Consider the following 63,693-nt stretch of genomic DNA (forward strand, 5'->3'; position numbering starts at 1 on the left):
AGATTTGGGTTCCTAACAAGGTCGCTGCTGCTGCTGCTGCTGCTAAGTCGCTTCAGTCATGTCTGACTCTGTGTGACCCTATAGACAGCAGCCCACTAGGCTCCTTCGTCCCTGGGATTCTCCAGGCAAGAATACTGGAGTGGGTTGCCATTTCCTTCTCCAAATAAGGTCGCAATATTTAGCAAATAAAAATACAGGGCTGTCAGTTAAATTTGAATTTCAGAGGAACCATGAATAGCATTTTAGTATTAAGTATTGAAGAGGGAATTCATAGGGCCTGGACTCCATCTTAGGCCTGTTCATGCTGATCATGCTCAGCCACCTCTCCAATGGACTCTGAACTCTGTCTTCAGTGCCTATGGAAACGACAACAGAAGGATAAAACTCCCTCTGGACAGGCCATAAATTTTTCCATACCTATCGGAGTGTAACCTCAGGCTTATTGATTATCGGCCAATTGTTTAACTCCTTGAGCACATAACACGTGAATGATGTATTGGGATTGTATTCACCCTTCCTTTGTTTATGTAAGTCTCAAGGAATTTGAAATGATGGGTTCAGACAAGTGCACATGGGATATAAAAGATTTTCACAAATGCTGGTCCAGGTCCTTGGCTAAGAGGAGACTCCGCCTTGGGCCCGCTGGTGTAATAAACTGCACTTCACTATGTGCATTGTCCTTCTGAGTGAGTTTGTTTCCCGGAACATGTGGCTACAACAGTATGACCCATCAATATTTGGGTCATACGTTGCTCCGAGAAGAGAGGGCGGGCCCAGGACAGAGGCCTAGGCGGAGAAGCCGGATGTCCGCAGCCTGGCGCGGGGACAGCGGCGGGCCTCCAAATCGGCCGCCTCCGCCTAGAGCGCCCAGGGCGAAGTCGCCGCTCTAGCTCGCACCTCGCTGAGGCGGAAGCCGCACACGTACTTCCGCCGGGCGGGCCCGTTGCTGGGCGGGGCGGTGACGTCGCCCCCGGAAGGGGCGGGCCCGCCGGGAGCCAGGCAGTGCGGTGCGGTGCGGTGCCGTGCCGGCCGGGAGGGGGCCCGATCCCGGACCATGGCGGCGGCTGCGGCGGCGGGCCCGGAGGGGCGGCGCGCGGCCCAGGAGGCGGCGGCGGCAGCACCTGAGCGGGGCGGCGGGAGTTGCGTTCTGTGCTGCGGGGACCTGGAGGCCACGGCGCTGGGCCGCTGTGACCACCCGGTGTGCTACCGCTGCTCCACCAAGATGCGGGTGCTGTGCGAGCAGCGGTACTGCGCCGTGTGCCGCGAGGAGCTGCGCCAGGTGAGCCGCGCCGGCGGGCAGCGTGTCGGGACTCCCGGGCGGGCGCGGCCCGGCGGGACGACGGGGCACCCGGCCGCCGGAAGGGGACTTTGCCTTCCTGGTGTCCGGCCGCAGGCCTGGTGGCGCCGGCTTCCGAGCGGGAGGACGGGCGCGGCCGCCTGTCGTGGAGGGAGGGGTCCCCATCGTTGGTCCAGCTGTGGGCCGTCTGGGCGCGGGAGGCAGGCGGTAGTCGAGGTCCCTGTGGGCCCAGAGCCTGCGGGCTTTCCTGCTGACCCCTAGGACTCTTGCCAGGCCGCTGGAAGGGGCATGGTCAGAGCCGGTGCTCCCAGACTCGCTCGGCTTTGGGGGTTTATTCCTCAGGGGTCTCCATCCCGGTGAAGGCAGCAGGGAAAGTGGGCACCTTTAGAGGCGACCTATCCCGGAGCAGAGGGTCAGTCTGGGCGTTTCCAGCTTAGCCGTGTGTCTGGGTCTCTCTGGGTGACGCTGAGGGAACTCCTTCTGAGACTGGCATTTTCATCTGTTAAGTGACTTGTACTCAGACCTGCCACCCAAGGGGAAAGCGAAACCACTGAGGTCTCAGGGTGCCTGGTGGGTGGGGATAAAAGTGTTAGAAGCTTTCATCCTCCTTGCCAGTTTCAGCTGGGGGGGTCTCAGCTCCAGAGTGGAGGGGTGGGAGTTTCTGACTGTCCAGACTTGGAAGTCCCAGTGAGGTCAGAGGGCATCATCCCTGCCCCCGCCCCCCCAACCCTCCTCGCAATGCCAGCTGCTGGCTGGGGGCACTTAGCTGGAACTCCCTGGGTTTGCTGTGCTTTGAAATTTGTTTGCTTCCAGAGTTGTGAAACTCTCCTGGGGATGTGAATGGAAAGCTTGGGGTGGTGATACCTGCCAGGGAATCTAACTTTCTTCTTCCTACAACTGATGCAGAAACGACATCCTTTTTTCATTTTTCTTTTAAAGTAGACTTTTATGTTAAAGGAGCCAAGCAACTGCTGTAATCCCATGAGCTCTATGGGCACATATCCTGTACCCTACCTGAAGAAGACATGGGGAGATGCTGTCAGTCTGTGATGGGGTGGAGCGAGACAGACTCGGATCTGGGAGAGGTCTAGGGTGCAGGAGCAGTCGGTGAAACTGTGGATCTGTCTGTGTCTTAGTCAGAAGGCTCCTCCCAGCTACGCCAGAGCCTGCCTTGCAGGCCAGGCTTGCGTGACGTGACGTAACTCTTGAATGACCAGGTTTCCCAGCACACGTGTAGCTTCCTGGCAGTCAGGCAGGTAGGCAGGCAGGCGCAGCGGAGTCTCCATCCCTGGGCATTGCACGTCTCATTGAGAAAGTAAAGTGTTAGTCGCTCAGTTGGGTCCAACTCTGTGAGACCCCATGGACTGTAGCCCTCCAGGCTCCTCTGTCCATGAGATTCTCCAGGCGAGAATACTGGAGTGGGGAGGAAGTAAGCAGACACCTATATATGGCTCTCATAGCTAGCATCTGGCCTCTCTCATTCCTTGTGGGTCCCACACCCTTCAGGTGCTCTGTGGCAAGGGGGCGTGGACATGAGCTGTCAACTGGCTTCGGTTGGGGTGTGGTTTGGCATCAGGTACCCCAGCCAAGCCGCCTTCTTACCAGGCCTGCTCCAAGTTGCTTGGCAGCAGGAGAAGGTTCTGGGCAGTTTGGGAAGATGATGCTCCTCTCTGTTCATCCGGCTTCCTCCCATGCTTGGACTTGGAATCCACCCCACCCCACCCCACCCCCATGCTATGCCCTGGTTGAGTCCTGCACTGTCCTCTGAATTCATCCTGTGTCCCATGCCTGCTCAGAAACTTCTAAACCCTGCCTCTCTTCTGCCTCTTCAATGGGACTAAGCCTCTAAAAAATTGGGAGGAAAGCACGCCAAGATGCTTTGTGGGACAGGGCAGCTTTGTTCGCTTAATTCCTGCATCTTCACCTGGCGCCTCCCTTGGCTGACCCGGGGGACAGCCCTGCAACTGCTGCTCAGAGGAGGAGCCAGATGAGTCAGGATTGCCCAGCAGGTGCTCATGGTGGAGGCCTAGGCTCCTTCCTAGCTGGTGGGCAGTGGCAGCACGGGGCCGCTGACTGAGACTGATGTCAGGTCCCGGGGTCCTGCCCCCTCTTGCCCGGTCCTGTCTTTCCCACTGGCCACGTTCTTCTGAAAGACAAGTCTCGTCTTGCTTTCCACCTGACCCTGATCCCGGGGATGTCAGAAAGGCTTGACGGGGCTGCTGTACAAAGTGGGATGTGTCTGAGCCAGGAGGGACCTCGCAGACAGCCTGGTGCAGCCCCTCTGCCCCATCTCATAGGCAGGAACTGGGAGGGAGGCCAAACCTGCTGACTCTGGTCGTGCTCCCTGTTGTCCCGGCCCCTCTTCCCCAGGGAGCCGCTCTCACCCTGGTCACGGTGGACACCATTCTCTTCTGTGCTCCCTCTCCGTGAGTGCTCCCTGCTTGCTGGGAGTGGGGAGCAGCAAGGCCCTGGGCAGACACTCCCCTGGTTGGGGAGTCCAAGAAGACTTTCGCCCCTCTCTCCCTCTCGTTGGGGCCTCATCCTTTTGGGGCCCACCAAGGGGCACTCTTTCCCACTTGATCATTTACTGCTTGGCCCACCCAGGGGCTGCCCAGAATGGCCCATCCGCAAGTGTCTAGGCTTGGCCTGTACTCTATCCTGGGACCCCTCCCATCCCTGGAGTGGGGGGTCTCAGGCCCCCACACCCTCCTCCTTGTGCAGCTATCCGTTCTTGCCGCTCGCCTCACCCTCTCTTGAGGCAGGGACACTGGCTGCTCCCGCCCGTCATCTGGCCCAGTCCTGGGGGGCCCTGTGCTGCTCCCAGGCTGTGTGCGAGGGGCAGTCAGTGTTGCCCCGTCCCACCTGCCAGCCTGCTCACCTCATTCTCAAACGAACATGGCCTGAGCCTGTACGCCCACGGCCACGTTCCCTTCCTAAGCCTCTTCTGTACTCCAGTCCCTTCCTGAGCCTGACCAGTGTCCCCCTTTGGCCTGGCTCAGGTGCGCCCAGCCCGGACTGTCCCACCAGACTGCTCCGGAGGGACAGACCGCCCCCCCCCCAAGCTGATGGTCACCCGGTCCAGTGAGGGTGCTCACATCCAGGGACAGACTCCACCTGTGGTGGATCGGAGCGGCACTCTGAGTGGAGGGGCCTCCCCACACCAGTGTTTCTGGGGAGGGATATCATTTCTCTGCTGTCTGCCAGCCCGGGACACTTTGGAAGCTTCGGGGCGTCCCTCGAGGGCTGGTCATGGGAGCGCGGTGTCCTGGAGGTTGGCTCCTGTGCTCTGCAGCGCCAGCAGGTCTTAACAGTTTGGGGCCCTGCATCTGCGGGCACCTGTCCCCGGGCAGGCATGGGGGTCTGTTCTGGAAAAGCACCCCTGGGAGTGGCGGCAAGGCAGGGCTGGGCGTGGGCTTGCTCTTGGAGTGCAGATTCCACGAGAAGAGGCCAGTGTGTGGCCCAGGCCTTTCCCACGTCCCTTCTGGACCTGTTGGGAGATCCTGGGCAGAGAGTATAGGGTGAGCCTTGGAGGCAGAGCAAGATTCCACTGTGAAGACAGGCCACAGGAGTGCGGCTGGTGTAGCTGGGGTCACAGCCCCCACGTCCCTCTGCCTGGCTTGCCAGCGTGGTGATGGGAAGAAAGGTCTTCGGGGCCTGTCATCCCCCCACCCCTGGACCCTCAGGTCAGGCGTGGCTGGACTGGGACAATTCCTTTGGGGTGGGAGGGGGCAAGGCTTGGCTGCCCCCAAACAATGGGGCATGTCCTCGGAAGTGGAGGCTAAGCTCCCCATCTCCCCCTGCCCCCCACCGCCAGAGGCCCCAGGAACCGGTTTTAACCACCTTGCTGTGGTGGCCGGCATAACCACTCAGTCTCTCCAGCCAGTCCTCCGTTCCCCCAATTTCATGGCTGTTCTGGTTTTAGACATCCTCTGTAGCTGGGCCTAAATATAACAGGGGTGACCCTGATGTGGCCTTTCCCAAGGTGAGGATGTCCCCTGGGTGTGCTGGCGCAGACGCTGAGCTGAGGCGAGTAGCCAGCTCCAGGCCGGGGGCAGTGGCGGATCAGAAAGGCGCTGAGCAAAGAGGTGGGCCCATGTGGTCTTGGTGGTAGGGCGGGGAGGATGGGGGGCCGGAGGATGGGGGCCCCTGCAGGGAGCAGGGCCCTTGTCAGCTCAGGGGGACCTGCGCCTGCAGGAGGGCCCTGGGGGCCAGGCTGGGGTGACCTTGTCCCACGTCATGGTCTGGCCCAGCAGCTTTACTGAGTGCTAGAGACCCTGAGAAGCGGCCAGCTGCAGAGTTTCACGTCCATCACACCAGCTCAGCCGTGTGGCACCCCCAGACCACGCAATTAATGGGAAGGAAGCTGGCCAAGAACAGCTGGGGCCATGACCAAGTCCTGGGGGGGCACCCCCTCCCGTGACATCACAGAAGGCTCATGGGGGTGGAGGGCGGCCAGGTCTGATGCACTGTTGCCTGATACAGTGGCGGGCGGCAGCCACTCTTTCCTCAGCTGCTCCTTGGAGTGTCTCTTCTTCCTCCCGAGCCTGTTGTCCTGTGCTCAGCACCCGTGTGATTGAGCCCCCGGTGGCTGGCTGTCTGATCCGTCACTGTCCCCGGGCAGCCTGTCTGTCTAGGGTGGGTGGGGTTGCTGCCCCCTGGAGGCGTGGCCGGCTGTTGCCTCTCTGTACCGGCCGCCCTCGGGGGGTCTGGCCGGGTGTGGGGAGAGGGGCCTCCAGGAGGGGCCCTCAGTGCCCCCTTTGCTCTCGGCCTGACGGCGCCCTGCAGTGGGCGTCCGCAGCCTGCCCAGCGGTCCCTTCGGGTCTGGTTTCAGGTGGTCTTCGGGAGGACACTGCCTGCCTTTGCCACCATCCCTCTTCACCAGCTGCAGCACGAGAAGAAGTATGACATCTACTTTACGGACGGAAGAGTGTTCGCCCTCTATAGGTGAGAGTGGACTTCCTGGCCGGGGTCCTGTGGGGCTGCAGGTGCACCGCATCCCGCCTGTGCTCCTCGCTTCCCTCGGGGGTGCGACGTCAGGGCCTGGCGGCTGGTTCCTGTCCACGGGCTCTCCTGGGCTCTCCTGGAACGGGGGTGCTCACAGCCCCCTCCTGCGGTGGTGGTGGAGGTGGGGGGTGTGGCGGGGGAGTTCTGGGGTTCTGTGAGGTGCACCAGAGCTGGTGCGAGTCAGGTTCTTCACCTGTAGAGGAAAAACGCCATAAGGGGTACGGTCGTCTTGGGGGTAGCCCCCGTCTTCCAGGTGGGGGTCCATCTCCTGGACTGGGGCCTTGTTCGGCTCAGACCCCGGCGCTGTCTGATGCAGCAGTCAGAGTGCCCGCCCTCCTGGCCCTCGCTCCCGGGGTATCTGCAGGGCCGCGGTGGGGGCCGTGGGGTTCTCGTGCTCCCTGGGGCTGGTGGTGCTAAGTGTCCGGGGCGGGGCTGGCTGGGTGTCTCCCCAGGCAGCTGCTGCAGCACGAGTGCCCACGCTGTCCTGAGCGGCCGCCCTTCAGCCTCTTTGGGGACCTGGAGCAGCACATGCGAAAGCAGCATGAGCTGTTCTGCTGCAAGCTGTGCCTCAGGCACCTGCAGGTGAGCCCGCCGGGCTGCCTCCCGGAGCCCCACCGCCCCTCACTTTGCGGGCCAACCGGTGGATGGGCCTGGGCAGCACTGAGGCCACTAGAGGCCCTCTGCGCCATGGGGCTGGGGAGGGGCGGGAGGCCTGGGAGCCCGCCCACTCCGCGCCCAGCGCCCCTTCCCCGCAGATCTTCACGCATGAGCGGAAGTGGTACTCGCGCAAGGACCTGGCTCGGCACCGCATGCAGGGGGACCCCGACGACACGTCGCACCGCGGACACCCCCTCTGCAAGTTCTGTGACGAGCGCTACCTGGACAACGACGAGCTGCTCAAGCACCTGCGTCGTGACCACTACTTCTGCCACTTTTGCGACGCGGATGGGGCTCAGGACTACTACAGGTGGGCATGGCGGGGCCCGGGGTGCCACAGGTGGGTGTGGGTACATGAGGACTCCTGGACCAGGCAGGCCGGCGCAGGCCCTGCTGACGCCCGGTCCCTGCAGTGACTATGCGTATCTGCGCGAGCACTTCCGCGAGAAGCACTTCCTGTGCGAGGAGGGTCGCTGCAGCACCGAGCAGTTCACTCACGCCTTCCGCACGGAGATCGACCTGAAGGCCCACAGGATGGCCTGCCACAGCCGCAGCCGCGCCGAGGCCCGCCAGAACCGCCAGATCGACCTGCAGTTCAGCTATGCACCGCGGCACTCGCGCCGGAGCGAGGGTGAGTGGGGTCCCCGCCACCTGCGCTCCCTGCAGGCCTCAGACCCAGGCCCTGACCCGACCCCTCAGCGTCAGCAGGGACGAGGGACACAGCCGTGAGCACGTGCGGACGGGAGCTCTTCACGCGGCCTGGCTCCCAGAGGGCCTCGGCTCTGCTGTGCGGGGGTCCCTGGGCCTCTTCTCTGGGTCAGGAGGATTACTGAGCGCCTGCTGTGTGGGAGTCCCTCCTGGGACGGTGGGGCCAGGAGGCCCAGGCCCCTCTCTCATCCCAGTTCCTGCTTGATCTGGTGTGTGGGCCGTAGGGGCCCGGGGCCACCGTGACCCCTGAGAGGTGTCTGTGCCTGCCCCTCGGGTCCACGCTGTGGTGCACAGGGAGGTCTCTGCAGGGTCTGGCCTGGGCCTGACTGGCTGTGTGCTGGCTGCAGGGGTCATCGGCGGCGAGGACTATGAGGAACTGGACAGGTACAACCGCCAGGGCCGCACAGGCCGGGCCAGTGGCCGCGGAGCCCAGCAGAGCCGCCGAGGAAGCTGGAGGTACAAGAGGTGGGAGGATTTGCGAGTCGCCAGGACCTCTGTCCACCTGGCCTCACCAGAGGCCGGGGCATTGCGGACAGCTGGGCTGAGACAGGCGCTGGATCAGGGAGCTTGGCCTTCTGGCCTCTGTGTCCCGGGCATGGCAACAGGGCCACTTGGTGTCCTGAGTGGGGTGTTCTCCTTTCTCCGCTCATTTAACCAGGGATGCCATGACCCTACAGATGGGGGTGTGAGGGGCCCCAGTCTCGGAGGTGCAGTGCAGGTGTGCCAGGAGGCCCTGGCGTGGCGGACACATGCTCTGGCTGGGCTGCCCCCATGTCCAGCTGGACCGAGGCATCTGCGGTACCCAGGCGCTGCCCCAGAGAATTGGGCTGGGTGTTTCCCGGGCGCTGGAGCCCGAGGTTGGCGGGGAGGTGGTCCTGCTATCCCCACAGCGCCCTCGCCTGGCCAGGGAGGCCGGGCTGGCACCTGTTCCGCTGGCTGCTGGCAGGCTGGCCTCTGAGGTCCCGGCTTCCTGGGGTGAGGCCCTTTCCGTTGCGTCGCTGTAGTCCTGGGCCTGGCCTAGCCTGAAGGCCTCCCCATCCCAGGGAAGAAGAGGACCGAGAAGTGGCAGCCGCCATCCGGGCCTCGGTGGCCACCCAGCAGCAGCAGCAGGAGACGCGCAGGACTGAGGACCGGGAAGAGGGCGGCAGGCCCAAGAAGGAGGAAGTGGGGCTGCGGGGTCCTGAGGAGGCCCGCGGCCCCCGGCGCCCAGCCCGGACTCCAGGCGAGGGCCCAGGTGAGCAGCTCCCCCGCAGGCAGGCCCACCCTGGCCCAACAGGTGGGACGTGGGCTCCTGACCACAAGGTCGGTGAGAAGCCACTGCCCTCCAGTTGGTCACCCGGCCAGGCCTGATCCTGGCCCCTCGACACTGTTCAGTTCTGACAAGGGTTCTTGTGTGTCTCGCAGGTCCCAAGGAAGCCTCTGCCAACGGTCCTATGAGCCAGGAGGCCTTTTCCACCACTGGCCCAGCTGCAGGAGCCACACTCCCAAAGTACACGCGTGTGGGGCTGGGGGCTCCTACCGAGGGTTGGGAGGGTGGGTGTGGACGCCAGGGCTCCTGCAGAGGCGGGGGGCGGGGCAGGCCAGAGCCCACAGGCTGCTGACCCCTGTCCGCTTTCTGCACAGCGCTCTCCCGCCCCCCACTTCGAAGCTCAAGGATGAAGACTTCCCCAGCCTCTGTGCCTCCGCTTCGTCCTCGAGCTCCGCGGCAGCCGCCCCAGGCCCTGTGGGGCTGGCGCTGGCTTATCCTGTGCCCACCAGAGGCAGGACCACCTTCCAGGAGGAAGACTTCCCTGCCCTGGTGCCCTCTGCCTCCAAGCCTAGCAGCGCCCCCACCAGCCTCATCTCTGCTTGGAACAGTGGGGCCAGCAAGAAGGTGGCGCATCCTGCCCCAGGGTCCCAGTCCACCAGTGGGGCCAGCCAGCCCCCCAGGAAGTCTGGCAAGGGGGGAAAGGGGGGCAAAAAGGGTGGGCCGCTGCCTGCAGAGGAGGCGGAGGAGGATGGCCGTGCAGGCCTCACGGCCCAGGAGCTGCGGAGCGTGCCCACGACGGTCGCCGTCTCCTCCCTGCTGGCCGGGGCTGCCACCCAGACCTTTACCAAGGTCAGCAAGAAGAAGAAGATGGGCTCCGAGAAGTCGGGTACCGCGTCGCCCCCACCCCCTGACAGAGAGGGGCCCCCTGGGGCCGAGCTGGCCCCCACGGCTACCCCTGGCAGAGCTGAGGGGCCCGCCACCGTCATCGTCAATGGACACTCAGAGGGGCCGGCCCCGGCTCGGAGCACCCCCAAGGAGCCCCCTGGGCTCCCAAGGCCCCTGGGGCCACCCCCCTGCCCCACGCCCCAGGAAGACTTCCCAGCGCTCTGTGGCTCCTGCCCACCCAGGATGCCCCCACCTCCAGGTAGGTGTGCTGGGCCCAGGCCTGCTACGGGGCCCTGGGAAGGGGCCGCGGTAGTAGAATGAGGCTCAGGGTGGCGCAGGCGGGCAGGGAAGCCCGTGTAGGCCCTTCCCACTGCCTCTCAGCCTGGTAGCCAGGTCTGGGTGCAGGCGGCAGGCCTGTGATCCCGTGGCCGTGGCCTGCCGTATGGTTCCCCTGCGCCCTTTCCTCCCGCAAGTTGGGGAGTCCTGGCACCCTCTGGAGGTGAGGACAGAGCAGTTACCTCAGGCCAGGGTTTGCCATGAGGAGCACAACACGCGTGCCGGCCCTTGGCGGTGTCAGTGTCAGCAGGCCCTGGACCCGCTCTGTGGGGACGGGCTGCTCTATGGGGAGGAGCGGCGTGGGAAGTGGGGACCGGGGCCTGCCTGTGCCTGACCAGTGAGGTCACGTCCTGGGACCTTCCCATGCACCCCACGCCCCGCAGGCTTCAACGCCGTGGTGCTCCTGAAGGGCACCCCACCTCCGCCGGGCCTGGCGCCCCCCATCAGCAAGCCACCCCCCGGCTTCTCCGGCCTTCCGTCTAGCCCCCACCCGGCCTGTGTCCCCAGCACTACAACCACCATGAAAGCGTAAGTGTGGGCGGGCCCCTGGCCCTGTGCCCCCAGGGGAGAGTGCCCTCACCTTGGGCCTCCCCAAAGGCAGAAGCCTCCACCTCCTTCCGATTCAGACCCAGGCCAACGCCTGTGCCCCGGGCCTACCTGGTCCCCGAGAACTTCCGGGAGAGGAACCTGCAGCTCATCCAGTCCATCAGGGACTTCCTGCAGAGCGACGAGGCCCGCTTCAGCAAGTTCAAGAGCTACTCGGGGGAGTTCAGACAGGTCAGGCAGGCAGGGGTGCAGGGGGCTGGCCCGGCCACCGGGGCCCAGGCCGGGGCCGGGCGTGACTGGGTCTGGCTCTGGCTGGCAGGGCGTGATCTCTGCAGCCCAGTATTACAAGAGTTGCCGGGACCTGCTGGGGGAGAACTTCGAGAAGATCTTCAACGAGCTGCTGGTGCTGCTGCCTGATACAGCCAAGCAGCAGGAGCTGCTGTTGGCTCACACGGACTTCCGCGGCCGCGAGAAGCCTCCAGGCATGAAGGCCAAGAAGAACAGGAAGAGCGCATGGCAGGCCAGCACCCGGCAGGCGGGCCTGGACTGCTGTGTGTGCCCCACTTGCCAGCAGGTGCTGGCGCACGGCGATGTGGGCAGCCACCAGGCGCTGCACGCCGCCCGGGACGATGACTTCCCCTCCCTGCAGGCCCTCGCCAGGATCCTCACGTAGCTCCGATGTAGCTCCCGCCAGCGCAGGCAGGAGCCGCCGCACCCACAGGCCTCCTTTCTCCCCGTCCCCACCCCCAGGCAGCCCGCGAGGCCACCTGCTCAGGCCCCTCAGCTGGCCGGCTCTCCGGGAATCGCCGGGAAGGCCCGCCATGACTTGCTGGCACACCCTCGTGGGGGATCCCTCTGGATTCCTCCTGGAAACTAGAGCGACCCGTGCTGCAGCAGCAGGCTGCTCTGGGTTTATGTTCTCATGTGCTGGAGGGCACCGGGGAGGGAAGGGCCAGGTGCTGGGACCTGTGTGTGCTCTCAGGGCTGGTGGCCACAGTGGCCCCTTCCCGGAGCCCCTGAGCCCTAGCGCTGCAGCACCGCGGTCCCTGAGCTAGGGTCCATGGGTGCTGGAGTCAGATGTTGAGTGTGTTGTGTAAACAGTTGGCTGTTTCGTGACTAAAGAACGTTCAGGATTAAAAGACACAAAATTGTGCTACTTGAAGTTGAATCTTTTTATGAGACTAGCTGAATCTGGGATCTCCAATTGTCTCTGAACTTTTATAAGACAGTTTATCTTCAAATAAATTTATTTTGCAATAATGCACATAGCTGGTGTTCTCAGCTTCTCTGCATTCCGGGGTCACCCCACTCAGAGTGGTCAGACACTATAGCTCAGGTGGTCTCAGTGAGTACTGTGGGCCAGGGGTGCGAGGCCTGTGGGAAGAGGGGGGCAGCCAGGCTCTGCTCACAGGCAGAAGCAGCTGACCCCGGGCCTGGGTCTTAGAGGTAAGCACAGCCCAAGCCCTCCAGGAGCAGAGCCAGCCATGCTTGACCTACACTGTGTACCCAGTAAAACTGTCCTTCCAGAACTCAGGAGTCACACAGACCCAAGGTTTACATCCACGGGCCACTGAGAGAGCTTCTAAAGTAAACTCCAGCAGGAACAATTTAGAAACGGATCCAGTATTTTGGAAACGAACCAGGCATGTGCTAAAATCTCCCCATTCTGCCACAAATACATATAAATAGTAGGAATCAAGAGCTAAACGCATAGCCACCTCCAAATGAGGCAACATCCTTACTTGAGAAGAAATGGAGATGTCTTTCTGAAAGAAGCAGAAGGGGGTGGGCACTGCCTGTCTGAACCTGAGGGCCTACCTACTTATGCTGAGACTGGAGCAAGCTTCTGGGTGATGGCTGAGCTTCGGCGCCTGCTAGGAAGCAGAGCCGTCACCCTCTTCGCTCTCCATAGGGCTGCTAGGGGGCCACCTGCGTTCCCTATCACACAGGAGAAGCCCCCCTTAGCTGATGCCTTCTGAAGACCTGAGCACAAGCCAACACCCGCAAAGAGTAACCTAGAAGCTGGGCTCTCTCACTCATGATACTAAAAACGCTTATTCTTAAAGAACCAAGAACCATAACAATACCAGGCAACAAAGCCTGATGACAAGCACTACCCTGAGTAGTTTGTTAACAAGTTCATGTTAACACCTACTGCACGTTAGCAGCTACTACACGTACCGCAAGGAGATCGAAACAGTCCATCCTAAAGGAAATCAGTCCTGAATATTCATTGGGAGGACTGATGCTGAAGCTGAAATTCCAATACTCGCCCACCTGATGAGAACTGACTCACTGGAAAAGACCCTGATGCTGGGAAAGACTGAAGGCGGGAGGAAAAGGGGACAACAGAGGATGAGATGGTTGGATAGCATCACCGACGATGGACATGAGTTTGAGTAAGCTCCGAGAGTTGGAGATGGACAGGGAGGCCTGGTGTGTTGTAATCCATGGGGTCTCAAAGCGTCGGACACGACTGAGCAACTGAACTGAACTGCACCTTTGACCATGGGAACTGCTCTTCTCTGGAAGGGTACAAGTTGAGACCAAGCTTGAACATGGCCAAGCCAGAACCCCAGCCCTAGGTCCTGCCTGCTTCCTTGAATCAACTAGAAGGTTGTTAACCAGTAAGAAATGAAAAAGTAACTGAAATAAAACTCCCAAAAGATGAATTCAAAAGTCAGCAAGACCAAGCTGGGGATGTCTCCGAAGGGGAGCTGGCCATGGAACGTGGCTCTGGACACTGCATGGTACACAGGGCAGGGGTCTCAGGAACAGGAGGTGGTAAGAAGGGGCCATCTGGAGAAATCGCGACGGTTTTCCCTAGCACTCTCCAGAACAGGGGCATCAGCCTGGTCTCTACCTCCCGGCCCCCTTCTGGATTCTGGGCCCTGGTGCTCTTTGGGTCCCAATATCCGGTACTGGAGGGGCAGGAGTGGAAAGGTCACAGTAAACTCATTTACCGTCTTTATTGTAAAGAAGTTGCAGCTGGAACATGGAACACTGAAAATACACAATCACGGATTGTTCTTTCAGAAGAGGGAAGGAGAGATCCATATATACAAAAATTGTAAACATGTTCACTTAAATATCCACAAATAATCGGTCTATGCTACAATGTACAGGGTTGTCACTCAACTGCAACTCCTGAGAGAGGCATCTGTCTGTAAGAATGAACGTGGCAACCGCATTTGGTATTGACTTAATGTGAAAAGCCAGCTTCGAGCAATGCATGAGTACTCAGCTATGCAGAGGGACTCCCCCCAACCTCGGGCTGGGCCTTAAAGTGGGGTGCAGTGTGGGGAGCTGGACTAGTCGAGGAGGCCTAGGTAAAGGGGTTTGCAGGGAATGGCCGTCTCCAGGGCATGGTGGGCAGGTGGAGCCTCGAGACCTCTCCTCGTGGGGGGCGTGTCCTGCAGGCACCCAGTGTCTGGAGCTTCCCTGGGGCAAGGTCTTACTGAAAGGCTGCAAGAGGGCTGATGCTCAGGCCTACAGCCATGTTGTGCTTTCCTGGCCAGAGCTGCCCGCAGCCCAGCAGGGGCCTGGGCTGAGGCAGGTAAGGGCTGGAGCTGGGACCACAGACAGAGGGGCTGCTTGTGGGGAACTACAAGGTGAAACCTTTAGACTTGACCACAATCACAACATCCACAGGGCCGGGCTACTCTAGTGCGCCTGTGAGAGGAAACGGGGGCAGCTCCAGGCAGAGCAGGGGGCCCCGCAGGGTGAGACACCAGGGCAGAGTGAGGACCACCACTATCCACGGGACAGGGGATGGGGAACTGGCCACGCTTGCCGGGCCACGGGGTGAGGGCAGTGTCCCTTCCCCCAGGCACCCCGAATCCAGGGCAGCCCCCGCACCCGGCTATGGAGGGCAGCTGAACCTCTGACCCCGGAGTGGGCAGGTGAGCCATGGCTGGCTCACGAGGGGAATGGCTCCCTGCCAGGCTGGTCCATTTGAGGCTGGAGGACATGTGCCCAGGGCCATGATGTTCCCTCCTCAGGACCTTTGGCCCTGAGCTGGGGACTAAAGGGACCGGAGGAACCTGGGGGGCACAGCCAAGGCACCCTGGAGGCCACCTTCTCTTGGCCCCAGATGACCCACAGCATCCACTCCCAGCTGCTGGGCCGGGAGGACCTGAGGGAGGCCCCAGGAGGCCTTGGACCCTGCATGGGTGGGGCAGCCTTTGCGCCTCGTCTGGGCCTGCTGGCCTCTAGTAGGCAGGGACCTGGTACCCTTTGGGGCTGGTGTCCAGGGTCTCGGTGAAGGGCGGGCTCTGGTAGGTCTCCGTGCCTTCCACACCGCTGCCCACCGGGTAGCCCGGGTAGGTCTGGCCTGCCCCAGCACCCAGCTGCTCGGTGGCAAAGAGCGACATGTCGGTGCCCAGACGGAACCGCTGCAGGGCCTTCACGGTAAGCGCCACCTGAGGGGGAGGCCGGGGTCAGCCAGGGCTGACCCTGCCCGGACCCTGCCCGAGCCCCAGCCCCGCCGCCAGCCGGCCGCACTCACCCAGCTGAGGATGGAGAAGAAGCTGAAGGTGATGACGGCACGCGCCGCGTCCCCCGCCTGCGCCGTGCCCGGCCCGGGCGCCGTGCGCTGCCACTGGTTGGTGAGGAAACAAAAGCCCACGAACCAAAGGAAGGACCAGAGGCCTGCGGGACGGCGGACTGACAGGTCGGGGGGCGCTCCACGCAGGCGCCGAGCCCAAACAGGAAGGAGACCCCGCCCCTGGGCCTGTCCCTGCCCACTCGATGAGAACCCCGCCCCTGGCCCCGCCCCGCCCGCCCGGCCCCGCCCCGCCCGCCCGGCCCCGCCCCGCCTGCTCCGGCCCCGCCCACCTGAGAAGCCGAGGTCGAACAGTACAGCGCGCCGCCGGTCGCGGACGCTGCTGATCTGCTGGAAGCGCACGTCGAGCAGCAGGAAGCCGGCGCAGGCGAGGAAGGCCCCGAGGCCGAGCGCGACTCCGAAGCGGCAGGCGCCCGCGTTGCCGTTGAAGACGCAGCGTAGCTCTGGGCCGCTGTCGGCGTTCACGTAGCCCTCGTTGACTATGGGCCCGAAGACGGCGATGGAGAACACCTGCGGGCGGCGGCGGGAGGCGCTCAGGGCCCTGCGGTACCCCTTAGGTCTCCTAGCCCACCGTGAGCGCCCACGTGCCCCTGAAGCCCAGGATCCATCTCGGGGGGGGGGGGGGCGGTGTCTTCAGGGACCCCTCCCTTAATACCTTAATACCTACCTCAGGTGTAGTAACTGTAGACACAGCCTTTAGTGAGGATCTACTGTGCACTGTACTTAAAATGGCTACATGCCTTATTAGTGCATGGAATTCTCCGAAACAACCGCGAAGGTGCCATGGTTCTTATCTGCTTTGTAGATAGGGAGTTCGGGGCTCCAGCAGGTGAAGTGACTTGTCCAGGGGTCACATGGTTGGTAAGAGCCAGGGCTGGCATTCGAGCTGTGTCCTCTGTACCTTGTGGAGCCCGAAGTGTCTCCCATGGCCCACTCCAGAGCGTGGGGACTGGATCTGTGACCCCCAGGCCTGAGTCAGCAGGGTTGGGAGAGTAGATGTGGAGTGGGGAGAGAGGGGGCATGGGGCACACAGCAGAGGGACAGCTGCACAGAGCTGTCAGCCAGGACCTGCGTGCACCCTGCCTTCAGCATGCCCGAGCTGTGCAGTCTTGTTTCCCAGCATGCCAAATGTAGCAGGCACGACTCATGGGGTGGCTGGGTTAGAAATAATGCCCACCTAGCATCCTGCACTTTGTGGGCACTCCGGTCTGGGATTAATCATAAGTTCTGGGGTTCAGTCATACCTCAGTGCCCTGTGGCTGGAAGGCAAGGGAGGTGGTGTTAAGTGTTAGTGCCTCAGTCATGTCTGACTCTTTGTGACCCCATGGACTGTAGCCACAGTCCTTTTAAACCAGATGCTGCTCTTGGAGGCTTGGGCAGCCATCTGTTTCTAAAAAAAGAAAAGACCTCCAATTTCAACTTCATTTTTCTCCTTTCCTGCCCAGCTCCTAGAGACTAAGAGGGAAACCAAAGTGCAAGATACTGACATGTACCCCCCGACTGGTCCACCAGTTGGGTCAGAGCTGGAACCAGAACGTAGGGTCCCTACTATCTGGTCTAGCCAGAGTCACTCCACCCCAGGGCCCCTGCCCTACCCTGAGCACCACCCTCCTGGAAGACAGGTGAGTAAATGCCAGCACCAGCTGCCAGCAGGTGGGCACAACCCAGAACTTGGCATTCCACGTTCCGTGTCTCCTGCCTGAACGGATGGGAAGGAAGAGCAGGCCACTGGGCCTAGGGTTGCTCCAGTAGGCTAGCCTGCACCAAATCTGCCCCTCCCACACCACCTCCAGGAAGCCCTCCCAGTGCAGAGCCCCTTCCAGCTGCCCCAGGCAGAGGAATCCCGAAGCACCTCCACCCCCAACTCAACGGTTGCAACTGGGGGGTCCTGGGAAGGGCCAGTTCCCTTCGAAGGAGCCTGGAGGATGTGCGCGCAGGAGAAGCAAGGGGGAGCCTCGGCCAGATTCTCTCGGTTCCGGTAGCCTCTCCTAGTGCTGAGGCTGAGCGCCCAAGCCCTCCGCGAATCCCGTCCCCACCCCTGTGCCCGTTTCCAAGCGTGAACACAGGAAAAACGGAGCGAGGGCTGAGGAAGGGCACTGAGTTAGACCTAAGGAAGAACTGGGAGGTGGGTGCGGCGGGTCGTGACCCCTCAAGGTCCCCGGCTGTCGCCGCCGGCCCCTCCCCCGCCGGCAGGTGGGCGCACCCAGCCCGGTGACGTCACCCTAACCTGCGGCCGGCGGGGGAAGGGCCGGCGTGGATGGGGAAGGGGCGAAGGGCAGGGGCGAGGCAGAGGTGATCGGGGTGCGGTTGGCAAGGCGAGGTGGGAGGGGGTATCGGGGCGGGGGCTGGGGCCGGCCACTCACCCAGGATGCGACCCGCAGCAGGGTCTGGGGCCGCCGCGCGAAGCTCACAGGGTCCAGGGCTGCCCCCGCGCGTCCCGCGCCGAACGAGCCTCCCTCCATGGCCAGCCTGGGCGGGCCGCGCGCACCCGGGGCCCTCTGTCCGCCTGTCCGTCGGGCCGGCCCCGCCCGAGGCCGCCCGGGGATGCTGCGAGTGCTGATGCTGCCCGTGCGGCCAGTGCTGCTGCTGCCGCCGCCGCCGCCTTTCGGGAGCGCGCGCCCGCTGCGGCGGGGATGCGCGGGGCGGCACCGAGCCCGCGCCCCCCCAACCCCGGTCCCCGCGCGCAGGGCTGGAGACCTCACCTCCCTCCGCCCCGCCCACTTTCCACCCCCGGTTGGCACCGCAGGACCACCCCACCCGCCAGGAGACCACTCTACCCGCCAGTCCCCACCAGGAGGCAAGGTCAAGGGGCTGAGTACCCCCACCCCAAAAATAGTCCGGAGTCAGCAGGGCCCGCAGACACTGGGCTCAGCCTTTGCTGTAGCCACACGGATGGACGGACCGTTGTGACCCTGCTCCTCTGAACAGGGCCCGTTGCTGAGTATATAAGGAAGTAACAAACCCAGGGCTCCAGTGTCTCTCCCCAGCCCTCAGGGAAAGAGAACCCAGCTTCCATGAGTCCCCCTTCTCCTTCAGAGGATTCCAGCCTCCCTAACTGCATGGGGCACTTCTGCCCTCAGGGCACTGCCCAAGCAGGCAGAGCCCAGAGGCCTTCCGGGTTGGAGGTGGGGCGTCTCTGCTCTTATCCTGTGGCTGGATGTGGTCCTGCGGAGGGTGCCCACTGAGCCCCCTCCACACTCCTGGGTCTCCCCAACTGACTTTTGGCAGTGGGGAGTTTGGCAGAGCGGGTGCCTGGCTCCCTTGCACACCTGCTGGGTTTCTTCCAGAGATCACCCAGCTTGGGGTTGGACAGGGTCCCTTCCTTCATGGTCCTTCCAGGGAGCTGGGCAGGGGCCCAGGTGACGCTTGTTTCTGTCCAGGACATTTGAGGAAAGTCCACATTCCTTGAGCATTGGCAGTGCCTAGCGTTCCACCACCCTCTGTGGAGAAGGGGACTCTTTTACCCCCTCTTTCTTCAGATGGTAAACAGCCAGTCCGGGAGTTCCCTGGCAGTCCAGTGGTTAGGACTCGGCACTTTCTCTGCCAAGGCCGGGTTTGATCCCTGGTCAGGGAACTAGTAAGATCGCGTAAGCTATACAACATGACCAAGTTTGTTTGTTTGTTTTTTAAAAAGACTGGTTTAGTTCCTTGATCCCAGAAAGTGAAGAGCCGGGATTGAAACCCAGGTCACTACCATGCCAGGACAGATGACGCCAGTTTCTATCCAGGACATTGAGTAAAGGTGTGGCCTGGTTGACTCGATGCTTCATGCATCCGGTCCCATACCTCTCACCTGTCAGCAACAGTTCCGTCTCATCCATCATTCATTTCCCCTTTTACTTGATTGGTTACATCGGTGCCTAAACCTGTTACTTCCTTCCACTCCTGAACCCACTTCCCTCCAGCTGTCACTGCTCCTTTTAGTCCCAGGGGCAATTCAGGCACTGCCATCCTTTTCCAGTCCTCCTGGGCACACTCTGACGTCACCTTCTCCTCCTGTTCCTCCTACTTCTTGGGCCCTTTTCTTGTCTCTTCCTGTGACCTTTGAGCTTAGGAGTCCCCGTGTCTGGTCCTGGGGCTCTTCTCCCTGCTCTGTGCTCTCTCTTGGTCTCCATGCTCACAGCTTGAGCCAGGACTTTCCCTTGAACTTGAGTCCCTCTTGTAGCCTGGAAATCAGTCTGCTGCAAAGTTGAGTTTTATTGGGAGGTGAAACTTTGAGGAAGCCAGAGTTAGGGAAGAAGGGAAGTGAGGCAGGGAAGAGGGGAGAGCCAGCATGGAAGGCGTGAGGTGCCCACAGCCCTGCTGGCTCCCAGCACAAAGGTCCCCCTGTGCTGGGGGCGTCCATCTGGTGTACCAAAGAATAGCAACTTCTCCGCCGGTTGGCCCTATTTCTTTGTGTCACCTGGCCCCTCTGGGTAGCCCCTGTGGAAGCCAGCACCCCCGTGGAGCCAGTGTGGTGAAGATGCCGAGGAGAGGCTGTGCTAAAGGCTGGCTCTTGCCCAGGAAGGGGCTGAGACATGCTAGGGAGAGGTGACCAGAGCTTTATGACCACAGGGGTGGGGCACACTGTTGCTGGGCCATTCCAGCTGGGAACCAAGCCCTGGGAATGGGTGTGGTTGAGAGGATCTGGGAAGGCCCTAAAGCTGGGTCTAGGTCACCCCCAAACCTGCTCCACTCATAGCCTTCTCATCTCACTGACACACTGGGCAACTCCCTCCTTCCAGTGGCTTGGGCCAGAAGCCTGTAGTCACCTTGGACTCCACCTTCAGAATGTATCCAGTGATGCCTGCCACCCACCCTGGGGTGAGCTTCCCTCTCAGCTGCTGTGGAGTAGGTGTTGTTCCTCCCTACTCTTGGCCACCTCTGCCACATTCCAGCTCAAGTCACACCTTGCCGTCCCTCCGCTCCAGATCCTCCACGATGCATGTTTGGTCAGAGCTGGGTGTTAGAACCACATCCTTACTGGGGCCTTGAGGACCTTCTGTCATTCAACCTCCCCTCCTCTGATCCAGTCTCCCTTGGCTCCAGCAACTCAGCCTCCTGTTCCTGAATATCCTAGCCCACCCTGGCCTTGGAAAGGCCCGCTTCTCCTGGGGAGCCAGAACCCAGATAAGGAAGCAGCAGGCCTGTCCGCTGTTGCACGTCCCAGCACAAAATACGCTGAAGCCAGGGCTTCGGTCATTTCTCCAGCATTTTATTTTGGTCTCGAGTTCCACGGAACCTGTAAGGCCAGAGGCCGGATTGGAGGTGAGCAGCAGAGTTCGGCCCATAAGCCTCTTTCCTGATGTGCAAACAGCGCACAGCCTCCAGGGCTACAGTCACTATCCCACGCTGTCCCTCACTACAAGGTGGGGGGACACTGGCCAGGCCCAAGGGGCGAGATGGTGGTGCCCAGCCAGGCCTGTGGGCTTCCTGTGTGGAGAAGCAGGTGGCAGAGTGGGTGAGCAGGAGGCCAAATCCTGAAGGGAAAGGACGTCCTGGGCTGCCCCTGCCTCCCGTCGATAGCCTCGCAGGCCCGCAGTGAGGAGGCCACCACTGAGGTGCCTGCATCGGGCTCCTCCACTTCTCCGAACCGGAGAGTGAGAGGGTTCCCAGGGCAGGGTCTGGGGACCACCCAACGGAGACACCACCGGCTCTGTGTGTGATGGCACTTTAATGAGCCCTGCCCCCTCTGGCCGGGCCTCCCCAGGCTCAGCCGCTGGCTAGTCACAGGAGCCATCCTTCCAGCCATCGCGCCAGCGCTGGTCCACCAGTGAGCAGTCGAAATCCGGCTTGCCCAGCTTCCGGTTCACCTCGTTGTGCAGACGGCAGAGCCACTGGGTGAAGCTCACCCGAGTGCGCGTGTCTGGCTGGTCCCTGTATATCCTGCGTGAGGGGGAGCACATGCAGGAGGGGGCAGGCTGTGCTCCCAGCATGCCCGCCCCACCATCTTCCTGGCTTGCCCAATCCAGGGAAGAGAGCTGGGGCCTAGATCCAGGGGTGCCCTCATGCTCTGAGGAATTCCCAGAAGGGGGCTGACCCTCCAGCCTCAAGTCCCAGTTGACTCTTAGGCCTGCTCCAACCCCTACCTAGGGCACGTGGCAAACCCTGACAAGAGCCCTGGGCAAGACATTAAGGCACAAGGTCTCCGCTTTACAGCCTCATAACAATCAGGAGGCCTCACCCCAGCGTCCCTGGCCCCAGGCAGCGTGTGGAGGGGCAGGGCTGGAATAAAGGCCTACCTGAAAACCAGGTCTGCTTCTTCACACCTTTGGCCCTGCCACACCACCTCAGCAAGAGACCTCGTATAAATAAATGCCCAGGCTCCAAACAGCAAGGGCTGCCCTTTTTACCCCACAGCCAGCCCAGAAATGCTTATGGCTGCCAAACAACAGTTCTTGGGCTCCCCAAAAAGGCGGCTCTTGGAAGCAAAAGCAGTGAGTTCCCAAGGCCTTGAAACTGAAGGTCCTGCTCCAGAAGCTAGGCAGAGTGGAGTCCCCGGAAACCTGCCAGAGTCTTCATCAGTGCTAAGCAAGGGATCTCATGAGAGTAGCCCTTCCGGGGAGGGAACTCCGTGGCTGCAGAAAGCAGCAGCCCCCAGCAGCAGCCCCAGGCCTGTCCTTTAAGGAGAAAGGCGATGGCTCCAGAATCCCTCAGCTGTTGGTGGTCCCTGCTCTAGACAACCTGCTGCCACGACGGCCTCTACTTCTCTAGGCTCCCCTTTATGACATCTGCCAGGGGCCCCAGACCCAGGCTGCACACCCTGCAGACACGACTCACCTTTTCCTTATGTCTTCGGCACACTCTTCACACGGGTAAAACTTGGAAAATAAATGTATGAACTGGGCCATATCCTGCTGTTGCTCTGGGGTGGGCAGGTCGGGGTAGTAGGCAGCCAGGGTATGGAGGACAGCCCAGCTGTTGCGGCCCAGTTCCTCGCGATCCTGAGGGCAATCCTCCCTAAACTTGCTGTCCCGCTGTGGAGGGAGGCCGACCAAGGGTCAGTTCGGTTTTCCCCGACCAGAAACCTACAAAGTTCCCTATTTTTTTTTTCCGCCCCAGCCGGAGACCCACTGACCGGAGAAAAAGTCCTGGGGCCGACCCAGCCCACAGATGGCCAAGAGCCAAAAGGCTGGGCCTACCTTGGGGGCACGGTTAGGAAGAGCCGACCCCCGGGGAGGGGCCGGGGAGCCTGTCCAGGGTGCCCGAGGACAAGGTGTGGGGGCCCCCCTACGCCTGCACCTTCTGCTGCGTGCGCATCCACGACTTGAAGTCCACGCAGGCCCGGCAGGGCCACCGCGGGGAGGCGAGCTCGGAGGCCGGAGGGTCGGACGCCGGCCCTGCGGATGGCGCCCGGGCCGAAGCAGCGGCTTTTCTCCCACCCGCGCCGCGGCCGCGCGCGTCCGTCACCAGGTCGTCCGTCACCTCGGAGCGCGCGCCGCCAGGAAGGAAGATCCCAGTGCCGAAGCGGCCGCGCTCGCTGGGCGCCGCCATGCCGCCCGCGCAGTGCCTGCCGGGCCAGCGCAGCCTCCACGACCGCAACCAGGCGGGCTCCAGGCCAGCGCGCGCGCCGCCGCCGGCAGAGCGCGACCGCAGAAGCCGGGCGCGCGCGCCGCGGACGCGGAGCTGGGCCCGGGGGCGGGGCCCGGTGCGGGGGCGCGGCTGGCGGCCCGGGTCCGCGCCCCGGGAGATGCAGGAGTGCGAACTGGGGACGCGCCGGAGGCCCGAGCCGCGGTTTGCGCGGCGCCGGAGCGCCGAGTCTTAGCCCTGCGCCTGGGCCTCGTTCCACCGCCCGAGCCGGTCTTGTGTCGGCCGTAGCACAGCTCCCGCTTCCTCGAGCATATCACTGTGTTGTGGATGATGACCCATGGGAGCGACGCGGCTTCGGATTGCGGCTTTCTGGACCTCCGTGTTGAGGCCCGCGACGGCCTCATCGCTCCGCTCTGACCTTCTCGCGTGCCTGCGGCTTGGCTCTGTGCCCTCCGCTGGGGGCGCGCCCGGGACCGGTGCTGGGCGCCTGGGCAATGCGGGGCGGAGCTGTGAGCGCACAAAGGGCGGTGCAGCTGAGGGTTCGTCGAGTCCGCCTAGGCGACCGGCGCCATCGCAACGGGTGCCCGCCTAGGCTGGGCGGGTCGAGCCTGCAAAGGAGGAGGTGCGTCTCTAGACTCCGGGGAGCACTGAGCAGCCCCTCTCCTCTCTGCTCAGCCCCACAGCCTACCTGAAGGGGTTAAACCCAGGTGGGGCGTGGTCTCAGGGATACCACTGCTTCCATATGTACTTTAATTCCACATGTACATTAATATGCACATTAATTGATTCTGCAAATACCTGTGTAGTGCCTAATCTGTCTTTAGCACTGCTCTAGGCTCTGGACAGGGCCAGGAGCAAGATTCTTTCCTCCCTGACCTCCTGTCTAGTGGTCAAGATGGAAAAAACAAGAGTCACACTAATAAGTGTTTAGATACAAGTTGTGATGGAGGCTATGAACAGGGTGTGTTAAATCTAGGAGGCCTCCTTGAGGAGTTGACCTTTAGGCAGAGAGGCCTGAAGAATGAGAAATCAGCTGAGGAGGGCAGTCAGAGCCAACGCAGGAGGGAGGAGGAGCTTGACTTCCTGCATGGGCAGAAAGGCCAGTGTGAGACAGGACCTGGGAAGGGTGGTGTGAGCAGAGGTCCTGAGGTGGCCAGGAGCCCACTTGAGGACACCATCAACTGACCCAGGAGCTGGGGATGTGTGCTGAGGACCCTGGGACAGTGCTGGGAAGTTTAGGGGAGGGTACCCTGGCCTGATCCCATTTCGGTTTTGCATAGATTCTTCTGGAGAGTGGATTTCACGACAGCAAGTGAGGACCACAGGCTTTGAGGGGGGAGCATGGAGCTGTTGTAGTGGTCCAGGTGAGAGGTGAGGGAGGGAATGTGGAGAGTGTGGAGAGGATCTCAGTTAGGGGGGGTGGGGAACATGGGTCAGCCATGTAGGGAGGGGCTGCAGCATCCTTCTAGGTCCCTGGCTGTGAGCAGACTGGCCCTTCTCCAACTTCTCTGTCTTCCAAGGGAGCAGGAGCCGTCCCACTCTGTACCCTACCAGGCCAGCGGCCCCCACTGAGATTGCCAAGAGTGTGACAGCTGGACTGAAGGCACTTTGTAAAAATTAGGCCTGTGTCCACAGGTGTTCATTGCCTGGGCCAAGACCAGGGGAGGTTTGAAGGCTTCAGAGAGCGCCTCTGGCTGGACAGATGCACAAAGGCCTTTTGTCAGGCCGGGGTGGCTTCCTGACCCCTCCCTCCCTCCAGGGCTTGGGTGGAGGAGCTGGGACTGAGGCCCACCTGCCAGAGTGTGACTGAGGGAGCAGGGGAAGGGCCGTCAGAGTGCCGCCAGGCTGGCCGCCCCTCCCAGCTCTCAGAGGTGTGGGCGGGGGTAAGGAAGAACCCCTGCGCGCCAGGTTTGGATGGGCTCTCAGCTCCCCTGTAAGGCGGTGGTCCCGAGATGTGGCCCCCGGGCGCAACGTCTGTTTGGGGATTCTAGGGCCTTCCCTTCAACGCCCCAGCCAGTTGGGGGAGGGTCACTCCTGACCTCAGAGGTTGTGTCTGCAGCGCACTGATAAATCATGAATTCAGAGGTGATTCTCAGAACAGTCCTAGCCATTCCCAATTCCACCTCGCCATTCCCAATGCTAGTGACTACAGATGGACCCTCTTCATCCTGCCGCAAGCCCCTCCACCACAGCAGGACCTGTGGGGTGGGCCTGTGAGGTCTGCCTCTCCCCAGCAGATGAAGAAACCCTGACAATATATGTTTAACACAAATTTCCTCCTCTGCCATTTGGGGACATTAAGAGACCTTCCCTCCAATGTGAGGATTAAGCCAAACAAAGCACTTAAGAGCCTTTAATATTTTCCTGGTGACGACTACAGTCAGCTCAGGGACAGAGCCAGGGGCACACTGGGCCACTGGGTGGCTCTGCCCAGCCTGGGCACCAGCAGGGCGTGGTGAGCCGGGAGGGGCAGCCTGGCGGTGCTCTAATGGCCCTTCCTTCCCCTCCTCCCCCCACGCTCACACTCTGGCAGGAACCCCCCCCCCACCGTCACTGCTTCCCCTCCTACCCGGGGAGCCCCATGCCCCTGCCTCCCCAGGTGAGGGGTGTGGCAAGGAAGTGGGGAAGGCCCCAGTCAAGGGCACGGTGGTGCAGCCAGGACTGGGGCACTGCTGGGGAATTCCAGCCTTCCGGGTGCCCAAGGCCTTCCCTCCTACCCACATGGGCAGGGAGGTAGTGGGACCCAGGGTCACGCCCAGCAGACTCCCAGAAGTCCCTCACGGAGATCTGGGGAGGTCATCAGGATGGCGGGAGCCCGGCACCCGGTGTGTGTGAGTGGGGCAGCTCTGGTGCAGACAGAGAGGCTCCAGGTAGGAGCCCGTGGGACCCCTGCCAGCCCCAGGGGAGGTGGGGGAGCTTCTGGCCCAGTGCCTCCAAGACGCCCCCAACCTTCCCCCAGCAGACGTTCACCTTCTCCGTGTGCTGGTCAGATGACAGCGACAGCTTCGTACGCAGAAGCTGGGAGGACTTCAGGAGATTCCACGTGAGTGAACCTGGTCACCCGACTTCCCCTAGCAGCCTGACCCATGGGAGACCACCCACACCCTGCCCTTGTGCCCACTCAGGCTTTCAGCCAAGGGACCCCTGCCTGCCCTCCCAGGGGAACCTAGTGGGCCCTCGGAGACCAATGATGCCTCTTCTCGCTCAGAAAACCCTCAAGGAGACCTTCCCAGTGGAGGCAGGCCTGCTGCGGAGATCTGATCGCATTCTCCCCAAGCTCCCAGGTCAGGCCAGCAGGGTCCAGGAGGGTGGGGGCGGCAGCAGTGGGACGTGAGGAGCCTGGGTGGGGCTCCCACAGCTGCCCCGTCCTGCCCGCAGCCGATGCACCCTGGCTGGTGCTCCGAGGCTGCACCGGCCGAGGCATGGCCCGCCTGCAGCTGCTGGAGGCCTACCTGAGGGCGCTGCTGGTGGCCGGGGAGTGTGTGTCCCACAGCCCGGTGCTCACTGGCTTCTTCGCGCCACAACCTCTGGACTTGGAGCCTATGCTGCCACCTGGCAGGTGCCTGCCCCGAGGACGGGGGAGGCGTGGTGGGGAAGAGCCCACAAGTGGGGAGGCTTGGAGGCTGGACGGGCCTGTGGGAGACACCTGACACCTCTCCCCTGCACCCTGGGCCCTCACCAGCCTGGTGATCCTGCCCAACCCGAAAGAGCCCCCGCCAGGCCCCCTAGGCAGCCCTGCCATCCGCACCCTGGAGGCCCAGAGCCTGCGCTGCCTGCAGCCCTTCAGCACCCAGGACACGCGGGGCCAGCCCTTCCGCGCTCAGGCCCAGGAGGCCCTGGATGTGCTGCTACGACACCCCTCAGGTGGGCTGATGCCCCGCAGGTGGGCTGGTGGCAGTCGGAGGGACAGGCCCTTCAGCCCCTGGGATCCCAGCAGGCTGCAGGAACTGAAGACCCCGCCCGTCCCCCTCTTGGGCACAGGCTGGTGGCTAGTGGCAAACGAGAACCAGCAGACGGCGTGGTTTCCTGCTCCCTACCTGGAGGAGGCGGCCCCACACCAGGGACAGGATGGGGGACAGCCCCTGGGGATAAGCGGTGAGACTGACCCTCCTCCCCACACCCCCGCCGTCATGGGACAGTGTCCAGCGCGTGCCGGGGGAGAGGCGCCACGGGATGGTGGGGGCGACGGTGGCCCTGCAGTGTCTGCTTGGTCCCACTGGGCTTTAGAAGGGGTCTCTGGTATTGAGAGAGACCTCTGAAGCCCCATGGTGACCACCCAGCGTCTACCCCCAGGGCCCCAGTTCTGTGCTGTCTGCGCCTATGAGAGCAGCCGGGCTGATGAGCTGTCTGTGCCCGCAGGAGCACGCGTGCATGTGCTGGAAGCCTCTGACCGAGGCTGGTGGCTGTGCAGGTGTGTGGGCTGGGGCCCCGGTAGCCAGTCTGGTGCGGCAGGGTGGGGGTTGGGGCCCAGAGCCAACCAAACTCTGCGTCCTACAGGTTCCGAGGCTGCACCGGTCTTCTCCCAGCTGTGACGCTGCAGCATGATGGGCTGGGCACCCTCCTCAGCAGGCCGTGGCTCCACCGTGGGGCTGATGGTGCAGAGGGCGGGGAGGGCAAGGCCCATGGCTCCCCCAGGTCCCCCCAGGCCGTGATGCTTCCGCCTCCTGTGCCTGCTCGGCCGCCTCTGAGCGCCATTCAGAGCCGCTGCTGCACCATCACCCGTAAGGCACTACGGCAGGGAGCCCCCTGAAAGAGTGTGGCTTATTGTAGAGGCTCCAGAGCCCAGAGATGACGGCTAGCAGCCCCCTCAGCCTCAGGGCCGTGGGAGGAGCGGTGGAGGTAGGGCTTGCTGGGCCGCATGCCCCTGGTGTGCCCTGAGTAAAGCTCTCCTGACTGACTGTGCCGTGTCTGTGTTGAAGGGCAGGTCTGGGGGTGGGCTACCTGTGGCCCAGGACCAGGGGATGAGATGAAGTCAAGACAGACACAAGGAGCCAAGACAGCAGAGTCCGTGTTTCTGTGTGTTTCAGAGGGCTGCGGGAGCCGCGGGGGCCGCAGGGAGGGTGGGCAGCTTCATGTTGTGCCATAGGAAGTCCAGGAAGGTGGCTGCCTGCAGCGTCCGGCTGAGCCGCTGGAAGTGCCGCTCTGGGGGAGGACCGCAGGCTGTCAGGGGTGGCCGAGTGTGGCAGACGGCCCTGCCTGCCCCCCGGCCGGCCCACTCACCGGTGTAGGGCAGCAGGCCCTCCAGCAAGGCCCGTACACCATCGTAGGCCAGCAGCTCGTCCGGGGCCTCATGCCGCAGCAGCACGCCCAGCACTGCCTGGGCCTCGTGGCAGTGCCGCGAGTTGGTGTTCCACGTGACGCAGAAGCGCAGCAAGGCCTCTGTGGACAACGGGCACAGTCACACCTGCCCCCATGCCCCCAGCCTCACGAGGCCCCATCCGGCCCCCCTGCCCGCCCCAGACCTTTCTGGTCACGCCGCAGTTGGAGCACCGTGGTCTCTAGCTTCTCGCAGGACTCGGGGTCCCTTCGGATGGCTGCGGGGGGAGGGGAGGTTGAGCCCTAGGAAAGGGGCAGCACAGACCCCAAGAGACCCCCCGACCCTGTGCAGCCCGAGGCAGCACCGACCCTGGATGACGGTCAGCACGGTGTGGGGCCGGTCCAGGGAGATGGCCAGGCCCAGCGCCCGCAGGTAGCGCTTCTCGTGGAGCAGGTTGTCGAGCTCTTGCTGCCTGGAGGGCAAGGAGGGGACAGGGCACAGGGCCCGTGGGGGACCTGGCCAGACCTGACCCCCGCCGGGGGGTGAGCAGGGTGGCTGCTCCAGAGAGGAGGGACCAGCGTGCTGACTCCAAGCTGGGGGTGGGGAGACCCGACTTACTTGACCACCTGCTCTTCTCTCTTGGCCTGCTCCTCGGCCTGCTCCGCCTCGGTCACGTCCTAGGGTCAGACTGCGGTCACACTGGGCTCAGACTGGCCCCCACACTGCTCTGCCCACTGCGATGCCCTCCCTGGCCCACACACCTTCCAGAGGACGACGCGGGAGTCACTGGCACCAGTGAGGGCGCGGTCATCCAGTCGGCTGCAGTGCAGCCCCCAGACCTTGTCCTCATGAGCATCCAGTGTCCGCACGCACTCGTTGTTCTTAATGGTCCAGAGCTTCAAGAGCCCGTCAGAGCCGCTGGGGTGGGGGTAGGAAGGGATTCAGCCTGGGCCCACCCAGCACACCCCGGCCCTGCCCACCTCCAACTCACCTGGACAGCAGCTGTGTGCCGCGGCTTACGAAGGCCACCTTCAGCACAGAAGCGTCGTGCCCCTCGAAAGTCTGTGGGCGGGGTGGAGGGCGGGGTGAGGCGGGGGGTGGGGGGACGGGTCTGGGGTGGAGGGGGTGCCAGGCCTGGGCCAGGGGCAGCTCACCTTGAGGCAGCTGAAGTCCTGCAGGGCCCAGAGCTTGATGGTGCCGTCGGCCGAGGCTGTGGCCAGCACCTGGTCCATGGGCGAGAACTGGACGCACCAGAGGCCGCGCCGGTGGCCCGAGAAGGTGCCCAGCAACTGACACACTGGCAGGGCCCAGAGTTTGGCCGTGCGGTCCTGTGAGCCCGTAGCCAGCAGCTTGTCGTTGGGGGCGACAGCCACACTGTTGATGTCCTGGTGGCGAGAGCAGGCAGCCGCTCAGACCCCTGACCTGGTGAGGGCCTGGCCACAATCCCACCCGGGTGCTGCGTGCGGTCACCTTGTCGTGGCAGCGCTGTGTGGCCTGGGCCTGCAGGAGGACTGGGCCACCCTCAGGGCCTGTGCCCTTGGACAGCAGGGCTTCAGGGAGGGGCCAGAGCTTCACAGTGCAGTCCTGGCTGCCCGTCACCAGGAACGTCTCCTTCAGCCTGCAGCCGGATTTAGGGGAGGGGAGACACCTGCTCAGCCCTGCCAGCAGAGCCCCATGGCTCAGGCCTGCCAGACCTCAGGCCAGAACGGGAAGCCTGCCCCACGACTGGAACTGCTACGTGGCCCCCACCCCGGCACCCCTGGTGACTCAGTCCAACAGTGGGACCCCTCCCCCGGGCATCGCTCAGTGTCCTTTTACCCACCAACCTCAAGGCTACTTCTAAGGAACCGCAGCCCCTTGGGGTGCCCTGCCCCAGCCTCTGTTCCACACCCCTGGGCTGGAGACTCAGAGAGCAAGGCGAGAGCCGCCTCTGCCTCTGCAACACCCCTGGCCCCGACCGCTACCTGGAGCAGCAGATGGTGCCCACGCTGTGTGTGTGCCCAGAGCCCTGAGCCACACAAGCCACCTCGCCAGCCTTGTTCATCCTCCAGACGCGGATACTCTGATCCTGGGGATGCGAATGATGAGAGGGAGCTGGGCAGGGCTTCCCCACCAGTCCCTGCCCCCCAGCTTCTGTGGTGTCTCACCTTGGCACAGCTAGCAAAGAGCCGCCCCTTCCGGAACACATCTAGGGCCAGGACAATGTCTGGAAGAAAATGGAGTGGCCGTGGCTAGAGGTCAGCTGAGGCCGGGCCGGGCACTCCATCCAGGTAAGGGCCTAGGGCCTGGTTCGTGCCCTCACCTGTGTGGCCGTGGAGAATCTGGCAGGCTGAGGTCTGTAGATCAAACACCTTCAGGCAGGGGCTGTTAGAGGCCACGACAACGTGGGAGTCTTCGGGCCCAAGGAACCGGACATCCAGCACCTCCTCGCTGTACCCGGCGAACTGTGGGGCAGGAGGGACACGTGGCGGGCTGGGTGAGTGGTGGCGGGGGAGGGGGCGGGGGTTTGGCGCTGGGGCCAGGGCCTAGCAGGGGCAGCGCCCGCGCACCTGTTTCTGCAGCCGCAGGGAGCGAGCATCGTAGAGCAGAAGGTTGTGGTCCGCAGTGACGCTGAGGAGCAGGCTGGCGGCGCGGGCCAGGGCGCAGTGGGTCAGCTCTCGCCCCGGGCCCGGCAGCTGCTGCTGTGCGTGGACACACCGCCCAGAGGCCACCTCCCACACGCGCAGCGCACCTGTGCAGGGACAAGGCCGCTGGGACACAGGGTCCACGGGTCCCCGCCCCCTCCTGCCCGTTCCTGGCCCACACACCTTGGTCGCCGGCCGTCAGGAAGTGCAGGCCCGTGCACTTCACACCCAGCTCCGGTGCTGGCTCCTCCGGCAGCAGCACCGCGGCCTCCACGCTCTGAGGACAAGCGGGTCAGGGGTGGAGCCCCCAGCCCCGTCGCACCCCCCCTCCCACCGCCCTCACTGGCCCTGGTGCCCCCACCTCAAACACCGGCACGGTCCTTGTGGCCTGGAGGCTCCGCAGATCCCAGACAACGCAGATCTTGTCCCGGCCCGAGCTGGGGGGGACACCCGCCTCAGTGCCCAGGCTGCGGCTATGGCCCTCCCTTCCCTGCCAAGGCTGGGGCACTGGGCTCTGACCTGAGCATGGTGTGGCCATCGGCGCTAAAGGTCAGAGACGTGATGGCACTGTAGTGGGCAGTCAGCACGGCCAGGCACGACCGCTCCTGCAGCGACCACACGCGGACGCTGGTGTCTGCGGCCGAGGAGAAGAGCAGCAGGCGAGTGGGGTCTGGGTGGAAGGCCACCAGGCTGCGGGCAGGCGGGCGGGGCTGTGAGCTGCACTGCCCTGGCCGTGACACCCCCCACCCCCGCCCCCCACCGCCCCGACTCACTGCACTACGCCTGGTGAGCCCCGAAAGTGGTGTGTCCCATAGGCCTGCACGATGTCCCAGACGCGCACGGCCCCGTCACAGCCGCCTGTGGGGGTGGACCTGAGGTGGGGGCGCTGTGGGCCCAAAGATCCCCACCTGGCTTGCCACCCCCAACCCAGCCGGGGTCCTACCTGTGGCTAGCAGTGTGGAGGTGGGGTCGAAGGCCATGGTGGCCACAGGGGCTGTGTGTATCGCCTTCCACAGCCGGGTGACGCTGCCCTCCCACCAGGCCCACTGAGCCAGCAGCAGGGCCCGGCTGGCTGTCACCAGCACCTAGGGGAGGACGCAGTTCAGCTGGGGCATGGCTGTGCGTGCCATCCTCACCCACTCAGTCTGGGTGGGAGGTACTGGAGCCCACCTCCTGTCCTGATCCCACATACCTTGTCGTCGGGGCTGAGGTCAAAGGCAGTGATATCCTCCTGGTCCTCCTAGGGGTGAGAGTGGGTGCGCAGGGCACCATGAGAACAGGCTGCCATCCACACCGGCCCCTCGCCCCGATCCTCCCTGCCCTCACCTGCTCCAGGCTCCGCAGCATGGCCCCTGAGGCCACATCCAAGATGTTAACTCTGGTGCCACAGACACAGAAGAGGTGCTGTCCAGTCTGGTCCAGCTAGGGACAAAGGAGTCTCAGCCAAGGGAACACCCTGCAACCCCAGGCTGCCTCATCACCCTGCTGACCCCCCGCCCCACCCTGGGGCAAGTACCTGCACCTTCCCGCCCTTGTAGAAAGGCTCGATTTTGCGCTCGACAGCATAGCTGGAGGGAAGACAGGGCGAGAGAGTGAACCATCACCCCGTGGTCCCCGGTGCCTAGTCCTGTGCTAGGTGCTCTCCCGGAGGTCAACCCAATAGGGCCCTGCCCTTGAGGAACTTCTGGGAGGGCTGGGATTCTGGTGTGAGTGTGTGTGCACATGCACGCGTGGTGGGGTGATGAGCTCGTCTGTTCCCTCTTTACCCCTCTCAACCATATTGGGAGGTGGGCGTTAGTACCTCCTTGTTACAGAAGATTTGGGACCCTGAGCGGGTCAGTGATCCACACGGGCCCAGGGAAGCAAAGGCAGTCCAAATCTTCCCAGAGACTCCCGGGTGCCTAGCAAGCCAGGCCTTGGACGCCCTCTGCTGGCCATGGGAGGCCAGGCCTGGGTACCAGTCCAGAGCAACATCCTCTTCAACATCCTTATCCTTGAAGTCCAACTCCAGCCTGCCCCTCCCCAACCCCAGTTCCTTCCTCCACCCCACTCTCCAGGCAGATTATCCTCACCCCTCCCTCTCGGCTACTTCCTTGCTTGTCCAGGCCACGGCACTCTCCTCTCTGGGGAGCTGCTACAGCCTCTTCACCACTCTCTCAAAGCTTGTTCCCAGAGAGGCGTTTTAGAACACAACTTGTTTGTGTTGTCCCCTGCCTTGGAACCCTCTCCTCTCCTTACATGTTCCCAAAAACCTGCCATGAGGGGTCTCTGCTGATCCTTTGTGTTCACACAGGCTGTTCCCTATTCCCAGCCTGGCCCTCTCTGAATTTCCAAGGTGCCTGGCTAACTCCACTAAAGGAAACCTGACGGCCAAGAGGAAGCTGGAGGCCCCCTGAGCCCGGTCGACCATCAGGGCTTCCCCTTGCTAGTGCTTGTCACACCCACTGATGGGAATGATCTGCTTGATAGGTTTACCCCATCAGACTCTGCTCCTACGCGTTAGACTGAGTCTGTCTGGACCTAGGAATGAGCTCTTAGATATTCAACATAAATTTGGGGATTGCATAAGCCTGCCCGGGATTCAGGGACTCCTGGACACGGAGGTCTAGCTCATCTCCTGACCTCTCTTCCCAGTCCTTGGAGAAGAGAGACGTGTGAAAGCTCCCCAGGCCGCCTGGCCCAAAGGTGACTCTTCTGCCATCGTCTGGGCGGTGGGGACTCCCACCGTCCAAGACCAGCCTCGACTCTTCCTCTCGCTTTGGGATCTCTTGTCCCCGCCCCCGACCGACCTGCTGCAACTTTAGTTCGAGGAAGCTAGCTGCACCCGGCTAGGCTCCAGGGCCTGCCCTCCGAAAGCTGAGCGCTGTCAGTGCCTGCGCTGCCACCTGATGCCGCAGCCGCGACGCCGCCGCCCGCCTGTTAGGACCCAGCCCTGTTGGTACCTCATCCCTCCCCAAACCGATGCGTGTGGGACCCACGCCGGCGCCTTCGCTACTCCGACTGCGAACCCGGCTCCCTCCCTCGGCGGCGCGCCCAGCCCCAGCGGCGGATTCGCCCCCGGCCCCAGCGCCCCAGCTTACTTGGACTTGAAGCGGCCCACTCCGGCCGCCGCCTCAGCCATGTCGCCGGTGCCACCGCGTGAGGGAGACCCGGGAGCCATTCCGCACCTTGGGCTCGCAGAGATGGCGTCACCGCCCACTACTACTGTGACGTCATCGGCGCTGCGACATCGGCGAAATCTTTGCTGTAGGCAGAGGCGCGGCGTCAGGAAGCGGAAGATGGCAGAGGCGTTTCCGGCCTGGAGGATGGGGCGTAGAGAAACGTGGGAGCGGCTCGGGCGGGAGGCGTAAACTGGCAGGGTGCTGGAGTCGCCATCCGCCTGTCTTTTAAATGGAAATTTGAAAAGGTTTTCGTAGGAGCTAGTTATTGAAGTAATCCCAAGACTCCTGCCCCCTTGGCATTCTGGGGTTTGGGTTAAGCGCGGTGGGTTAGCAGAGCCCTGAACCGGGCTCCGCCTTAGCGTATGGTATGAGAAATACCGCAGGTACACTACTTCAGTTTAGTCGCTCTGTCGTGTCCGACTCTGCGACCCCATGGACAGCTTCACCAACTCCCGGAGTTTGCTCAGACTCATGTGCATCGAGTCGGTGATGCCATCCAACCATCTCATCCTCTGTCGTCCCCTTCTCCTCCTGGTAGTAAATCGGGCGATTTCGGAGCCGTTCGAATATTGATTGAGCACGTTCTCTGTTCTAGGCACTTAGGAGACACCAGAGAAGATACCGTGCTAGTGAGGTGAAGGCTGGGCAGAGGAAGGGCCCGGTTATTCTGGGCCCTTGTTAAGTGGTTAGTGACCTGGAAAGAATGTAGCAGGGTGAGGATGGAGTGCAGGGGGCGCAGCTTTAAACTGGGCGATGAAGGAGGCTTCCTTGTAGAGGTGAACCGCGAGCAAAGCCCAAGGTTGGTGAAGCAGGGAGCCCTCTGATTATCTGGGGGTACAGTGCTTCAGACTGAGGAACAGGCAGTGCAGAAGCCTGGCATTTAGAAACAAGCCGGTGTGGCTGCAGGGAGTGAGTAGGAAGGAGAATATAAGGAAGAAACAAGATAAGGAGGGATCCTCGGGAATCACTGTGAGCAGTTGGCTTGTACTTTGACTTCAGGGGTTTGAGCTGTTTGTGCTACTGGCTGCAAAGCCAGGAAACAGATTGGAAGAAGCTAACTGGGAATGAGGACTGGGAAAGGATGGTCAGGGAAAACCTCTGCAGAAGAGACAATCGAGTGAGAAAAAATCAGGCAGAGAGCCGAGGGGAAAAGTCAGTGTGAGGAACTGGTGGGAAAGAACTTGGAGAGGTCCATGGGAAAAGCTAAGGTGCCTATTTCCCCTGCTGCTGCTGCTGCTGCTGCTGCTGCTAAGTCGCTTCAGTCGTGTCCGACTCTGTGCGACCCCACAGATGGCAGCCCACCAGGCTCCCCCATCCCTGGGATTCTCCAGGCAAGAACACTGGAGTGGGTTGCCATTTCCTTCTCCAATGCATGAAAGTGAAAAGTGAAAGGGAAGTTGCTCAGTCGTGTCCGACTTTGCGACCCCATGGACTGCAGCCTACCAGGCTCCTCCATTCATGGGATTTTCCAGGCAAGAGTACTGGAGTGGGTTGCCGTTGCCTTCTCCGTATTTCCCCTGAGAGGAGTAGTTCCTGGAGGAGGCGAGGTGAGGTCAGCAAGCACAGAGGTAGTGAGGCGGCCAGGCCTGGGCTCTGCATTTATTTACCGTCTATTTACAAGGTAGCTTGGCCCTGGGGCCCCCACACCTCAACCCCAACGCTGCCTTCTGGGATGGCCTCAGCCTCTTGCAGGGCACCCATAAGCAGGGGGTCATCTTCCTCCAGGAAGTCCGCCAGCTGCCGGCGGATGATGCCGGTGGTCCGGTGCATTTTGCGCATGTGCCGCAGCAGGCAGAGCACCAAGGTCCGGCTGCGCTGCTGGCGCTGGCACCAGGCTTCTCGCAGCTCCCGGTAGCAGTTGTGGTTTGCCCACTCGGCTGGGCCCAGGGTGGCCCCGCAGCCCAGGGAGCAGCGATGATGGGCACCATGCTGGCAGTTCTGCCTGTGCTCGGCCAGGGCCCCACGAGGCACCCGCGACATGCAGCCTTCATTGGGGCAGACCGTCAGCTCGAAGGGGCATGAGTCCTGGTGTCCCTCGCGGTGGGCCAGGGGGCACGTCACCTGGCAGCCAGCTTCGGCGTTCCTGCACTGGGGGTGGAGGAGAGCATCGTGTGAGCCAGACCAGGTTGGGGACAGCGCCAGCCACCCCCAAGAATCCCCCATCCATGAGGTTTCACTGACCAGGAAACACTGAACTGGCAGCCTACCAAGCTCTTAGGCTACCAATGATGTGGTGGAGAGAGGGAAACTGTAGCAAATGCTTGAAGGTAGGAAAAGTCTAGATCTCAGAGGAGTGGGGACAGGAGGTTTAGAGAACAGGGAGTTACATCGTTGGCTTGGTGTAGTGGGTGGTATGTACGCCAGGCTTTTTTTCTTCTTTTTTCCTTGGAATTGAACCCAGGATATAGCAGTGAATGATCACACCATCGTGGTTATCTGAGTCATGAAGATCTTTTTTGTATAGTTTTTTTGTATTCTTGCCACCTCTTCTTAATAGCTTCTGCTTCTGTTAGGTCCATACCATTTCTGTCCTTTATTGAGCCCATCTTTGCATGAAATGTTCCCTTGGTATCTCTGATTTTCTTGAAGAGATCGCTAGTCTTTCCCATTCTATTGTTTTCCTCTATTTCTTTGCCTTGATCACTGAAGAAGGCTTTCTTATCTCTCCTTGCTATTCTTTGGAACTCTGCATACAAATGTGTGTATCTTTCCTTTTCTCCTTTGCCTTTAGCTTCTTTTCTTTTCTCAGCTATTTGTAAGATAGCCACGATGATGTGATCACTCCCCTAGAGCCAGACATCCTGGAATGCAAAGTCAAGTGGGGCCTTAGGAAGCATCACTGTGAACAAAGCTAGTGGAGGTGATGGAATTCCAGTTGAGGTATTTCAAATCCTAAAAGATGATGCTGTTAAAGTGCTGCACTCAATATGTCAGCAAATTTGGAAAACTCAGCAGTGGCCACAGGACAGGAAATGGTCAGTTTTTATTCCAATCTCAAAGAAAGGCAATGCCAAAGAATGCTCAAACTACCGGACCATTGCACTCATCTCACACGCTAGTAAAGTAATGCTCAAAATTCTGAAAGCCAGGCTTTAACAGTACATGAACTGTGAACCTCCAGATGTTCAAGCTGGATTTAGAAAAGGAAGAGGAACCAGAGATCAAATTGCCAACATCCATTGGATCATCGAAAAAGCAAGAGTTCCAGGAAAACATCTGCTTTATTGACTATGCCAAAGCCTTTGACTGTGTGGATCACAACAAACTGTGGAAAATTCTTCAAGAGATGGGAATACCAGACCACCTGACCTGCCTCCTGAGAAATGTGTATGCACATCAAGAAGCAACAGTTAGAACTGGACATGAAACAACAGACTTTTCCAAATTGGGAAAGGAGTACGTCAAGGCTGTATATTGTCACCCTGCTTACTTAACTGCTATGCAGAATACCAGGCTGGATGAAGCACAAGCTGGAATCAAGATTGTCAGGAGAAATATCAGTAACCTCAGATATGCAGATGACAGCACACTTATGGGAGAAAGTGAAGAGCCTCTTATTGAAAGTGAAAGAAGAGAGTGAAAAAATTGGCTTAAAACTCAACATTCAGAAAACTAAGATCATGGCATTCAGTCCCATCACTTCATGGCAAATAGACGGGGAAACAATGGAAACAGTGAGAGCCTTTATTTTCTTGAGCTCCAAAATCACTGCAGATGGTGACTGCAGCCATGAAATTAAAAGACGCTTGCTCCTTGGAAGAAAAGCTATGACCAACCGAGACAGCATATTAAAAAGCAGAGACATTACTTTGCCAGCAAAGGTCCGTCTAGTCATGTGTGGATGTGAGAGTTGGACTATAAAGAAAGCTGACTGCCAAAGAATTGATGCTTTTGAACTGTGCTGTTGGAGAAGACTCTTGAGAGCCCCTTGGACTGCAAGGAGATCCAGTCAATCATAAAGGAAATCAGTCCTGAATATTCATTGGAAGGACTGATGCTGAAGTTGAAACTCCAATACTTTGGCCACCTGATGCAAAGAACTGACTCATGAAAAGACCCTGATGCTGGGAAAGACTGAGGTGGGAGAAGGGGACAACAGAGGATGAGATGGTTGGATAGTGTCACGGACTTAATGGACATGAGTTTGAGTAAACTCCGGGAGTTGGTGATGGAGAGGGAGCCCTGGTGTGCTGCAGTCCATGGGGTCACAGGGTTGGACATGACTGAGTGACTGAACTGAACTGATGGCAGTGAAAGTGTGAAATCCTAACCACTAGACCAAAAAGGCACTCCCCAGCCAAGGTTGTTTGTTTATTTTTGTAATCTCAATTTCCCTATCTATAAAACTATGAGGCTGGAGAACAATGGCACCACAGCAGGCTCTCCATCCTTTATAATCCCCATTTTACAGCTGGGGCTCTTGGAGCCCAGAAAAGTTAGGTAACTTGCCCAAAACCACACATCAAGTATGTTGTAGAGAAGTGACTCACATTCAGCCAGTTTTGATAACCCTAAGAGGAGCAGTGTATTGGTGGAATAGAAACCCTCAGTTCTGAGAATGGGGTTCTTTTCAACCCCTCTGCTGGCTTTGCCCCAACCCATGCACAGGAGAGGAGGGTAGGGTGATGGGAGGGGGTGTCCTGAATTACCCTGACTTCCAAGCGGCCAATGATCTTCTGGAGTTTATTCACATGGACCATCTTTCTCTGTCTCACCTCTTTCCTGCAGCATGGACAGGTCTTTTGTCTAGGAGACATGAGTGGGGGTGATGGTTGGTCGTGGAGGTGGCAGCAACATGCCTCCCCTGGCGGCCCTTCCTTCTCTCTAGCTGGAAGAGGCATAAGAGGGCTTTATAGGGAGCACTCAGCTCTGAGGCCGGGGTGCAGATTCCACAGGGCCCCAGCTCCTATATTAGCGTCCCAGGAGATTTGGCGGCTGAACCTAATGGCCACCATGACCCAGTTCTTGGCTGACTTTCCTCTCTGATCTGGGTCCTAGGAATGGCCCCGCAGCCCTGCCCTTGCCCCCAAGCCTCTTGGGTGCCCAGTAGCACCTGGCTAGCCACCGGAGGATGCATTTCTTGCAGAAGATGTGGCTGCACGGCAACCTCACCGGCCTCTTGAAAACTCCATGGCAGACGGAACACAGCAAGTTGCAATCGGGAGGGCTGGTGAAGAGGTTGAGATCATACCCGCCACTCTGCAAAGGCCAGGCCTACATCAGGGCCTGGCTGGGACCAGGATCTGACTCCCCACTCCACATGCCCGGAAAGGGACTCCAGGAAGCTTTGGGTGGGAGGTGGGCCACATAAGAACCCCAAGTGGAGGGTTGGGTCAGCACCCAGTGTGAGGGGGCCCAAGATCCCCCACTTCTACCAGACCCAGCTGTAGAATCTGGCCGTGGCCCTTGAGTTAGACCTAGGCCAGAGGTCTCTGGAAGGTTTCCTTGTCCCATTTTGGGCCCTGTACCCCGTTGTGCAGATCATCTCAGTGAGGAGTGGGGTCCAGCTTGGGCAGGTCTCTGAAATTAGGCACAAATCTAAGAGCTCACCATGATCTGTGTCTGGACAGCAGCTCCACTGAAGCTGGGGCTCAGGAGTCACCATTTCATAGCAGGAGCAGGCCTGACATCACAGGAGCATTGTCTAGCTCGGGCCAATCACAGCCCTGGCCCAGGGTACCTACCACCTGGCTCTGCTCCCACCTTAAGAGCCTCAGGGGTAGGGCAGCTCATAGCCAGGACAGGTCTCTGGAACCCCTGACTTCAGGGTGGCTGACAGCTGACCTTCAAACAGCACTAAGGCTGGAACCAAGCTTCCAGGGGATACTTCCTCACAGCTGAGGTGCAGGGTTTGTTTCTCCTTCATGTGTTGCCGCCCTGGTGACTTAGGTCCCCTAGAGTTCTGGGGGCTTTAGACATTGACCCATCACCAGGCCTCTTGGGATCAGACCGTTATTTCCAGGGTACAGACCAGGGATGAGGACCTGATTTCTGTGGTACTAAAGCAGCGGCCTAGGATGTGGAGAGCCTCCCAGAGCCTGTTCTGACCACCTGGGTATGCCTATGAGGAAAGGCATGGATGGGTAAACCAATTCCAACTTGGGAAACTACCATATTCTCATATAGGAGGCACAGAAGAGAACTGGTTTCCATGCCACTGGCTGTTTGCCCAGGCTTAAATCGCTCAGTCGTGTCCAACTCTTTGAGACCCCATCGACTGTAGCCCGCCAGGCTCCCCTGTCCATGGGATTCTCCAGTCAAGAATACTTGAGTGGGTAGACATTTCCTTCTCCAGAGGATCCTCCTGACTCAGGGATCAAAGCCGGGTCTCCTGCATTGCAGGTGGGTTCTTTACCATCTGAGCCATCAAGCAAGGCAGAGTGTAGAGTTCATCAAATCCTAGAAGATTTTGGAGGGTAGGACCTTAGGAGTCGCCTGCCAACCTTCAAGACCGGGTTCTGTCCCTGTGTGGCATTCAAAGAGCCGAGATGGCTCGAAGAGAGGTGTCTCACAAAGGTATCTCCACTGCACACCTCGGGCCGAGCAGCCACAGATACGATTTGCAGTCTGATAACGGGGGGACCAAGAACACACACACACACACATACATACACACACACACGGATGAATTAAATCAACAGCTTTACTGAAAGATAAAAGGAAAGCCCCCCTACCCGCCCCTCGACGGTCTTGGCGGCGTTGGCCTCAGGTTCTGAGTATCCAGCTGTTCTGCGGGTAGAAGACGAGGTTAGATACCAGAATCCGACACACGCGAGAGGCTGCAACCGAGCCCGGAGGGGCGGCGCGTGTCGGGGCCTGGGTTTCACATCCCCACATGGAGAAGCGGGCAGTGAGCTAAGGCCTCCGGTGGCTCTGGGCGCCGAATCTCACCTGCGGCCGTGGTCAAAGCCGAAGGTGATTTTCAACCGACGCCGATCTCCCAAACCGCCCGCCCCAACAGCTTCGCGAACAGCAGGAAGCCAGCGGAACCACGGTAACAAACCTACCTGCAGACGGAAAAGAAGAAGTAGCGCCGGCGCTAGCCCTTATATGGGTCGGGCAAGTTCCGGGGCCGCAGGCACGCATGTGCACACAGAGCTCGGTGGAGGCGGGGCCCCACGCAGCCAATCACAGGCTTTTTAATATACTCTTGGCGCAGCGCCATTGGGGCGGGGCAACTGAGATCTCGCGACCCTTGGCGCCTTATAAAGACACCGTCGCGCGCTGTTTCTCTCTTCTTCTTCGTGAAAACACGTGAGTGGTTTTGTTCGTGGCTGTCGCAGATGGGCCTGGGCCGCCATCGGACGGGGCCCGGGATGCTGCGCTCGCGCTCCGTTGTGGAGCCCGGCCTGGGCGCCCGAGGCGGCTGTACATGCCAGGGCTGCGCTCACCGACTGGTTCTTGTTTCTTTTTTTAGCAAATGGCGGATGACGCCGGTGCTGCGGGAGGGCCCGGAGGCCCCGGAGGCCCCGGGGGCCCCGGAATGGGAGGCCGCGGTGGCTTCCGCGGAGGCTTCGGTAGTGGCGTCCGGGGACGGGGTCGCGGCCGGGGTCGCGGCCGGGGCAGAGGCCGTGGAGCTCGCGGAGGCAAGGCCGAGGACAAGGAGGTAGGTCTGAGCTGCGCGCGTGAGGCGGGCCCTTAGGCAGCACCGGGGAGGAGGCCCTGGTCACCTGCGCCTTTTTCTCTCGTAGTGGCTCCCCGTTACCAAGCTGGGCCGCTTGGTCAAGGACATGAAGATCAAGTCTCTGGAGGAGATTTACCTTTTCTCTCTGCCCATCAAGGTAAACACGGGTCCTCATCTTGGATGGGGCCGTGGTCTGCAGTCGAGGGGGAACTCTTGTTGGCCAAACGTTTAGAGGTTCTAGACTTCACTTTCCCTGGTGGCCCAGACGGTAAAGAAAACATCTTGAGTACAGGAGACCCGGGTTTGATCCCTTTGTTGGGAAGATCCCCTGGAGAAGGAAATGGCTACTCATTATTTCTTGGAAAACTCCATGAGCAGGGGAGCCTGGCGGTTTACAGTCCATGAGGTCCTAAAAACTCCAACACAAGCAACTAACACTTAGAACTCCCCTTCAGGTGTTTATTCTTTTTTTTTTGTAATGAGTTTGTTTGTTGCAGGAGTCTGAGATTATTGACTTTTTCCTGGGAGCATCCCTCAAGGATGAGGTTTTGAAGATTATGCCTGTGCAAAAGCAGACCCGTGCTGGCCAGCGGACTAGGTTCAAGGTATCCCAATCATCATACCTTCCTGGGCAGTTTCTGTCAAGCGTCTTCGTGAGACTCTCTCAGCTCTGCGTGGTTGCACTTGTTGTCACACGTGTGACTTTCGTCAAGGGGAGAGAGAGGAAGGATCTCCTCGGGATCTCAGATTGGCCTCCTGGTGGCCAGTCTTGCCTTGAGGGGCGCAACAGACCCTGTGTGGTGGGTGGTTAGTGATGCTGTGGCAGCCCCTGGCCCCCCACCCATGTCAGTCTTTCTGCAGGCGTTTGTTGCTATTGGGGATTACAACGGACATGTCGGTCTGGGTGTCAAGTGCTCCAAGGAAGTAGCCACTGCCATCCGTGGGGCCATTATCCTGGCCAAGCTGTCCATCGTCCCCGTGCGAAGAGGCTACTGGGGGAACAAGATCGGCAAGCCCCACACGGTTCCTTGCAAGGTAGGCTGGATGCTCATGCACAGTAGGGCTTGCGGTGGTGTAGACTCCTGCCTGTCTTGTCCCCTGACGTCTCTACCCCTCCCCAGGTGACTGGCCGCTGCGGCTCTGTGCTGGTGCGCCTCATCCCTGCCCCCAGAGGCACCGGCATCGTCTCCGCCCCTGTGCCCAAGAAGCTGCTGATGATGGCCGGCATCGACGACTGCTACACTTCTGCCAGGGGCTGCACCGCCACCCTGGGAAACTTTGGTAGGTGGCCCGCAAGCCAACTCCAGCTTCTCTCAGCTCCGCTTAACCATATTCTGTATGTGGTTGGCGTATTTTGGAGAGAGAGAGTAAGGCCCTCCTAATGCACGACAGACTGGCCCACAGTGGCTTGTTTGTTCCTAGGAGTGCAACAGCCTCTATCTCTATCTGGGGGTTCATCTCGAGTGAATTCACCAACCTTCTCCGGTTTTCCCTTTTTCAGCCAAGGCCACTTTTGATGCCATTTCCAAGACCTACAGTTACCTCACCCCTGACCTCTGGAAAGAGACGGTATTCACCAAGTCTCCATATCAGGTACCGCCCGCCCCTACCCTGTTGAAGAGCAGAGGAGTACTCTGTCTAGCTGCACAACTAAAAGTGTCTTGTTTTTCTAGGAATTCACTGACCATCTTGTGAAGACCCACACCAGAGTCTCCGTGCAGAGGACGCAGGCCCCAGCTGTAGCCACCACATAATTTTATAAAGGGAATAAAAAAGTGAATGAGACCAGTTTATAGTTGCGTCTTGTCACATTTTTTTGGTTGTACTATGTGGCTTGTGGGATCCTTCCCAACCAGGGCTTGACCCCAAGCCCACTGCAGTGGTGGCTGAATTTGGATGGGAAGTAGGACCAGTGAGATGAAAAGTGTGTCTGGGAGCCGAAAGTAACAGCACAGGCACAGGCTCTATTACTCTTTATTTTAGCAACAGTGACAAACAAAGGTGACACAGCTGCCTCAGGCAGCAGCAGCCTCTTTGGCGGCTTTTCTCTCTGCCAGCATCCTCTGCTTCTGCTTTGCCAGGCACTTCCTGGCAGAATAATGGGCTCCCAAGTCATGGTCTGGGAAAGAGATAGGGAGGGGAGTTATGGGTCACTCCTGTCACGAGGGGAACTTGCCTTTTCTCTGTGCAGGGAGGCAGGTCACTGAGCTGACAAGACAGAAAAACCCTAAAGTGTTTAGCAGAGCCAATGTGGAGACTGGAAGTAGGGTTGGGAAGGCAGGCAGGTGGGAGAGGCAGGACGGCCTGGGGGCCGCTGAAGGGGAGGGCTCACTCACAGCGGTCCTGGTAGGCCTTGACCACCTGGGTGAACTGCTGCAGCTCCTTGGCACAGTTCTGCCTGTGGCTCTCACCTTCCCTCTGCTGACAGGCCTTCAGCCTTTCCTGGATAATGTTGACGATTTCTTGATCAACTTTGCTGAAAGGAAAACAAGGAAGACGGTCTAGAAGGACTCCTTTCCCTGTACTGAGAGAAAGTAAAATGAAGGCAGGGCTTGGGAGCCCTGTGGTCTGGCCTCTCCACCCATAGCTTCCCAAGGCCATGATGGCCCCCAGCAGGGTACATTCATTGTGCAGGGCTCTCACTAAACAAGCCCAAGGGGGGAGACTTACTAATCTCTTTTCCACTGCATTTCTGCTTCAAACATGCACAAGACGTCCTTCTCCTGGCACTCTGTGATGTCTGGCACGCGGCGGAACTCACGGTGGTAGTAGTAATATTTGTTCTTGGCATGCTGCCGCTCAATAAACTCTGCAAAGAGAAAAGCCCAGACCCGAAAAGGTTACTGGTTTGGACAGGTCACAGTCTGAAGGGGCTCTTAGCTTTGTATTCTCGTTAAGCCGTGGAAGTGGCAGGTTTCCCAAATGTTCCCAGTTTTACAAAGACTGGCAACTGGACTCCCAAAGAGGTGTGGGAGGGCTGGCACCCAGTCCTGGAAAGGACTGGGCTACAAGTGGACGTCTGCAGTTTATGGAGAGGTCTATAAGGCAGGCACCATCCTTATCTCACCCTGTCCCCACAACAACCCTGTATACGGCAGGGCCTTTTCATTTTCAGAGAAGACATCCAGGCTCTGAGATGGCAGGATTCAGAGCCCAGGATTCAGAGTCTGTGCTCTGTAAGCCCCCACCTGCTAGTCCCTCCTGCTGGCCCACCTCCCCAGAGCACGGGGACTCCACTGTGGAGGCAAAGAGGCCCTGACAGGGAGCCATCAGCAGGACTCTAGTCCCAGTTCTGCCACCACTGACCTTCGGTCTCAACTTCCCCATGCGTAAATGAACAAGCTGGACCTAGTGAGAGAGATCTCACCTATCTAGACAGAGAAAACACTTCCTGAAAAACTGCTACTCCTGTTTATTCCAGACCTTGGCGGGGGCAGGCATCTAGTTCCTCCACCAAAAAGGAGCCACCAGAGCATGCTATGCACCCCAAATGTTTCGCTGTTGAAGGAACGGATTAACTGCACGGACGCATCGCCTGGCGCCAGTGATTAAGGGCACAGTGCTCTGGGTGCTGCACCCCACAGAGCTGGGTGACCAAACAATGCCTTTAAAAAACATTCACCTGGTTTGGACCAGAGATGGCGGCATTTGGGTAGCTCACGGAAGGCAAGTTACAGTACACCTCGGTGGGAGGGCCATTTTGTAGGCCTGCGAAGGGGCACCAGAACACCTCTGCACCTCAACAGCCCTCCGGGACCGCCTGCAAAATGCGGTGCATTTTGCGGGATGTGCAAAATTAGGGATGCCCAGCGCGCTGGGAGAGCGGGATCTAACAAGCCTCTCGGAACGCAGATGACTTCGGTCCGCAAACAGCCCCTTATATGTGAGAAGCCTGAGCCCAGGGGTGCGTGGACCGCTCCCCAGGGGGCAGGGGCCGTACGGGGCGGGGGTAGACGGGGGGCGTCCTGGGAGGCGAGGAGGCCTGGGGTGCGGCGGGGTCCACGCTGAGTGACCGGGGCGGGGGCGGGGGGCCCGGCGGGGCTAATACCTCTCACGAGGGTCACCGGCCGGTCCACGAGGAGGTCAAAGGCTTTCGTAAGGCAGGTGATAGGGTTGGGCAGCGAGGTCTGAGGCGAGGGCGCCGGCGTGCGGCGCGGGGGCTCCGGGTACACGTCCTTGTCCCAGCTGTCCGGCATGGCTGCGGCGCGCGGCGGGCTCAGTCCTCAGACGCGCTGCCCGGCCTCCACCCACGTCCTGCGGCCTAGCTCGCCCACACAGAGGACACCCGAGCGCGGCCGCGCTTGCGCAGGACGGCCGGCGCCCGCGGGGCATCATGGGACTTGTAGTTTGTCCGGACTGCCCAAGTGTGGCCTCGGGACGATTACGGGTTCTCCGGAGACGCTTCGCGGCCGGCGCGAGCGCCCCCGCGTGGGATTGCAGCGCTATCGCATACGCGAGGAGTGCCTGCCGTGCGCTGGGCGTTGCTATCAGCGGTGAAGGAAACAGAGGATCCCTAGTTTAATTCTGGGAGCAGAGAGACACTTTAATAAGTCTAAGTTAAAAAAAAAAAAGTAGTCTAAGTAAGAATTAAGGAAACCACTCATTTCAGATGCACGTGCCAAGTGCAGCAGGGAGCAGGATGGTGAACACACCAGGATGGCGAACTCAGTTCCAGAAGAGTGAAGTCAACAAATAAAGCAAACTACCAAACATCCTACTCTACCAGGAAGCCTTCCTGGGTTGTCCGTTCCCTACAGCCCTCTCTGGGCCCCACTGTCTCTGCCAGGGCCTCTCATGGACTGGCTGATGCTGGTGAGCTTGCAGGACGCCTGGGGGAACAGGATGCTGCCTGGGGCAGCACAGGGTGTAGGGTTTGCCCCATCTACCCCCACCTCCACCCCCACTAGTGGCTCCTCCCCTGGATACAGGGCACTCTCTTCTGGTTCTGAGGGTTCCATCCTGGCCCTGAGCACACTGTTGTCCCCTTGAGGCCAGCTTCACTGACCAGGGCCTTGCTGGCTACCCTCTGTGATCTCCATACATGGTACAGCCACTGGCTAGCACCAGGGAGGATGGGTGCTGGTCACTTCCTGCCCACAGGCTGGGGTAAGCCATTAACTCTATGGACACACAGAATCCAGACTCACAGCATCCTTAGATCTTCAAATCATGAACTCATAGTACTGTCAGAGTCAGCAAATCATAACACTGGACTGCAATGTCGGACTGAACCAGGGGACCCAACGGCGGTGGGCCAGAGGCATCACCATGACAGGAATGAGAGAAAGCAGAGTTCACTACTTCATTAAGGGAAAGAGCCCAGATGATGGCTTTCTGCTGCCACCCTGCCACAGTCAGACTTGGAGATCATGCAGCAGAAAGAAAAAGACAAACTAGAAGGGGGAACCCAAGAAGCTTCATGGCTCTATGTCCAAGCCTCTGACCCTTGACCTGTGTGTCTGCAGCCCCTAGCACGTGCTCCCTGGTGCAGCACAAGGGTGTGTGCCCTTGGCCCTGAATCTGCAGCATGTCCCTTCTCTGCCTTCTTTCAGAGAGTCCCTCTCCCTGGGTCACTTCTGGGCTGAGGGGGTTACCACTGCCCAGTGATTTTTTTAAATCACAGCCCAAAGGATTAAAAGTAGCTTTATCATTAAAAAACAATGACAAAAATGAAGAATTGTAACATTTCATTAGCACAGAATTTTAGCACCCAGTGATGCAAAGTCTACAAACCATGCAGAGATATCTCAGGCCTATAAGAAATCTGATTCTGGGACTTCCCTGGTGGACCAGTGGCTAAGACTCTGTACTCCCAATGCAGGGGGCCGGGTTCGATCCCTGCTTGGGTAACTAGTTTCCCCATGCTGCAACTAAAGATTCTGCATGCCACAATGAAGACTGACAATCCTACACACAGCAACTAAGAGCCAGTGCAGTCAAACGAATCAACAAATATGAAAAAATCTCTTGCTCTAAAGTTAAAAGGCTTTATAGCCATAGACTTTCTGAATAAAAAAAAAAATAGGAGATTTCAATCTCCTTTTCATTCAAAACTTAGCTTCAAAATGTAAGTTAAAAAAAGTAAGAGTTCTTGGCTCACAGCTACTAGAGTCCAGCGGCCTTGACATTGAATCACACTCTGGTGATCTCTGGGCACTCATCCAGCCCTCGCCGTCTCCCCCCAGTTTGCCCAGCTCAGGCTCAGAGCCCTCAGGACAGGACAGGAATCCACTCAGCTTCAAGGCCAACAAACTGGATGAAGACTCTCTTAATGGCAGCTGCCAGAGGAAAGCCCCTCAATCTGGGCCCCTCAGCCCTCTACCAAGCCAACTTGTTCCTGTCCTGGAGGGTCCCGCGAGGCAGAAGACAAGGTGTGTGACCATCACAGGACCCTTGGGGAAGGAGTGCCAGCCCTGGCTCCAGGTGTCCCCCTGGCTGCCCCAGCTGCCCCCCTTCGCCCAGCCCCAGGCCAGGCCCGCTCTTGGCACCAGAACCCTCACCCGCCATGGGAAATGACAGAGCTCCCCTGCCAGGGGCTAAATCTGGGATCTGGCCACTGTGCATCCTGGCCCTGCCACTCTACCTCCAGCGCCTGCTGGGAATGTCCCTTCCCTTCCTGACCTGAAGGACCAGCCACCATGGTCAGTGGGCTGTGGGTTGGAGTGGGGGTGGATAGAGGCCTCCTGGGGAGGGGCAGGTGGGCTCGTGGGGTCTCTCCCAGCAGAGAACGTCCTTGGGCCTGTGGAGGGGTCAGTGAGTAGGGGGACAGTGGGATGCCTGGGCTCAGGCCTCTGGGACGGGCAAGGTGGGGGGACAGATGACAGTGGCCCCTGCCTCTGTGCCCTGGCCACAGCGAGGATCTGCTGGGCCCAGCAGGGCAGGACCACTGAGGCGGGGAGCCTTTGGGGGCTTTGTCCCCAAGACACTGCCCTCGGTGAAGCCTCCCTCCTTTCTCGTGGACGATGCAGGCCCGGAGGACCACTGGGCACAGCCGGGGGTCTGCGGCTCACTTCCGGTCTGGACTGTGGGACCGTCTAGCTGCCCCTTCTGGGGAGACCCCAGCTCTGACCTACCTCCCCTCCTGCCCCCAGTCCCACCGGAAGTTCTCTGCCCCCCGGCATGGACATCTGGGCTTCCTGCCACACAAGAGGAGCCGCCGGCACCGGGGCAAGGTGAAGACGTGGCCTCGTGACGACCCCAGCCAGCCCGTGCACCTCACGGCCTTCCTGGGCTACAAGGCGGGCATGACGCACACTCTGCGGGAGGTGCACCGGCCTGGCCTCAGTGAGTGCTGCGAGGGGCCCTGCCGGGGGCGGGGGCCGGGCAGAGCACCCCGGACCTCCGGGAGATCTGGAGGCCCTTCTGATCCCAGGAGCCACAGCTGGGCTCACGGAGGGGGAACAGCCCCAGAAAGGGTCAGACGCTGACCGCTGGCCACGCCCCCAGAACCCATCTGTCATCGCCCCTGGTTCACAGATGAGGCAATGGAGAAGTTATGAGCTGGGATTCAGGGCAGGCGCGGCAGGATACCTTTGGTCTTGAGATTATCGTAGATTCACGTGTGGTTTTAAGAAGAATGCCACATACCCTGAAGGTTTCCCCAATGGAACCATCTCCTGTAACCATGGTACTATGTCACAGCCAGAGAGTGACATGCAGGATTCTCCTGAGTAAGATGTGTGTTTATGTAGTTCTGTGCGGTTCTGTCACATGTAAATGCACGTACCCACCACCCTGAGACACTTCATTCCCACCAGAGTCCGTCCTGGTGACGTTTTTACAGCCACAGCTGCTACCCCCAACCTCCTGGTGACCCTCATCTGCTCTTCATCTCTTCTGTTGTATATATAGATTTTGCCTCAGCACAAGGCTGGTAGGATCTTAGCTCCCTGTGCATGCTTAGTTGCTTCAGTCGTGTCCAAATCTTTATGAACTGTAGCCCACCAGGGTCCCCCATCCGTGGGCAAGAATACTGGGGTTGCCATGCCCTCCTCCAGGGGATCTTCCTGACCCAAGGAAACGCGTCTCTTACATCTCCTTCATTAGCAGATGGCTTCTTGACCACTAGGGCTACCTGGGAAGCCCCCCTGACCAGGGATTGAACTGAAGAAAGTTCAGAGTCCTAACCCCTGGACCGCCAGGGAAGTCCTCTAATATATGTTTTAAACATACACTTCTTTGGATCAGCCTCAGTAACACCATCTATAAAACTGGGGGTCTGGACCAGTTGTAAGTTTCTCCTAGAGCTGTCTGTACTCCACTGTAGGAGGCCAGCCCAACCCTCTGGGGGAAACTGCCCAGGCTGTGGCTCTCCTGGCCCTCTCCCGGGCAGCCTCGTGGGGAAACCGAGGCAGGAGCAGGTCAGGCCTTGCCTGAGATCTGAGTCAGAGCTAGTGTGGACACCTATGGTGGGGTCTTGCCCGGCAGTGACTCCACGCACAGGGCAGAGCGCGGAGAAGGGCAGGGAGTGGGGAGGCTGAGGGCTTGGGGCCTGGGGCCCTGTGCACGGGGCCTCTGTCCGTAGCAGCCCTGGGGCTGTGGTGCTCCATGCTCTCGCAGGCAGGTGGGACTGTGGTCGGCTCCTCCACCCTTCTCCTCCCCATGGGGACACGGAGGCCCCCCCTCCATGTCTTCTCCATCTCTGGGTTTCACCCAGAAATTTCCAAGCGGGAGGAGGTGGAGGCAGTGACAATTGTGGAGACGCCGCCCCTGGTGGTGGTGGGTGTGGTGGGCTACGTGGCCACCCCGCGGGGCTTGCGGAGCTTCAAGACCATCTTCGCAGAGCATCTCAGTGACGAGTGTCGCCGCCGCTTCTACAAGGACTGGTGAGGATCATTCCTGCAGAGTGGGTGGGTGCGGGGAGGGGTGTCGCAGTGAGCAGAAGGCAGGGAAGGGGGTGTGTGTGTGGTGCCTTCACTCCAGGAGAAGACAAGGACTAGGGGCTGGAGAGGAAGCTGTTAGCAGAAAAAAAGAAAGTAAACATTCTCCACCTCAAGGTGATGCATGTCAGAGCTGGTTCTGAGCTTCCTAGCAGCCAGGGTGAAAAGGGAAATGACAACTGACAAGCTCATCAGAAAGAAAGGCATCTTTAGGTCTCAAATCTTCCCTGGCATTAAGTCTTGAAAGGGAAGGCCCCCTCCCTGCCTGAGGACCCTCACAGACCCTCCTTCCATATAGATGTAGAGGCACCGTAGTCTCCATGGGAGGTGAGGATCCTGGGCCCCAGTGTCAGAGCAGGCTGTTTGACCACAGGCAAGCTGATGGACCTCACCCCACCCTCTGCCATACACACACACACACACCACAGACACCATCACATGGGAACAGGACAGGTCCCCGCGTCGTGGGGCCATCAGGATGAGATGAGCAGCGCGTGTCAAGTGCTCAGCACAGAAAGAGGCTGGCAAACGCCATCTGGCCTATGTTTGCTGTTGCAGCTGTGATCAGCTTGCTCCTCACCCAGGGGCTCTGATCTCTGTGAACCTCAGTTTCTTCGTCTGTAGGATGGGGATACTGATGTCCATCTTCCAGTGTCCTGTGGCGGGTTAGGAATGATGGGGCTTGGGGCCTGGCCAGTCCCGGCTGTTCACTTTAGAAGTGGGCTCAGCAGCCGTGGCCAGGTGGGCATGTGGCCGCAGGCCGGCTGGCACGTCCCATCCCGGGGCTCCTGCACGGCTGCTTACTCTCAGCTCCAGGAGGCAGGGAGGGTACCCACTTTACGGAGGAGGAAACTGAGGCCTCGAGGGTGGGACCTCTGTGCTTAAAGAGGGCGAACGGAACTAGCCCAGGGACCCCAGGGGCCCAGCAGTGCCTCCCCTGGAAAGGGGAGGAGGGCGGAGGGGGACATCTAGCCTGTGCTTGGTGCGCTGTGGGCAGTGGAGGCCACCACGCTCGCCCCACTGAGCACCTTGTGCGCATGGCTCAGGCACAAGAGCAAGAAAAAAGCCTTCACCAAGACCTGTAAGCGGTGGCGTGATGCCGATGGCAAGAAGCAGCTGCAGAAGGACTTTGCTGCCATGAAGAAGTACTGCAAGGTCATCCGGGTCATCGTCCACACCCAGGTCAGCCCCCACCCTCTGGTCCACACTGGCTAGTCAGTCCAGCCCCCAGGCCTCCCCTCCCCCAGCCGGGCTTCCGGGAGCCCTGACAAATGTCAGCCTAAAAATACCATGAGCCCTGGGCACAGGCCCAGGGTGCTGGCTGACCAGTTGCGCAGGCCGCTGGCAGTCGGGCTGGTGTGATGGGCGTCTGTGCATTCTGCAGGCTGCAGGACACCGGCCACACCAGCGTCAACCAAGGCCCCGGAGGCCCCGGGTCTCCTGCCCTGCGGCAGTGTGGGAGGCTGGGGCCTCCCTCTGGGCACGTGTGCGTGAACCCCATCTATAAGTAGGGTCCAGGTAACCAACAGCTTCCGCCTTATTCTGGAACATTCATGGAAGCCTTCCAGGCCCGTGGCGGTGGCCCTCGCCACCTGCCTCAGTTACTCTCACACTTGCAGTTCCCGGTTATGTGTGTCATTGGTTAACCTGTCTCCGTGCATGGACATGAACTTCACAGGTTGTAACTTCCTTTCACTGCTGCGCCCCCAGCAGGTCGTCCATTAGTGCTGGTTGAGCCCTATGCTGTGACCTAACCCAGCCCTGCTTCCGCCGGGGAGGTCCCCACAGGCTGTGCCTCAAGGGGCACAGAGAGGTTTAAAAGCACGTGTCTGACCACATCACCCCCCACACTTGGAATAAATCCCCAGCTAATCCCCGTGAGACCTGCCTGCTCACCTCTCCCCATCCTGAACCTTCCTCCTTGTTCACCATGATCCAGACACACTGGCCCTGTTTCTGTCCCCCTCCCCCCAAACCAGGATCTTCCCTGCCACAGGGCCTTTGCATATGTGGTTCCCTCTGCCCTAGAAGCTCTCAGATCTTCACCTAGTGGATCCTTCTTGTTTCTGATGTCATCTCCTCAGACGGGGCCTCCTTGACCACCCTCACATGCGATGACTGTCTTCTCCACCCTCTATTCCATCACAACACATAAGCCTCTCCAAGAGTTTTCTTGGCTTCTGTTCCCCAGTTGGTTGGTGGCTCTGTGGGGGCCAGGACCCTGTCTGCCTCATGGCAAGCTGTGTCCCCAGTCCCTCACACAGAATGGGGCATGCAGCCACACCAGAGCACAGGATCACCTGCTGAATGAATGTGTGCATAGAGGCCTGCCAGGGGACACCAGCCAGCCATGCCATGTCTACAGGTGGGGGGGTCGGTGTGACTTTCTGGGAACCAACTGGCCGTGTTGCATCTGCCAGATGAAGCTGCTGCCCTTCCGGCAGAAGAAGGCCCACATCATGGAGGTCCAACTGAACGGCGGCACAGTGGCTGAGAAGGTGGCCTGGGCACAGGCCCGGCTGGAGAAGCAGGTGCCCGTCCACAGCGTGTTCAGCCAGAACGAGGTCATCGACATTATTGCTGTCACCAAGGGCAGGGGCGTCAAAGGTAGGGCTGCGTTGGGGTGGTGGCTCCAGGAAGGCTGCCTGGAGGGGGTGGGGACCAAACTGGCCTCTAAGCCACCAGCCCCTCCCGCCTGCAGGCGTCACAAGCCGCTGGCATACAAAGAAGCTGCCGCGGAAGACCCATAAGGGGCTGCGCAAGGTGGCCTGCATTGGTGCCTGGCACCCTGCCCGCGTGGGCTGCTCCATTGCCCGGGCTGGGCAGAAGGGCTACCATCACCGCACGGAGCTCAACAAGAAGGTGTGCACGCAGGTCTGGTGGGGGGATGTCCATGACCACACCCCGGGGACCCAGACACCTGCCTGGCTCCTGAGGCTCTGAAATGCCTCCTCCAGCGCCTGGGTCTCCGCCCGTGTTCTCATGGGCGTGGACATCTTGCTGACCCCAGAAGCCACCTGCTGTCCCCCACGTGCCCTGTCCTCCTGGCAGATCTACCGCATTGGCCAGGGGCTGCACACAGAGGACGGGAAGGTGGTTAAGAACAATGCCTCCACCAGCTACGATGTGACTGACAAATCCATCACGCCGCTGGTGAGAGTGGGCGGCCAAATTGGCTGAGGGGTCTGGTGTGTGTGTCTGGGGCAGGCTTCGGGGGCACCACTCTCCCCAAGAACTCAGGCACCAGCAAGCCGCCACCAGGTTGGACCAAACCTCTGCCGTTTCCTGCATCCTCAGAGTCTCCACTGCAGACAGCATGTCCTCCAGCTGCTGTCCCAGCATTCGGGGTGCAGCAGCTCCGACTCTGCCCTTGGAGCCAGGCTGCCTGGGCTTACACCCCAGCTGCGGGATGTGGCAGCTGTGGGGCTGGGAGCAGTGACATCACCCCCCACCCCTAGCCTCAGTTTCCCCCTCTGTAAAATACAGAGTTTTAAATAAGACAGTCGCAGGACAGACCTAGGGTCTGGCTCAGAGACTGTCCTGATGTGGTCTAGAGTATCACCCCAGGCCAGTTCCCCTAGTTTCCTCAGCCGCCCCTAAACCCAGAGCCTCTTTTCTGGACCTACGTTCCCTCAGGGCGGCTTCCCACACTACGGGGAAGTCAACAACGACTTCGTCATGCTGAAGGGGTGCATTGCGGGCACCAAGAAGCGGGTCATCACATTGAGGAAGGTCAGTGCCAGGTGGTGAGCGGGGAGTGGGAGCCCCATGGGCTGTGGAGTGGGTTGGGGGCAGGGGGCTGGCCTGCCCAGTCCTCCAGCCTGCTCCAGGAGGGCAGGGTGGGGAAAACAAAAAGGGAGGGGTTCTAACAGAAGGTGGGTGAGTGAGACCCTGATGTGTGGACTGGGGGTGACAGGAGGGGCTGAGTGGGGACCTCCCGCCTTGTTGTTTTCCCTCTCCCACGGGCCCCAGTCCCTCCTGGTGCACCACAGCCGCCAGGCCCTGGAGAACATCGAGCTCAAGTTCATTGACACCACCTCCAAGTTTGGCCATGGCCGCTTCCAGACAGCCCAAGAGAAGAGGGCCTTCATGGTGAGCCCATCCGCCTTGCTCTCTGGGGCTCAGACCCCACATCCTATCTGCCTCAGGGTGGGCATCTGGGGCACGCATGCCCCTGCACTCATCCACAGAAGGGGCTTTCAGGGGTCTAGTCCTGGGCACGTGGTCTTGCCGGAAAGGAAGCAGGGGAGGGACCGGCGGGAGGGGGCGCGGGGCTGGCTCCGAGAACCCAGGCGGCTGGTGAGACCCTGTGACTTAACCCTCCTCCTGTCCCTCGCCCCCCAGGGTCCCCAGAAGAAGCATCTGGAGAAGGAAAAGCCGGAGACCTCGGGAGACTTATAGGCAGGATGGGACGGAGGGGGCCTGGAAGAAGCGCGGCGCAACCCCCGCTGGTGCCCTAGTCTAATAAAAGCCAGAAGCAGTTCTTCCGCGGTGTCTCAGAGTTGGGGGGCACGGAAAGGCTGGTCAACAGCCGGTACTCCAGGGCTTAGAGCCGGGAAGGAAAGAGAGCTGACATGTCTCCCGGTTCTCTGCAGCCGCCGCCAGGTGGCGGACGCGGTCGGCTGCGCGCCCTGCGGCTCGGGGCGGGGCCTCGGGAACCTCCGAGCAAAGGTCCTGGCTGGTGGGCGGGGCCAGCTGGAAGATGGAGGGGGCGTTTCCTCGGAAGGGCCCTCCCGGAGGCGGAAGTGGAAGCGCTAGCCCCGGGGAGGGATTGGACCACGGAAAGGGGCGGGGCAGTGGGAGGCGGACCCTGCGAGGGGTGGGGGGCGGGGGGGGGGTCTCTCATCCCCGGACGTGATTGGCTGCCTGGGGGAGCTGGGCCTCCGGGCGCCTGGGCCGGGTAGGGATCAGAGAGGGACTGGTTCTCGCTGGGCGGGCACAAGCGGCGGGTCCTGAGTCTGTCCTCGGATCCGTCGGAGGCGTCGGTGTGCGGTCGTCCCTCCGGCGCCATGTCGTTCTGCAGCTTCTTCGGGGGCGAGATTTTCCAGAACCACTTTGAGCCGGGTACGATCTGTAACTTCTGGGAGGACAGCGGGCCGGGCCGTCGCTGCCCTCCGGGTGGCGGTGGAGCCCCAGGAACGCGGGACGAGTGTGGCCGCGCGGGGAGGAGCGCATGCGGGGCAAAGGCTATATGGAGGAGGGAGAAGTCTGGGGGGCCTGGAGAGAAGGGGTACCCCAGGAGAGGGAGACACTGGAGAGAGCGCAGGCCTTGAGTGCGAGCGTGGCCCTTTCCGGGGAAATCTGTGCGGTCATGGTAAGCGCGGGTGGCGACGCCTTTCGGGGTATCCGGGTCAGGATCGGGACTTTAGAGGGACGCGCTGGAAGGTCCTGTCCAGGAGCAGCTCCTGTGACTGGCTCCCTTTCCTTGGGGCATCGCCCGGTTATGACCCCAGCCCTTTCTCCTCCGCAGCTCCCCAGACCTGCGGGGTGAGCTGGAAAGCACAGAATGTCCTGTTGGGATCCAAATGTAACTGCCTGGGTGCCTCCGCCGCCTTCTCAGGGGGCCCAGGGTTGGGTAACCAGGCCAGGCTCCCAATGGCCAGTCAAGTTTGACTGGACAGCCTGGGCCAGCTAGGAGGGGTGAAAGGTGGGGGGTGAGTGGTTGGTTGGGGCATAGCCACCCTCAGCCCTGGCCCCAGGCTTTGAGAGATCAGGTGAATCACATTCTGGGCTGTGCTGCCTGGTCATAGACTAATTTGGTAAAAATGTGTCCACAGGCAAGACTAGAGCTACAACCTACCCCTGGGCAGGGTTTCTTGGATGTCAACTCTCTAGGGGGCTGGGCTGTGACACCTGGCATCTCTGTGAGCCAGCTGCGACATTAGGACCCTCTGGTTGTGGGACTTGGGGTTGTCCTCCAGCTACTCAGCCACACTAGAAACCTCACTTCCACAGCACCTCCTGGTTCCTCTTTTCTTCCTCAAGTTACTGGTAAATGCTGAGTTGTCATGGACTCCAGGGTAGACTGTCTCTAGGCCGGGCAAGGGGCAAAAGGTGACTCAGTACCCCTTGAGGGACCCCCAAGCAGTTTCCTGTTCTGCAAATCAATTTTGCAACCTTTCCTCTCCCCTCCTCAAGGTGATCTTTTGGGGATAGTTTAAAACCCATTTTTCTCCCTGCCCCTCGATCTTCCTGGGCCCTCTGCCTGGACCGGAAGTGTTTTTATTGGGATCTTTCTTTTCCTGCTTGGAGAGCAGGCCGGTGGCTGGGCATCCAGCTCAAGGCTTCTTTGGGCAGAGGGTCAGCCATGTGGGAAGGGAGGTGGGCTAGTGGTGGTGGGGCCTGTTTGTGTGTTTGAGGGGCAGAGCTGTGTCCTCATCAGACTGCCTGGGTTCCTTCCTGACTGCACACCCTGTAGCTGAATGTTTTGTATGCCTGTACCTCAGCTTCCTCATCTGTAAAATGGGAACATTTGCGTCACAGGGTTGTTAAGAAGAGCCAGTGAGATAAGTGTGAAAAGTGACTCTTCTGGTCTCTGGCACAGGCTCAGAACCATTCAACATGAACTCCATGCTGTGTCTCCCCCACAGAGTCGATTTCCAGGCCTGTGGGTAGTGGGTGGGTGCGTGGGGAGGATGTGCAGCCCACCTAGTAACCCGGGTCCTGCTGTCCTCTCCTGGGGTCTCACCCAGGATTTGGGAGCTCACCCCCGAGGCACTGGACCCAGCATCTCTGCTCTTGCCTCCCTTCCACCCCAGGTATCTACGTGTGTGCCAAGTGTGGCTATGAGCTCTTCTCCAGCCGCTCCAAGTACGCACACTCGTCCCCGTGGCCGACGTTCACTGAGACCATCCATGCTGACAGTGTGGCCAAGCGGCCAGAGCACAATCGGCCTGGAGCCATAAAGGTGGGTGGTAGCAGCAGGGAGGCAGGGGAGGGGTGTTGGCCAGGGGGACCCGGAACCGGCCCCTGCTTCCTGCTGCTCCCCCTCAGCAGCAGGGGCCTAGCGTCTGTCTATTCCAGGCCTCTCGCCTCAGCCTGGGGAGCTGCCACCCCAAACTATTGGGAGACCCTGTGGGCTTGGTGAGGACAGGGAAATGACGGCTTTCCAGGGAGGCTGTGAGATGAGGCCTACAGCAGTTACCTTGGGGAATGGGCGTGAGGACCCCCGGTGTGGGGGCCATGGCTGTAGCTGTTTTCATGGCTGCCTTGTCTCCCCAGGTATCCTGTGGCAGGTGTGGCAACGGGCTGGGCCATGAGTTCCTGAACGATGGCCCCAAGCGCGGACAGTCCCGCTTCTGAATTTTCAGCAGCTCCTTGAAGTTCATCCCTAAAGGTGCGCTTGCTTCCTGGCACCTGGGCACAGGCCTGTGTACACTTTAGAGGGCCAAGGTTACCCTGTTCTTGTTCATTTATGGTGACAGAGGGTGGGGGCACCAAAGCACACTGCCTAGGTTCTGCCCAGGGCCACTGGAGGGTGGCTGCGGGGCAGGGACAAAAGACAGCTGTCCTGCCTCCCACGCCGGTTGATCACGTGCAAGGCAGCACAGAGGCTGAGAACCAGGGCTGTGTGGCTGCAGGCTTGCTTGTCGGCCTGTCTGAGCCGCCTCCTCTTTTATGTAGTGGGCGTGATAGCAGAGTCTTCACAGGCCTGTTGAGACTGGCTGCCCTAAAGTGCGCTGGGTCCTGGCATGTAGTAGGAGCTAGCAAATGTGTCCTTGTGTTGGCACTACTCATCACTGGTAGACATTTAGGGGCCATTTTTCATTTGTGTGCATTTTATCTGAGCTCCCTGGTGGCTCAGACAGTAAAGAATCCTCCTGCAATGCAGGAGACCTGGATTTGATCCCTGGGTTAGGTCTGGAGAAGGAAATGGCAACCCACTCCAGTACTCTTGCCTGGGGAATCCTATGGACAGAAGAGCCTGGTGGGCTACAGTCCATGGGGTCACAGTCAGACATGACTGAGCAACTAACAATATCTGAGCCCAGCCTCCTTTCTGGCCCTCTGCTCTCTGCCTCCCCAGCCGCCCTCTGAACTTCTCTGCACTCTTTGTAGCTCAATTGCCTCTCCTTGTTTGCTGCCCACAGGACTGTGGCCAGCCCCTAACTCAGTTTTTGTTTTTTAAATATTTATTTCTTTGGCTGCTCTGGGTCCCAGTTGCGACATACAAGCTGTTACTTGTAGCGTGTGGGTTCCAGTTCCCCAATCAGGGATCGAGCCCCTATCCCCTGCAGCGGGAGCACAGGGTCTTAACCTCTGGACCACCAGGGAAGTCCTCCTAGTCTCAGTTTTATTCTCTGGAAAATGGGGTTGCTAATAGCACCTGCTTGTTCCCTCACTGTGGTGGTTAAATGGAGGTGTCCGTAAGGGCCGGCATGTGATGAAGGTTTGATAATACCTTGTCCTTCTGTAGTTATTTGTCCTCCAGGACGTGTAGAAGAAGGATAGACTCTTGGTTATCCCGCAGTCTCAGCGGATGAACCGGGCACACAGATGCCCCCAGGCTAGGGGTCTGGGTCCTCCTGGCCTCCCTGAGCTGCAGGCTGGAGACACTGGGATGGCCCAGGGAGTAGTGTCAGACCTGTTAACAGCGACTTGTTTTTCTCTCTCCTTCCTCATTTCTTTTAGGCGAAGAAACCTCCGCCTCCCAGGGACAGTAGGCAGGCTGCCCATACCCAGATCAGGTGGACACCGTCTGATGCCACCCACCTCAGTTGTGGAGCTGCAGACATTCACAGCAGGGGTGTCTGGGTTGGGAGAAGGGGTAGCTGAAACCTCAGGAAGACTCCCGAGCCCTTGGCTCTGAACAGGCTCTTGCTGGGAAGAGAAGAAGGCTCACACTCGGCTGCCAGGACGGGCCCTGCTGTTGGCTCACACGGGGTCTCGGGGTGTGGACTCCAGGCCTGGTCTATCTTTGGATGATGCTGCAAGCCCCACCTTCCTTTCCTCTCAGCCCACTGCCCCCTCGCTGCCTCTCTGGACTCAACCCATGGGGCCCAGCCCTGAGATGGCTCCGCCCTCACCAAAGCTCTTGCCTACCTTCTCCAGGCTGTGCCAGGAGATAGGATGCAGACACGGGTGGCCCTGCCAACTGCCCCAGCCCGGTCACTCTATGATTCTCTCTGGCTAAACCCTTGCAGGCGACCAGAGTGGTGATGACCTGTGACCCGCTGGAGGAGCAGGCAGAGGGGATGGACTTTGACCTCGGTTACAGGAGGAGAAATCCCGAACCCGGTTGCATCATCTGTGCAGATGCAGCTTGCCTCACTCGGCCTTAGGAAAGCAGCTATTGCTTCATCACCTTGACAGTGTGAGGCCGGGGACCCCGAGCTCACAGCCTCTCATCAACCCCTCCTGGTAGACAGTGAACAAACCTCACTGCATGTGCTCTGAGGCGCCTGCCATCGGCGGGGAGGAGGGGTAGGGTGAAGCCCCTTCCACCTTGAATCCTCTCTAGAGTAATCAGGAGGAGACCAGTAAACAAATGGAACCCAGGCTTGCTGTCTTTATTAACAACATCAGGAATTATAGGATAGCTGCTGTCATTGAACTGGAAGTCTGGAATGCATGGGAGTCACTGGATCCCAGGGCAGCAGGGCCAATGGTGGCTCACCGTGCCAGTCAACAGAGTCAAAGCAGCTGTCAGAATAATCTGACTCGCACAGAATTACAGAGTCGGCCAGTTGGGCAGGGTGCTTTTCAAAGTGAAGTAGATTGGAAGTCTGATCTCGATTGATCTGTATGAGCAGAGATCTAACTTGAATCATAAAGATGATTTCCTCCTTGCCATTTCCTCCTCCAGGGGATCTTCCTGACCCAGGGCTTGAACCTGCATCTCATATGTCTTGCATTAGCAGGTGGGTTCTTTACCACTAGTGCCACCCGGGGTGCCCTGTATGAGCAGAAGTCTAACTTGAATCATAAAGACAGACACTAGACTCCTCTGTCAATTCACAGGCTTGAGCCAGTTTGTGCTAAGTCGCTCAGTCATGTCTGACTCTTTGTGACCCTATGGACTGTAGCCCACCAGGCTCCTCTGCCCATGGGATTCTACAGGCAAGAATACTGGAGTGGGTTGCCATTTTCTCCTCCAGGGGATCTTCCCGACCCAGGGATGAAACTCACGTCTCTGTCTCCTGCATTGCCAGGCAGATTCTTTACCCACTGAGCCCACCTGGGAAGCCCTTCAGCCAGTTTGCATGCCCAGAACCCTTTGAATGAATCAGAGCCAGCTGAGTGGTCAGCAGGAACCTCTAGGCTCCAGGGCCAGGAAGGACCTTGGACTTTGCTCACTTCTCCCAGCACCCCTGGCTGTGCATCCTGGCTAGGGTGACCCCTGAGCTTGAACTTGGCCCAAGAGCAAGCTGGCTTCCTGGGGCAAGCTGGGCCCATGTGTCCAAGCCACGCCCCTGTGGCTGCCCCTTGGGCTCAGAGCTATAGCACAGTGGTCTGGAGGGCTGCACCTGGGGATGGTGAGACTTATAGGGGAGCTGTGACTGGCAGTGCTTGATCCCGGCACCCCAGGGGCCTCATGCTCATTTGTACAGGGTGGTAACTGGGGGCTGGCAAGCAGTGTTCTGGGAGGAGGGGAGTGAGGAGGGTGAGCACCAGGACCCCAAGGTCCCCTCATACTGCGAACCTGGAAGTGGATGGCCCCTGACAGTGTTTCTACCAAGGGCTGGGTGGAATCATAAATCCACCCCAGCCCCCTGTAGGATTGCATCATAACCTCTGGCCTGCAGCTGCAGTTCCTTCTTGAAAAACAAAAGGCTTTTTGAGAGCCCATCCCCCTTTGCCCCCTACCCGTTCCTGCTTCTTTGCCAGGTGGAGGCCTCGGGACACAGCCTTTTGAGCCAAGGGTTGCATTCAGGGGCAGACAGCTCCGGTTGCTCTGCCAAACCCAGCCAGCAGGCCTGGGCATTGGCAGGGCAGGGCACCTCGGGCAGGGGACCAGTGGGACTCTGCTGATCCCCAGCCTGGAGGTGTGAGTGGATGCAAAGTCGCTTCAGCTGTGTCTAACACTATGCAACCCCAGGACTGTAGCCCACCAGGCTCCTCTGTCCATGGGATTCTCCAGGCAAGAATACTGGAGTGGGTTGCCATGCCCTCCTCCAGGGGATCTTCCTGACCCAGCGATTGAACTTGAGTCTCTTATATCTCCTGCACTGGCAGGTTCTTTACCACTAGCGCCACCTGGGAAGCCTGGAGACTGGGCTCAGTGAACACAGAGCAGATGACTGAATTGATGATGCCTGGGGCTTTCGCTCATCCAAGGCTTTCATTTCTTCTGAGTGACAAGTCCAGTGCCAAGGAGAGCCATGACCCTGGTGAGGGTGCTACTCGGGTCCTGTTGGTAGGTCTCAGGACCTCCTGACACCCGGCATGCATGTGGGCACGGGCCGCACGTGGAAGGTGCAGAGGTCTGTGAAGGTCACCACCAAGCCAGCCACGTGCCCCCACCCCATCCCAGGCCCTGCTCGGGGGGGCTGGCTCTATGATCCCTTTCCAAGTCAATCAGTCTTCAATGTCCCCTCTGGGATTGGGCCCAGGGACCGTGCGCAGTGCGGACCGGCAGAGGCCGCTCAGGCCCCAGGAGCGCCTGAGCAGGTCTGAGCGGCGCGGCACTTCCCCGTGGCGCCGCCGGGGGCGCTGCGGCAGCAGCTTCAACGGCTGGGCGGGTCCCCGCGCCCGGCTCCCGCCCGCGCCGCGCTTCCCCGTCGCACCCAGGAGTCAGCTTCCCCATCGTCCCGGTTCCAAGACGCGCCGGCTCAACAAGCCAGTGTGCCACAACCTCCACCACGGGCAGAGGACTCCTGGCGTCCGAGGGTGCGGCGGAGGCGCCTTTGGTGGGCTTCAAGGCATTTACTGCTCGGGGTCCAGCGGCTGAAACCCTGCACTTCCAATGGAGGGGACCCAGGTTAGATCCCTGATCAGGGAACTAGATCCCACGTGCTGCAGCTAAAGAACCCGCATGCCACAGCCAAGATCAAAGAGCCCACATGCCGGCAACTAAGACTTGGTGCAGGGAAATAAATAAATAGTAACAAATAAAAAGTTTCTGGTTGAGACTTCCTTGGCAGCCCAGTGGTTAAGACTCCTTGCTTTCAGAGCAGGAGGCAGGGGTTATGCTCTGGTGTGGGGAGAGCAGTGGAGAGCGGTGGAGGCCCAGTGTGCCCCCTTCTGGAGTCCGCAGAAGCAGACAGAGCTGGGGGCTGGGAAGATAGTGACTGATCCCTCCCAGCCCCAGCCAAGCCCCAGACCCTTCTCCAGGGCGTTTGGGTGGGACCCACCTGCTCTGATGTCCCCAGTCTCCTCTCTGTGGCCCTTCCACACCTTCATCGTACCTGCTGGCGCACGCTGTGTGGTTAGTCGCTCAGTGTCTGACTCTGCGATTCCGTGGTCTGTAGGCCACCAGTCTCCTCTGTCCATGGAGATTCTCCAGGCAAGAATACTGGAGTGCGTTTCCAGGCCCTCCTCCAGGGCATCTTCCCAAGACAGGGATCAGACCAAGGTCTCCAGCACTGCAGGAGGATTCTTTACCATTCGAGGAGGCACCAATTCCTGAGGTTCCACCTCCCACCTCTGTCTCTACAGACAGCTCCCAGCTGTCCCCACCAGTGTGGTCTTTGAAAAATAATCATCAGACCAGGTAACTTCCCTCAGTGGTTCCCTAATGCTCTGCCTGCCAAGGCTCCGCAGAACCCCCTCTCTGGCTTGATCCTTGATCCCTGACTCCATAAGTGGTAGCAGAGTTATTTATTTATCGTAACTGTGTTGTTTTTATTACGCGCATCATCTGCACCCAAACCCCCTGTGCCTGGGCCTCTAGACCAGGCAGATTCCACTCTAGAATGGTGTAGTCTCATTCCCTCGATCTTTCCCAGCATCAGGGTCTTTCCCAGTGATGCTGTTTGCCTCAGGTGGCTATAGTATCGGAGCTTCACCTTGGAAAGATTGAGGCCAGGAGGAGAAGGGGGTGACAGAGGACGAGATTGTTGGATGGCATCACCTACTCAATGGACATGAATCTCGAGCAAACTCTGGGAGATCGTGAAGGACAACGAGGCCTGGTGTGTTGCAGTCTATGGGGTCACAAAGAGTCGGACACAATTGAGCAACTGGACAACAACAATCTCTTTCCCTACCCCAAAGAGTGAGCCCTGAAAGGGGCTGCCTGTGGCAGCACCAGATGAATGTGCATCAAACCACACTGCCCCTGCTTGCTCCCTCTGCGGGGGCCACATAGTCTCAGGATGAGTGAACCACACATCTGTGTGAGTGTATCCATGGCCTGGGGAAGGCAGGAACCCCAGGACCACTTGCCACCCTACCCCTGGCCCTGGACTCTGCTAGAAGAGCTTAGGGGTAAGACACGCAGGGAAGATGGTTG

At 60.0% G+C, this 63,693-nt stretch overlaps 10 protein-coding genes and 3 non-coding genes across 13 annotated transcripts; 7 read left to right on the top strand and 6 right to left on the bottom strand.

Moving 5' to 3' along the window:
• Nucleotides 1-1,054: 1,054 nt before the first annotated feature.
• On the top strand, nt 1,055-11,872 carry ZNF598 (zinc finger protein 598, E3 ubiquitin ligase). The gene is made up of 12 exons (XM_068968420.1): nt 1,055-1,279; nt 6,129-6,241; nt 6,754-6,883; nt 7,057-7,268; nt 7,372-7,589; nt 8,014-8,131; nt 8,710-8,900; nt 9,071-9,155; nt 9,290-10,059; nt 10,520-10,664; nt 10,763-10,913; nt 11,002-11,872. Exons 1-12 carry the CDS (start codon nt 1,055-1,057, stop codon nt 11,353-11,355), a joined length of 2,712 nt encoding a protein of 903 aa, XP_068824521.1. The 3' UTR covers nt 11,356-11,872.
• Nucleotides 11,873-14,893: 3,021 nt separating this feature from the next.
• Nucleotides 14,894-17,708, bottom strand: SYNGR3 (synaptogyrin 3). Its single transcript, XM_068969267.1, has 4 exons — nt 17,610-17,708; nt 15,519-15,756; nt 15,190-15,332; nt 14,894-15,103 (listed from the first exon to the last, which is right to left on the bottom strand). The coding sequence occupies exons 1-4, from the start codon at nt 17,706-17,708 to the stop codon at nt 14,894-14,896; spliced, it is 690 nt and encodes a 229-aa protein (XP_068825368.1).
• Nucleotides 17,709-20,438: 2,730 nt separating this feature from the next.
• GFER (growth factor, augmenter of liver regeneration) lies at nt 20,439-22,719 on the bottom strand. The gene is made up of 3 exons (XM_068969193.1): nt 22,468-22,719; nt 22,006-22,202; nt 20,439-21,111 (listed from the first exon to the last, which is right to left on the bottom strand). Exons 1-3 carry the CDS (start codon nt 22,717-22,719, stop codon nt 20,949-20,951), a joined length of 612 nt encoding a protein of 203 aa, XP_068825294.1. The 3' UTR covers nt 20,439-20,948.
• A 2,840-nt stretch (nt 22,720-25,559) lies between these two features.
• Nucleotides 25,560-27,505, top strand: NOXO1 (NADPH oxidase organizer 1). The gene is made up of 8 exons (XM_068968421.1): nt 25,560-25,625; nt 25,718-25,798; nt 25,964-26,039; nt 26,134-26,314; nt 26,438-26,619; nt 26,737-26,850; nt 27,049-27,166; nt 27,253-27,505. The coding sequence occupies exons 1-8, from the start codon at nt 25,560-25,562 to the stop codon at nt 27,503-27,505; spliced, it is 1,071 nt and encodes a 356-aa protein (XP_068824522.1).
• A 263-nt stretch (nt 27,506-27,768) lies between these two features.
• Nucleotides 27,769-33,823, bottom strand: TBL3 (transducin beta like 3). The gene is made up of 22 exons (XM_068968153.1): nt 33,717-33,823; nt 32,153-32,204; nt 31,963-32,058; nt 31,829-31,876; nt 31,580-31,721; nt 31,410-31,494; nt 31,156-31,326; nt 30,998-31,073; nt 30,820-30,913; nt 30,562-30,743; nt 30,315-30,456; nt 30,160-30,218; nt 29,977-30,080; nt 29,483-29,630; nt 29,167-29,397; nt 29,004-29,074; nt 28,774-28,930; nt 28,631-28,689; nt 28,381-28,484; nt 28,218-28,289; nt 27,976-28,134; nt 27,769-27,897 (listed from the first exon to the last, which is right to left on the bottom strand). The coding sequence occupies exons 1-22, from the start codon at nt 33,794-33,796 to the stop codon at nt 27,779-27,781; spliced, it is 2,451 nt and encodes an 816-aa protein (XP_068824254.1). The 5' UTR covers nt 33,797-33,823; the 3' UTR covers nt 27,769-27,778.
• A 561-nt stretch (nt 33,824-34,384) lies between these two features.
• RNF151 (ring finger protein 151) lies at nt 34,385-40,962 on the bottom strand. Its single transcript, XM_068968422.1, has 6 exons — nt 40,842-40,962; nt 40,472-40,683; nt 38,851-38,996; nt 38,447-38,543; nt 35,405-35,885; nt 34,385-34,395 (listed from the first exon to the last, which is right to left on the bottom strand). Exons 1-5 carry the CDS (start codon nt 40,960-40,962, stop codon nt 35,412-35,414), a joined length of 1,050 nt encoding a protein of 349 aa, XP_068824523.1. The 3' UTR covers nt 34,385-34,395; nt 35,405-35,411.
• Nucleotides 40,602-40,728, bottom strand: LOC138077337 (small nucleolar RNA ACA64). Its single transcript, XR_011144782.1, has one exon. It is a non-coding gene; the product is annotated as a small nucleolar RNA ACA64 (small nucleolar RNA).
• A 234-nt stretch (nt 40,963-41,196) lies between the features above and the next one.
• On the top strand, nt 41,197-43,213 carry RPS2 (ribosomal protein S2). The gene is made up of 7 exons (XM_068967765.1): nt 41,197-41,403; nt 41,489-41,578; nt 41,919-42,026; nt 42,283-42,456; nt 42,543-42,702; nt 42,923-43,014; nt 43,095-43,213. Exons 1-7 carry the CDS (start codon nt 41,218-41,220, stop codon nt 43,173-43,175), a joined length of 891 nt encoding a protein of 296 aa, XP_068823866.1. The 5' UTR covers nt 41,197-41,217; the 3' UTR covers nt 43,176-43,213.
• LOC138077301 (small nucleolar RNA SNORA64/SNORA10 family) lies at nt 42,080-42,213 on the top strand. The gene has a single exon (XR_011144749.1). It is a non-coding gene; the product is annotated as a small nucleolar RNA SNORA64/SNORA10 family (small nucleolar RNA).
• On the top strand, nt 42,729-42,856 carry LOC138077302 (small nucleolar RNA SNORA64/SNORA10 family). The gene has a single exon (XR_011144750.1). It is a non-coding gene; the product is annotated as a small nucleolar RNA SNORA64/SNORA10 family (small nucleolar RNA).
• Nucleotides 43,214-43,398: 185 nt separating the features above from the next.
• On the bottom strand, nt 43,399-45,696 carry NDUFB10 (NADH:ubiquinone oxidoreductase subunit B10). The gene is made up of 4 exons (XM_068969239.1): nt 45,470-45,696; nt 44,092-44,230; nt 43,758-43,897; nt 43,399-43,540 (listed from the first exon to the last, which is right to left on the bottom strand). Exons 1-4 carry the CDS (start codon nt 45,615-45,617, stop codon nt 43,437-43,439), a joined length of 531 nt encoding a protein of 176 aa, XP_068825340.1. The 5' UTR covers nt 45,618-45,696; the 3' UTR covers nt 43,399-43,436.
• Nucleotides 45,697-48,383: 2,687 nt separating this feature from the next.
• Nucleotides 48,384-54,701, top strand: RPL3L (ribosomal protein L3 like). Its single transcript, XM_068968423.1, has 9 exons — nt 48,384-48,705; nt 50,078-50,246; nt 51,347-51,482; nt 52,721-52,907; nt 53,002-53,162; nt 53,352-53,453; nt 53,937-54,032; nt 54,273-54,392; nt 54,645-54,701. Exons 1-9 carry the CDS (start codon nt 48,384-48,386, stop codon nt 54,699-54,701), a joined length of 1,350 nt encoding a protein of 449 aa, XP_068824524.1.
• A 526-nt stretch (nt 54,702-55,227) lies between these two features.
• MSRB1 (methionine sulfoxide reductase B1) lies at nt 55,228-59,783 on the top strand. Its single transcript, XM_068968461.1, has 4 exons — nt 55,228-55,364; nt 57,059-57,207; nt 57,522-57,636; nt 58,932-59,783. Exons 1-4 carry the CDS (start codon nt 55,310-55,312, stop codon nt 58,961-58,963), a joined length of 351 nt encoding a protein of 116 aa, XP_068824562.1. The 5' UTR covers nt 55,228-55,309; the 3' UTR covers nt 58,964-59,783.
• Nucleotides 59,784-63,693: the final 3,910 nt, after the last annotated feature.

This window comes from Capricornis sumatraensis, chromosome 3 (genome assembly GCF_032405125.1).
Source record: "Capricornis sumatraensis isolate serow.1 chromosome 3, serow.2, whole genome shotgun sequence".
Taxonomy (NCBI): domain Eukaryota; kingdom Metazoa; phylum Chordata; class Mammalia; order Artiodactyla; family Bovidae; genus Capricornis; species Capricornis sumatraensis.

Bases quoted from the DNA above. Each gene is read 5' to 3' on its own strand.
- ZNF598 (XM_068968420.1), top strand. From the start codon at position 1,055: ATGGCGGCGGCTGCGGCGGCGGGCCCGGAGGGGCGGCGCGCGGCCCAG. The intron at 7,269-7,371 runs GTGGGCATGGCG...CGGTCCCTGCAG, and splicing joins GGGGCTCAGGACTACTACAG to TGACTATGCGTATCTGCGCG. The intron at 8,901-9,070 runs GTGAGCAGCTCC...TGTGTCTCGCAG, and splicing joins GACTCCAGGCGAGGGCCCAG to GTCCCAAGGAAGCCTCTGCC.
- SYNGR3 (XM_068969267.1), bottom strand. From the start codon at position 17,708: ATGGAGGGAGGCTCGTTCGGCGCGGGACGCGCGGGGGCAGCCCTGGAC. The intron at 15,757-17,609 runs GTGAGTGGCCGG...CGCCGCCCGCAG, and splicing joins TGCTGCGGGTCGCATCCTGG to GTGTTCTCCATCGCCGTCTT. The intron at 15,104-15,189 runs GTGAGTGCGGCC...CCTCCCCCTCAG, and splicing joins TCTTCTCCATCCTCAGCTGG to GTGGCGCTTACCGTGAAGGC.
- GFER (XM_068969193.1), bottom strand. From the start codon at position 22,719: ATGGCGGCGCCCAGCGAGCGCGGCCGCTTCGGCACTGGGATCTTCCTT. The intron at 22,203-22,467 runs GTGCAGGCGTAG...CTCCCTCCACAG, and splicing joins GGATGCGCACGCAGCAGAAG to CGGGACAGCAAGTTTAGGGA. The intron at 21,112-22,005 runs GTGAGTCGTGTC...CCCCTCACGCAG, and splicing joins GCCGAAGACATAAGGAAAAG to GATATACAGGGACCAGCCAG.
- NOXO1 (XM_068968421.1), top strand. From the start codon at position 25,560: ATGGCGGGAGCCCGGCACCCGGTGTGTGTGAGTGGGGCAGCTCTGGTG. The intron at 26,315-26,437 runs GTGCCTGCCCCG...GGCCCTCACCAG, and splicing joins CCTATGCTGCCACCTGGCAG to CCTGGTGATCCTGCCCAACC. The intron at 27,167-27,252 runs GTGTGTGGGCTG...TGCGTCCTACAG, and splicing joins CGAGGCTGGTGGCTGTGCAG to GTTCCGAGGCTGCACCGGTC.
- TBL3 (XM_068968153.1), bottom strand. From the start codon at position 33,796: ATGGCTCCCGGGTCTCCCTCACGCGGTGGCACCGGCGACATGGCTGAG. The intron at 30,219-30,314 runs GTGAGGGCACGA...ATTTTCTTCCAG, and splicing joins GATTCTCCACGGCCACACAG to ACATTGTCCTGGCCCTAGAT. The intron at 30,081-30,159 runs GTGAGACACCAC...TCGCATCCCCAG, and splicing joins TCTTTGCTAGCTGTGCCAAG to GATCAGAGTATCCGCGTCTG.
- RNF151 (XM_068968422.1), bottom strand. From the start codon at position 40,962: ATGGCGCTGCGCCAAGAGTATATTAAAAAGCCTGTGATTGGCTGCGTG. The intron at 40,684-40,841 runs GCTAGCGCCGGC...GCCGCAGGTGAG, and splicing joins CTTGCCCGACCCATATAAGG to ATTCGGCGCCCAGAGCCACC. The intron at 38,997-40,471 runs GTAGGGGGGCTT...TGGCCTTTGCAG, and splicing joins CCAAGACCGTCGAGGGGCGG to AGTGGCGGGTATGATCTCAA.
- RPS2 (XM_068967765.1), top strand. From the start codon at position 41,218: ATGGCGGATGACGCCGGTGCTGCGGGAGGGCCCGGAGGCCCCGGAGGC. The intron at 42,457-42,542 runs GTAGGCTGGATG...ACCCCTCCCCAG, and splicing joins CCCACACGGTTCCTTGCAAG to GTGACTGGCCGCTGCGGCTC. The intron at 43,015-43,094 runs GTACCGCCCGCC...TTGTTTTTCTAG, and splicing joins TCACCAAGTCTCCATATCAG to GAATTCACTGACCATCTTGT.
- NDUFB10 (XM_068969239.1), bottom strand. From the start codon at position 45,617: ATGCCGGACAGCTGGGACAAGGACGTGTACCCGGAGCCCCCGCGCCGC. The intron at 43,898-44,091 runs GTAAGTCTCCCC...TTTTCCTTTCAG, and splicing joins ATGCAGTGGAAAAGAGATTA to CAAAGTTGATCAAGAAATCG. The intron at 43,541-43,757 runs GTGAGTGAGCCC...TCTCTTTCCCAG, and splicing joins CAAGGCCTACCAGGACCGCT to ACCATGACTTGGGAGCCCAT.
- RPL3L (XM_068968423.1), top strand. From the start codon at position 48,384: ATGCAGGCCCGGAGGACCACTGGGCACAGCCGGGGGTCTGCGGCTCAC. The intron at 50,247-51,346 runs GTGAGGATCATT...CGCATGGCTCAG, and splicing joins CGCCGCTTCTACAAGGACTG to GCACAAGAGCAAGAAAAAAG. The intron at 53,454-53,936 runs GTGAGAGTGGGC...ACGTTCCCTCAG, and splicing joins ACAAATCCATCACGCCGCTG to GGCGGCTTCCCACACTACGG.